We start from the raw sequence: 72,089 nt of genomic DNA, 5'->3' as shown, positions 1-72,089 counted from the left end.
AGCCAGTAGGGAGGGAGGAGAATAAATTAGGTGGAGGTGCTGAGTGACACAGAGGGGAAAAGGAGGAGGAGGTAAACACAGGGCATGTGCAGGTTAACTTCACACTGCCAGATTTATGACCTTCTGCAACGTATTGGTTCTCAACAGGACAGCTCTGACTTCTAAAGAAGGTGTGTGTAAAAAACTGAGGCCAAGAGTATGGTGGAGGGCAGGAGCAGGTTGGAGGAGGCTGGTGTTGTTCGAGGGGAGGAGGTAAGGGTGAGGAAAGAGGAGGAGGCTGTTGTTGGAGGAGGGAGGCGGGGGGTGAGCCGGCTCTCTTGGCTGCCTGTTAAGAACTTCCTTCAGCTCGACATCTGGTTCTGATATTTCAAAGTTAATTAGTCATATTGGGGTTGTCTGAAGATAAATTTATCATCCAGCAAAGAACACAAACATTTTGAAAAATGAAAGGAAGAGAGGTGACACATTGCCTGACGTTTAAATAAATCATTTCAACATGATTAAAAACTTACAGCCTGTTGATGGGAGCGAGCAGCTCAGGAGGGAGGGTGGGAGTTGGGGGAGAGGGCCTATCGTACAGGGAAAGCCTTGTCTCAGCGTTTTAATTACTGTGCCTGCTGTGTGTGTGTGTGTGTGGCTTTCTCTCCGCTTCTTCATGTAGCAATAAGAAGTAATTTGTTATTCATTTGTGGAGAAAGAACATCTGTGACACCTCTTACAGCAGCTCGATGTGTTATTTTTATGATGTGCTGTGTCACAACTTTGTAGCTAGCTCCCTTCATCCAGGTGAAAACAAAAACCATCACTGGACGTACCTTTACCACACGCCTATGCCTTCCTGTGCTGTTCTGATCATTGACAGGATGTCTTTGTTTTTTTTAAAATCTGATTAAATATTGGTTCCCATAATATTTCCCCCTGCCAATAATGGACATGGTTTCTAGCACAGTTGCACAAACACACAAAGTTTGTCATTAAATAGCTAGAACTAAGCTAGCTAACTAGTTAGCTAGGTCTTTTTAGATACCAACTACTTCCTGGTAGTTGCATGTGCTGAAATTTTGCTCAAAAGCTGGCTTTCTAGAGCTGTGTCCCTATTCAGGGAGCGCATCCTTCGGAGGCTAGCTTGTTAATGACACAAAGTTTGTCATTAACTATCTAGAACTAAGCTAGCTAACTAGCTAGCTAGGTAATTTAGTGTATTTCTGGACACTATTTCTTTAGGAGTTTGCAAGCTAGAGCTGTGTCCCAGTTCGAGGGTTGCATACTTCAGAAGCAGCATTTGCAGATTGATTGCGTCACATTAGCACGACTAGGCTGTCCCATTTCAAAGGCTCCTTTATATGTTTTTCTTTTCCTGGGCTATTAGGGCTCCAATGGATGGATCCTTCATGGCCCAAGCAATCCCAAGACTCATTGCATGCTGTTTATGAAAATATAGCTGCAAACAGCACTGACAGATAGCCTGAGGATTACACCTTTAAATGTAACTATTGGGTTTCAGCAACAGTTACTAGTACAACTGTTAAAAAACCAAGGGCCTTAAAATCTCAACATTTGTAAAAAGTGAAGTAACGTGTTGTGAATTTCTAGGCAACAGGAGCAGTGCTTTGTGATGCCACGGAAAGGATTGACACAGATAATGACGCAAAGCGAGAATCCTTTTTGAGTCAGACTATCTCAGTTCAATTCAGCCTTCATATTCTCTGAAGAATTGGGACGCAGTTTAGACATGCTCAAAATGAATGTAAAGAAAGCTTTTGTCCAATGCTGTGTTCAAATCTGACTGCTGTAGTGTTTTTCAAGCTGTGTTTATTTGTCACAAACAGACTTCACATTGCAGCTCGTGTTTTCAGCTTGACGAACAGTATGTCTGCAAAAGAGAAACAGGAAATTTTGTTCTAAAAAAAGAAAATACCAACTTGATATGACTAACTCAGACTGCTTAAGAGTCATAATAGCTTAAACCTGACTTTATAATCTATTTTTGCACAAAATGAAATGACATCTTTACAGGAAAGTGGTGATTGGCAGGGATAACTTCAAGGCCAGTATGGTCAGGAGGAATCATTGTAGAGCCTATTAACCTTTTCAACATTCAGTACATGTGGCAGCACGTGAGTGTTATATTAAGACAAACTTTAAACTCTAACCCTGTCCTTTGAGGTCTTGATTTTATGATTCACGAGCACTGCGTTTGAATATTCGTGTTGCTGATGATATGATTGAAATGGCATTACACAGTAATCCAGGCGCTGCCGCACACAATACAATGGATTAAGTCAGCCTTGCGGAAAGGCCTGAGTGAAAAAAATGACTGGCAACCAAAATGGTGTCTGTCAAGGAGAAAAAAGGCAAGATGAAAGAACATGTCAAGGGAGAGATGATATCTCTTCTGAGCCTGAGGCAGACACATTCACATACACACACACTCACGCACACACAGACATACACACACCCTCTGACAGAGTTTTAATAAAACCTGTCCGACACCCTCTCCTTGGGTAAAGTGTGAGTGATGGCCTGGATAGACTCCAGGCTGAGCTACAAACAGCCAGCCAGACTCTCACTCTCACACAGACACACACAAACACACACAGGTGAACAGACAGACAGACAGACAGACAGACAAAGAAGATAGGATGATCTGCCCTGACTGACACTCATGCTTCACGCTTGGCTTCACCCTGATACTTGGCTGCCTGTGTCTTGAACTCACTTTGGGTGTGTGTTTGTGTGGCACACGTGTGTTTGTGTATGAATATGTCCTCATACATAGATGTACTGCACCCGCAGGCCTTTATCTACCTATGAACACGCACAATGGGGGCTATGTATTCATGACTGTGTATTTATGACATCAAATAAGGCAACGCCATGACTTTTTTTCTGCATGGTTGCTCTTGAATCACTGTGAACAGAGTCTTTATCAATATTTGTGGAGTCAAGAGGGTGAGTTTGTGTTTGATGGAAGACCTCCAACTTATAATTACCTGCAGGACAGAGTGTGTGTGTGTGTGTGTGTGTGTGTGTGTGTGTGTGTGTGTGTGTGTGTGTGTGTGCGCGTGTGAGTGAGAGAGGCCAGACCTCCATAGAAGAGGCCTGTCTGTTTGATGTAATCCTGCCTGGCGAGCCAACAAACTGCTCTGCACATCGGACTGACATACCCAAATAGCTCAGCGATTTCTATCCCCTTCACTCTGTGTATATGTATGTGTGTGTGTGTGTGTGTGTGTGTGTGTGTGTGGGTGTATGTGTGTATGTGTGTGTGTGTGGTCATTAGCGAGGGCTCAACAAGACCAGCAAGATGAGACTGTGCAAATGTCATGTGAGCAGGGGGATGTTAACTAGCTTGTCGTCATGGTGAACATGTCAAATGGTGGCAGTGTGTGAAGGAGAATAAGAGAAAGAAAGAAATTAAAGGACCACGAGAGATCAGGTTCCCTGCACTTTGATTTGAGGAGTGAAAAGACAGCAGAGACCTTCCGCCTCAGTTTTGATTTCTGTTGTCAAAGTCATTTGTTTATTGTGAGCATCTATCCAGCAGGCATGGCTCAGATCTTACTGACAGTGAGAGGTCTGCACAGAGACAGCAGAGCGGCTCCAGTGGAGACAGGCCGGTCACTGAGAATCACCATCAACACCTCGCTGCTTGACACCCTGCTACAGGACACCTCCCACACACGGTGGCATGGACACACACGAGCACACAAGTCGGTCAACATAGTATTTCTCCCTCTCAGATGATTCAGTATTCATTTATACACACATAAATGACACAGTTAAATCTGTAACAGTACAATAGAAGATCAAACATTACAATTTGAAAAACTTTGAAAAATCATTTTGGATTTTTATTAGACCGCGTGTGACTGAAGTCCAATCCAAAAATACCCAAATATCTATCTATCTATCTATCTATCTATCTATCTATCTATCTATCTATCTATCTATCTATCTATCTATCTATCTGTCTGTCTATCTCATTTCAATATTTAAATAATATTTTTCCTAGGAGGAAGGTCACACTCACCATAGAAAACAGTTTAACTGTCAGTGGACAAGTCTCCTTCTTAAATTAGTTATGAGGTTTATTTTATGATATAACTGCCCATTTAAAGACTGTTGATGCAATATAAGTATTTCAGGCAGTGTTGTACACTGTTATCCAACATTTCTTTCAATGTGGGAGTGATGTGTGTATTGCTTTAAAATGTTGCTAGCTGGCTGGAGAAGGGCAGGTCGCATTCACTGACACTCACACACACACAGACACACACACACACACACACACACACACACACACTCACATCTTCTTGAATTAGCAGTGAGATTTTAGGCCTCACTGGTAAATGTTATGATACAGTTATGCATTTTGAAGACTGCTAATGCAATGGACAGATGTAACGCATCATTGGACACAGTCGTCCAACAGTTCTTTCAGTGTGGGCATCATTGTGGACGACTTAAAGCAGTAGAGGAGCAGGTTTCACACCCTGATCCTCAAATATATACATCACACAAACACAGAAGAGCATCAGTTTTCTAATACATATCAGTTAATCTTTACATTGCAAGTCTTATATATTAGAATACACCTTAGATAGTGAAATTAATATTATCTACAGTGTTCGTACAGATCAGCTCAGAATACAGATCATAAAACAGAATCAAGAATAAATGAACAGATTTTTGCTCGTACTGTGGCTTGTTTGCTTTAGGATGATTGCCAACCAGCCATCGTGGTTTGCTCACCTGGTGCACACTCACAGTCTTATACAAAGAGGCACACTAGCTTTGTCAGCAAAGTCCAGCCAGCAGGGAGCTGGCTGTCTCTGTATGCTGGCTTTGGATGGTGGGAGGGTGGATTGTTTTACCGCAGCCTAATAAACCTGCTACTTCATTTACAGGCTGATGAATGGGTGCAGGGTAAATGGGGCGACAGTGCTGACAGGAAAGGGATGACTGTGGTGGCCAGTCTCTACTCCACAGCCAGGGGAGGAAAGGAGAAGACACGGAGTCCAAACACTGAGGCAGACAGCCTGACACACATACACACACACACACACACACACACACATATAAACGTGTGTGTGTATGTGTCAGACAAGTAACAAACAGATGAAAAATTGAAAAACCTGAAAATGAATGAAGCTGTTCTCTAACTAACACACTAAATGCTGGTTGAAACCGGCTGATATTATAGGCAGAATGCAAATACGATGCAATGATGCGAGTTGTTTACAGCAGTTCCACAATGACGTCCTCAATTTTGCACATTGACCGTATGTGGTCCAGCCATATACTAAGTTTGGACTTTGTCTTGTTTCTTCCAGTCCACATGTCTCTGTAGATGCATATGGTCGGGAAGATTTGTTGAGAGGGTGATCTGACTTCTTCAAACTTCCTCTAGTCAAGCGCCTATTCACAACAGAAGTTATCTAAAGGCACTTTTCAAATAGAGGAGGTCTAGACCTCTCTTTATACTAATATTTACTGAGACCCAACAATTCCCACCAAGAGCAAGCACTTGGTGACAGTAGCAAGGAAAAAATTGCTTTAACAGGCATTTTGAAGACTGCTCTAGTGTCGTCCATGACCTTTCAGGCCTTCTTAAGTTTTTTTACAGGATGATGATGTGATTTGTCAAACATTAAGAAAGATTTGGGATGTAGTGAATGACTGCAGAGGGAATCACTTCATTTCATTTACTGATATACTTGTATGCTTCATTCAAATTGTGGCATGAGGAGGACTCTCAAATCTTTTTTAGTGTCTCAAACTTCTTTTTTACTGACAGCAGGAACATTTGTATCATTTAATGTATATGAAAACATTTGATGTTGAATAGGCTGCTTTTACAACCAGACACCAGCTGCTCATTTTAAGCACTGAGGGGTGAACAGAGCCCAGTAAAAAAAAAAAAAAAAAACACAGTCCAGCAATATTTGGACTCAAATTTTGATAATAGAAGTTAATTATTAAAGTTCACCAAGAATAATACAAAAACTGTTACTCTGTCACTTATTAATTGTTAAAATGTGTCCACTAGTCAAGATGAAAGATCATGTCAAGGGAGAGATGATATCTCTTCTGAGCCTGAGACTGACACATGCACATACACACACACTCAAGCGCACACAGACATACACACACACCCTCTGACAGAGTTTTAATAAAACCTGTCCGACTCCGGCAGTGTTAGGCTGTACATGATGTTAGCATAGTTGTTGCTCTGCTATATTTCATGGTCTTGGTAGCTAGTCGGGTAGTAAGTAGCCTAACAAAAGACACATGTAGTTACAGGTTTAACGAATGTCATTCATTTGTGGTTAGGAGTTTTGTATCATTTTTTATTCTTTTTACTTTCCATGAAATATGCTCTGATTGTCCTCATGCATATATAGTATCATGCAAATATACTGTAAATATATATTTACTATAAACTATTTTTTATATGTATTGAATATTTCATATTGTGTGTATCATAAAATGTGATTATTAAAAATAGATAATCTGTGCTTTTTACTATGAAAGACCTTATTTTCATGGCTAATATTTTGTGTCAATAATGTCAGCTTTACAAGGTGGTAAAACCTATTCAGCAATTTAAATGATGGGTAAACAGAGCTCTGGGTGCTGGGTCTCCACTACATTCCTGTGGTGCTCTCTCCACCTCTGTATGTGTAGACTCCAGCCCATGTATGCTGGTATGCACCATCACTGTCACAGCTGTGCTGCCTGTCACTCAAGAAAGGGCCCGTTGAAAGGAGCTCCATTCCTCCTCACTCCTCCTCCTCCCACTCCCGTCACCTCCCCTGTTCCCTCTTGGCCCTGACAGCAGGGCTGACCCCTTTCCCCCTGTCAGCACCCAGGTATAATGTGACCTGTCACCAAGGCCTATTCCACCTCGGGCAGGACCCTGCAGCTGGCAGCCCCGTGGTGAGGAGGGGGGCATTCTGTCAGGTTGTGTGGTTCAGGTGAGAGTTCAGTGTGTAGGAGCACTGATAAATCAAGAGGAAATTTTAAAGGGTCAGTTCACAGTAATTGCAACACCTCTAGTGGTGTCTTGCCCCTCAGAATTTTTTTTATTTTTCTCTATTTTTATTTTTTTGTTTTGAGATTTCTGTCCCCACCCTTGTGCAACTGAGGTGAAAGGAATTGTGGTGATGCTAACAACAACAAAAATTTACACATAAAAATTCTACGGAAACAGCTGTTTTGGTTCCCATTACTAAGGTACTCCATATGTTTTCCTCTGGGTCGGAATGATCATGGGCCTCAAGATCACAGGAGCTATTTGTAAGCTTTGCTAATGCTACATAGCCAATGTTAGAGTTAACAACTGTTCACTTACCAGTCTTGGCAAGAGCTTCAGCCATCGATGTATTTACAGTACAAGTGGTTATAATTTGCCTTCATCAGAGCTGCCTGGGCACCACGGTGACTTGGTACTGGAAAGTGATGACACAGTCCAGGGCTAGCTGGTTAGCATGCTAACTTCAATAGAAGAAAAGAAGTGATAGAAATAAAAGCAGAACAAGACGACTGTTTTCCACCACTGGAAACAGCTCTCAGGGAGTAAAGAAATTAAGTTTCATGGTTATGTAGAAATAGCAACATTTACAAATAGCTCCTTTAGGCAAATTTTTTCCAGTCAACTTACTCTGAAATATTTGCCTACATTTGTATGGATTTGAGTGAGTTCTTGTCTGTTGGATTGACTCGAGATAAAAGTATGCACAGAATAAAATGTTTGATTTAACTTTCAAGTAGTTAAAAGAACAGCAACCTAGCCTCTCTGCTTTTGGCTAGCAGAGATACCTGATGATTTAAGGAAAAAATGCTAATGCTAACGTTAGCTAACCTGGCTAATATCTGGCTAAATCTGAAGAAATGTAGCCTAAAGACAATATAATAAAAGCAATATGATTAAAAAAAAAATGTAAAGAAAAGGAACACAGGGACATTGTTTCTGGAAAGACACACTTCTGATGACTTATTGTCAGTATTTTGAGAAGTTCACTGTATGTTTTTTGCCATTTGGATGAAACCACAAACACACACACTTACAGACACTTAAAAGGACAAACACACTTGTCCAAGCTACAAAAAATGTCCCAATCTTGTGGCTTCATTTATTAAACAACAGGCCACTCAGGAATCTCCTGGCAGCAAGAAAAGAAACCACAGAGACAAACGTGTGGATGAAATGTCATGAAAAAGAAGAAAGAGAGTTAGTTACAGTGGGAAGGTTTCTCCTTTGGGGGTTTTGTTGTCAACTGCCAAAAGGGAGGACCTAGATTCTTATCAGAGCTGCAGGGTGAGAATGGGAGGTGACTGTCACACAAGAAGAACAAGCTTTACCTAGTAGGAACACAGTGTTGCCTGACATTTCACTATTTGCATATAATGATTTACACACACACACACACTTAGCATTTAACCATGCCACGGGGCAATGTCTCGGCCTAGTTGATGGCTTTCCAGCCGCCAACATCACATGTGTCATGTGAACTGAATTTGACCCAACATACTGCTATGTTCCTGCAGTGACACCCTCCAGCTTCACAGCATTAGACCTGTCAGCGTGAGGCCTGTCGCACAGTTATTGTGCAGTAATTTAGAGCAATTCTATTGTGCCCCCATCATGAGAGATCCCAAACATGCTTCTCTGTATTCCAGTGCACATCTTGGTTGAATCGGACTTATTCAGATGATGGGTTCAAGGACATCCTCCCAGGTGTTTGACTCAACACGGCCCCTCCATTTCAGTGACATGCACACACACATACTGTATATACACACAGGAGACAGTGTATGTTTGGGTATAGGGTGTGTGATTCAGAGCAGTGCAGGCTGTGGATGGGCCAACCCCATTAGAAGCAAGGGGGGGTTGTTGGCTCGGCTGCGGCCCGGGCTGCTCGCTCGCAGGATAATTTACAGCCCCTTCATCCTGGCGGAATGTGTTTGTAGCCAGGCGTAATGGAGGCCATCCATTCTCCCTGTCAGCATTGGGAAACACTTTTTTAGCCGGCTATGGGAGGAAATGTTTGACAGAGAGAGGGCAAAGCTGTTTCTATGCATGGTAGCTTGCGAGGAAGAAGCACTTGTGGGTTTCAGTGTTTGTGAGAATACGAGTGTGTGAAAGATGCTGTTTGTTTTAAGCATCTCTCATCTTATGAATGTGCCCACTTATGGCGCCATAATTGCAAGGGCTGCAGAGTCTACTGTAGCATTAGGCTCCCAGCTTTAGAGAAACATTTACATGTGCTGCATGCTCTGTTTAACTGTTTGTCAATGATGCCTGTAAAGTCTGTTTATTGCTCTGTCATCAGACATGCTGTTTCTAGGAGGCAAAGAGGCTTGTCATTAGAATCGTCACTACACTTTACAAAGAGTCACTAGATTTTACAAGGAGTGGCAGAATACCCGAGCAAGATCATTTGACAGGTTTTATTGATTTCCTCCATAGCAACACAGCCTTGTTGTGAAGACAGAAAGTTGGCGAGGATGAAACAGCTGTGTTCTGACAAAGTCTTGGAACCAGCCTGACGAAAAACAGCTGCACGGAGAGCGAGAGACAGGAAGGACAATTTTGGTAAAGGACCATGTGAAGAGAGGAGGAAGACGAGGAGCAGCCAACGAAGGTTAATACTGACACTAAATCTCCCGTCCTTGGCTCTGCATTTAATCAGTCTGAGGCGGCTGTGGGAAGCTCTGAAGTGATAGAAGTCAATGCATCTCACTTGACTTTATTCTCAGTGTTGAGTTTGTCAGCCCTCTGAGAATCTGCAGGCCTCAGGCAGACATGAGGAGAGTTTTAGCTCCAAAATGGCTGAGCAGCATCACCTCTGTTCCTCAGCAAAGCTGTCGCATCGACCTTCACTGAGAGCCACAGGAGAGGGAGGGGGGCGCACACGAGCATGGGAAATGAATCAAACTATATCCTCTACTTATATGTGTGGCTCTGTGCGTGAATACATCTGTTTGTATGTGTGTGTGTGTGCTTGCTTGTATCCGCTTGTGTGCGCGTGGTGTAAGTGGGTTGCCACTTTAATTAATTCCCCTATCCCTTCCCACTGGTAGCTCCTCCTCTCCTTGTCGAGATTTGGCGGGCGACTCTTGTTAGTTGCACAGCGAGTGGGAAAGTGACTGCGCCTGACAATATAATTTACATTGTCTGTAGAGAGCGATTGGAGCACGGCAGCCTTATTTATGCCACATTAGGGGATTTGCCTGTGCTGCCGTCTCCAGGTCCAATCCATCAGATGGCTGTTTTCCAATGCTGCTTTATTGGAACGTGCCCTTGAGAGAGTGCTGAGTAGTAGGGAGTGTGTTTATCTGTGTGTGCGACAGTGTGTGACAGAGCTTTGTGTGTGTGTTTATATGAAGGCGTATGAGGGTTTGTTGTGTATCTCTGTAGGTTGTGGTACCTCTTTGTGTGTGTCTGCTACTGCACAAGCATGTCAACCCACTGTGGCTAGCATTGTCAGACAAATGGACTCCATTCTCCGACAGACCAAATTACAGCCATAACTTCAGAGGAGGAACAATGATTACTAGGCCATTGTCATATCAGGGTGCCTGCACAGCAGAAAAGTGGCTTCTTCCTGCTGTGCCAGGGCTTCTTATCCAGCGTGTCCTCTATGGGAGCCCTGAAATCCTTCCTTCTTTGGCTGTCAGGTCTCTCTCCATTGACTTGTCTCCTTTTGTAACGGTCCCAAATTACAGTCAAGTCATTCCCCCGGCATGCATTTCACTGGATAGCTGTCTCGATAAGTGAGTTAGATGCAAAGTGACACGGACACCCACACGCAGCACAAGCGTGGCACAAGGCTCAGAGAACAGCAATATGCATTGGAGACTCCTGGCAGTGGAACAGCGTAATGAACGACACCGAGGAGCTCATTTTTCACAGAGGATACAAAATGTCGGGTCCGGAAAGACATGTCGGAGCTGCAAGGCAGCAACACATGCGGCTCCAAGTGCTGCTCATTAATCATAAGCCAGGGAGCGGCGGCGAGGGGACCCATATCCATCTGTAGCGTACTTATGAGAGTATTATAAACGTGCAGTGCAGCTGGTTGACTGAGAGAGTAAACAGCAGAGCAGTGTACTGCAGAGCGTGCCCTTACAAGGGCACTGAGCCTGAAGCACCTGTTAGGACATACTGAGGGAATATTGGTCGCCTGACCTGCAATGCTACTATAAAACATGAGCTCAGAACTAATTAGTCAATATTAAGGTCAAAAACAGAGTGGCTTTCATTTTCATCTCTCCTGTTCTTTTACTGTTCTGTTCTGTAATTTGTCATGTTTATACTGTTTTTGTTAGAGACTCTTTTGTAAAAAAAAAAAAAAACAAACAAAAAACAAACAAACAAAAAAACATCTTTAATGTCAGTGTTTTTTTCCATTACAAGTTTAAAATCATCATGTAAAGCATTAACCTTTTACCACCATTTGTTCCACCTACGGGATGTTAGAACCATGTAGAATAGCCATGGAGTGTAGTAGCATGATCATTTGTCGAATATGAACAGTAGATTATCCTGCAGTCTTCTGGGTCATCTTCAAGTGTAGTGTGGTGTGTCAGCCACACTTGTCAGTCATCCCTTCCAAAGCAGATGTGACAACGCAGCTTTAAAAAAAATCCAGCTGTCTATACTGTCGACACACCCTGTGTAACTGTATGAATTTGACTTGTTCACATATAAACATGCTATATATGCAAACACATTTTTTACGCTCCAAGTCTATTTTTCTCCAATTACTAATGTCACTACAGTAACAGCTCTGGCTCTGAGCACTGCTGAAATGCTGGTGACCTACAACTCAGTCTGAACGCAATCTGTGTAGACACACACAGAGCAAGAGCTGCTGTTGTTCTGCAACAGTGCTGCTAACACTACGCCGTCTGTATAGCATGAGCTGCTGTGAGCTACTCTGGTTGGATGTGATGAGAAATGTGCTCTGTTGCATCAGTAAGCTACGGTGACCAGACATCCCTGTTGACTGGTATTGTCCCAGTTTAAAGCTGGGTGTCCAGAGTCCCAACAAATATCTAATAACAGTAAAATGTCCTAGTTTTCAACACTTACTACCACTACTATCCACTACCAACCCGATTTCCATCACAATCATAACAATATTATACTTGTTTTCAGTGCTTACACAGACATTCATCATGTTCTGCCCCACTCATTTTTACCTAACCCAACATAAACTCCTTCCTTATTCCTTCCTCTGTAATGTACCCAGTGACAAAAATGCTGCATTCATGGCGTCCATGGTGTTGAAAAGTACACTCAGTAGGTGTGCTACTTGCTGAAATAATTGTCCCCCATCTAAATGAAATGCCTGTGGCGTTTGCATAAACACTTACATGTGGGCATGCATGAATGTTCCAGTTTGGGGGTTTGAAAATATGGTCACCCTGCAGTAACCACGCCCAGCAGCTGATGTGGTCAGAGCCTTTCACACAGCCTGGTCAAGGCAGGAATGAGGCGCTTTTATTCTACCTCTGTATAAAAGGTACAAACACGGAATAAGGGACAATGTTGTTGTTGTGTAGAAATGATAGATCCACACCTCACCATTAAACTGGTAAAAACTGTTTTTGATCATGTTTTATTATTAGTGTTTTTCTTCATACGGAGCTGTCTCACTAATGTCAAATCTGCTGCTGCAGAAAAGGTGGAAATCAACAAAAGGGTGTGTGGTGAAAAATGGAAAAACAAAGAGCCCATGAGTTGAGGAGAGAGAGACATGGGAGGCTGAGGGACGGGAGTGGCCAGAGCAGAGTTGTAGGCAACATGTTTAAAGAGATTCAGCGTGAACTGCAGAGTCAGGCCTCACTTCTGCAGAGCCTGATTTCACGTAGGCTATACCAGACTCTGCATCTGCACATGCAGCTCCTGCACCCATGCAGGATTATCCTCAGTCACCACACAACAGTAATAACTTCCACCACAAAGACGAAACATGAGTCATTTGACCCGACTTTCGCTCAGCAGCTGGACTGATTGTACAGTTATCCATACCATGTTTTGCCCCATGCTCGTTCATTGGCACAGTATTTTTTTTTTGCATCACTAAATAGTGTTGTTTCTTGTAAATAGTTGTTTGCCATTCAATTCCTCTGTTTTTATTATCTACTTTTTTGGGTCTCAGATTACATGCACATGTTTTCCACTCCATTAACAGTGTAGTTTTCTGTGGGCAGAGCTATGTGGGCGTATGACATCACAAACAATCAGTCTTTCATCAAATATTTCCACTCGAACCATATATTTACATAGATAGAACTGTAAAATGGGGTAAATACGCTTACTTACCCACCTTGTTCTTCTTATGTCCAAATTCATTTAAATTTTCTTTTTATGCTTAATTCCATTTACGTGAGCAGTGTTCATTGGATAATTGCAAATGTACTGGAAACCAAGAAGAAAAGTAAATAATTCTAAATAATTCTAAATAATAAAAAAATACTGAACGGTGATCAATGCGTGGGGGTCAAAATGTAATAACAGCTCAAACAGCTCGGATACATCTTCCATCTGTACAGATGTAACAATTACTATTGTTTATTGTTATTCATTGTCAAACAAACAACTGTAACACAGGCTGTGATCCTTATCAGTGGTAGACAACAAAAACATGGAGAATGACGGCGTGCAACCCCTTCCAGTTAGGGGGCTGGCATGTTGTCATGGGGGGCAATGATGGTAATTTGTCAGCCATCAAACCCCTGTTTGGCAATCAGTCCATTAACTCCTGAAGACGTGCACCATTTGGTAGAAAGGGCCTTCTTCAATGCTGCAGTAAGTTGGCATAACAACACACACACAGCGTCGACACAGACACCAAAAATACATCAAATGGACTGATATTTACAGAAGGTAGCACACCACCACAAAGCGAGTCTGTCTGGCTGTGGCCAGTTTTTTGTCTCACGCCTCAGGTGTGGCTCAGTGAGTTTGATTACAAAGCCAAAAATATTCAAAGACACAGGAAAATGACTCTGCCTCCCATCTTCATCAAAAGTGTTGAGAACATTAAACCAGAACACGGACCCTTGTGGTCTCTCTCTCCAAGAACAGCTCAAATGGACAAAGCAGAACCGAATGACTAAGGTCTGGTCTAACGCCTTTCTGCCTCAAACCGTTTCCTGCTTCTCTTCAGTTTCTCCTCCAACATATTTCTGATCACAACGCATTGCTCACATGAATCTGCCATTGTACGAATCAACATACTGAGTGTGATGCACAGTAACTTTGCTTGCGTTTGAAGAGTGGTATAAATATGAAAATTAATGACAAAAACAAGGTTTTCAGCTGCTCTTAAATTAGTCTATGAAATGTGGAGTCAGAAAACCTCCACACCAGTCTGGAAATGTAACAATATAATAAATATAATAAATGTTATGTAAATGTATCATAAGGGACTAACAGTCAAAAACAAAACACAGGTGGTGTGAAAGGAAGGTGAAGTGAAGGACCCCAAACTCCAACAGAATTATGCAACTTCTTTCCAGCACCAGCACACCCAACCTCATAACCCCACCTACCCCACATAAAGCACCCTTGCCCCCTGCATATCCTGGGGACACAGGACAATTTAGCCTTTAATTAATTGATGCTGCTTCCTTGCTGTAAAAAGACAATAAATGAGGGTAGGGTGTGGGCCGGGGTGCTGTGTCAGTGTGTGTAGCTAATGACTGTACAGGCCTGTGGAGGGAGGGGGGTTGATGAATTAGGCAGGAGTGAACTTTACACCCCGCCCTCACCACTGGGAGTGAAAGGGAGGGAGACAGAGGGTGCAGGGGTAGGAGAGCGGGGGAGGAGAGACAGAGATGACAAGGCCTATCATGGTGATGGAGTAGCTGTGCTACTCTTGACTGCACACTGCTGTTTGCTCTCATTCTCATTCTCCACCTGTTCAGATGCACAGACAGGGACAGAGACATGCTGCTTCTCAAACACACGTCTGCCGGATTCGTCTCTCCTATAAACAGGTGCCGCACCCCTCGGATCACAAAAAAAATCTACACAGTAAACAAAATAAACCTGGTAACGGAAACACCACTGCTCTGTATACGTACACATACACTGATCACACTGCTGGGACAGAAAGATCAGTCTGCACACACACATACAGATTCATGCACAGTCAACATTCAAACACCTGCAGAATATAGAAGCCGTTTACATGCATCTTTACATAAACCTTTAATAACTCAAAACAGCTTGAATAATTATAATACAATTCAAATTCAAAGTCAACTTTTTTATTGTACCTGAGGGTAAATGATAATGCGTGAAAGAATATTAACTATATTTATAAAACACAGAATATGCTATAGTGATATGAGTATAGAGGAAAAATGAGCGTAAAGAAGTTACTCCTTTAATAAAATGTTCTTGTTGCCACCTACAATATTGTTATTGCTGTGCTGTGAAAACCATGTTTTCATGAGCAAAGAAAAAAAGCAAGTTTTAAGCTTTGTGACGATGCATTTCTCAGATAATTTAGATAATTTAATTTGGGTCTTACGTGGTTTATTTAGCTTAAATTTCCCATTTAAGCCATAATTATTTTTTAGTTTGTAGAAAAAATTTAAAATATCCTAATGTAGAGATGGATGGTCTTCACTGGACAGTGACACATTGCTGAGTTTGTGCTGATGGCAAAAAAACACAAAAGTAAAATGTTTTTATGCACATTGTGAACAATGTACTAGGAGCACGCTCAGATGTGCCGGAGGAACTTTGAGTACAACTGCTGCTCCTCTGCATTAGAAGAAACCAGTTTAGGCGGTTGAGGTACGAGGTCAGTTAGGCCAGTATCACTACGGTAACTTCCGCTGCAACTGCAGGATGTACAGTTCTGTACCATTCATGAAGCTAAGTGCAAAATAAGAGTGTGGTGGAAAGGGTATTGAATGGACAGGCAGCACATCAAATAATCTTGCAGGACTTTTTGTGTTTAGAATTTGTGTCACAATCCAAGAGTTACTATTAACTATTATACTATCTATTATTAGTCTACCCTCACCCTGCCCAGTGCTAAACACTAAAGCTAACCTTAACCCTGTTTTGTTAAAACATAACCACGACCTTTCTCTAATCTTAACCGCATGTTCATAAGTGCCTAACCCCACCATGTGCAGATATTGTAGAAAGAAATCATGAATACAGCAGATAACCCTAATGTGATTTGTCCAATAGCAATGCTCTGGCTCTCTCTGGCAATTGTGAGGGTGGGATCAAGCCTCCAGGACAATAAATGACAAACTGATGTGAATGAATGATATATACTGTGTGAAGTAACTGTGATGTTATAAGTGGTGGGTGATTGCGACAGAGACAACAACAGTGTCCTGCAGCAGCTCCTTCTCACACTGTGGATGTAGCAGTCTGCTGCTGTAACATCCTCCTCTCACCCACCTCCTCTACTGAAACAAGACGACGGTCCGGGACAGAGCTAATTTTTATTGATCCTTTCTCTGTCCCTCTCTGTGCTAACACCTCCCCAACATAGAGGATTGTTTATGCATCCACTGTGTCATAAAAAATAATATAGGAAGATTTGAGCTACCCTGATTATGCTGCTGTGACCATGATTCAGACCAGGAGTAGCAGTCTAGATCATCCTTTGATTGTGAGGTTGGTGGTTTCGCTTCAGCTCTTCCTGTCCAAATTTTGAAGTCTCCTTGAGCAAGACCCTGAACCCCTTTGTGAAATGTTGTATCCAATTTGTAAGTGCCAGAGGAGGAAGAACTGAGAAAGGCAACATGACGTTTCTTAGAAATAGAAATGGACTTTAACCATTATTCTTCCATCTTGTTTTTAGATATAAGTTTTAACAGTAAATACAACTTCACCTACAGCTCAAAGTTTGTGGGTTATTTGAGGAAGCCAGGTGACAGATGTGTCCCCTCTGTGCGGTATATATACAGTACCTTTATATCTGTGCGCTCCCCTTCCTGTTCCTCCACCCCACTGAGGTGATAAGTGACCAAACAGGAGTGCCAGCACACTTGCTCCACATTCCCTGCTGAAAAGAACAAGTCCTTGATAAATTAACTCATCATCAGATATTAAAATTAATGAGGGCCGTGCTATGCTTTAAAAAATACAGCCCTGGCCTACTATTCTAAAGGACAAAGCAGGCGTTCGTTGCTGCTGGCTAGATCCCCCACACATCCCCACCCCTCATCCACTTCACACACACACTCACACACCTACTTTCTCTTTCTGCCCCTATAGAGCGCTGGGTGGAACAGTTGTCACAGCAGTTAATTTGAGGGGGGGGGGGGGGGGGGGGGGGGGGGGGGGGCAGAGATGAGGGTTGCACAGAGCTTTCTAACTGGTACTGGTGTTTGTGGAGAGATGGCGATGCTGCACCAGGGGTGACACCGGTGGAGAAAAGGGCGCACACAGCAGGGGTGTGTGTGTATTTACACGTGTGTGTAAGCATATAGTTTAAGGGTCCATGTAAGCACATTTAACTGTAGCGTGGCTTTTTTTTGTGGTTAACCTGTGTGCTGCTTATCCTGGGGTCTTGTAACGGTAATTGTTGTATCTGCACAGGTGTGAAGCATCTCTAATATGTGTGACACTGTGTTTAGGAGGGAGCGCTCACAAGACAGAGGCTCATCGACAAGGAATATGGAGAAACGTAAAACATGAATCGCAGAAGACTATGAGTGAGTCAGTTCATGTGCTTCTTATTAGAAATCACACCAATCTTCCAGCCTAGTCCATGGTAATAGCTTGAATATACTGACAGATTGATCCCAATGGTTGCCGAAATTTGTTTCACTCCTTCATATTGATTTAAATGTGTTGCTTGAAAAGCATTAATTAATAATGATAATAAAGGCGTCAGAGATCGTTGGCATCATTTTCTCCCTCCTTGCTCTTCTTTCTGTTCTTTTCAGACCAGTCCTGAACAACAGGACGCTCCGGTTTCCCGCACGTGACTCTTAGTGGCACATTTGCTGCACTGGAAAAATATTTTGTAATGACAGGAAATGTGTATGTAACTCTGTTTCGCATGATTTATGGCTAGATTCCTTATAATAAGCAACCTAATTACAGGAGCTATTAAAATTACATGCAGCCAAACCAATTAAGTTGTCTGGCTCTCGGTGTGTTTCCTGTGGGGGCATTTAAGGTTCATCAGCAGTTTAGGAGCACAGAGATATACAGATCATAAATGAACATTTACAGCATGTACAACTATAGAAATGTATATGGATGTGGTTTATTTTTATGAGGACGGGTACAGCTGGATGGGCAGAAACACGTACACAAGATTAAACTTTGGCAGGAGTGATAATTGTTGATAATTAACCAGCCACCTTCAGACATCAAGGCACGCTCCGACAAATGATCTGACTTTGTAGTTTTACAACATAAGATCAGAAACTGTAAGAAAATTTGTGTTGGTAGAATATCTGACAAAGGGCAGAAATCAGCTGTGTTCTTTGAATCTAAGTGCAGAGGAATAACTGGAAGTAATTGGAGAATATATTTCCTCACTCACTCTTGTTTTGTCCCTTTCAAAAATTCGTGTTAACATTTGTGTGCTTTACCACCAGTGGTCCCCCACTGACCTCTTAAGTAAGTTTTCCACTGAACTTAACAACCAGTGACCAGATTTTTGTGACAGTGTTGTTCTTGGACTTGGATCAGTTCTTGCAGAAGACCATGGGGCTGGTTGCATATAACACCTTAAGTTTTCTACTTAAGTATCATACTTGAGGTTTAATTACTCCTTAGATTAGGGAGTTATTTAAGGGTGTTTTACATAATCTCTGAAAGGTTTCCTTAGTTAAGGGAAAAAGGTTGATCTACTGCCAATAGCAGTTTTGGGAAGCCAGTAACATTAAAGAAGTGTGCCACTGTCTCATCCTCATGTGGTTTTGACAGGAACTTCACCAGTTCAGCAAACAGTTTAAACTTGGTGAGTGACCCAGCACCACTGATCTGTGGGCATGATATACCTCAACTACACCTGACTGAAAAGATCATGTTGCATAAAACTGTAGAGCAATCATTAAGCTGCAGAAAGTAGAAGGATCCAACTCTAGATGGTGAGACAAATCATAAACTGACTGCCGGTCAAATCTGTAATGTAAATTCTTCATTGTTAAAAGTGTCTCCTTTCTTGGGATGTGTTCATTTTCTTCATTTATGTCAGAGGTACCGTTAGTTTTGTTTTTTTTCCCTCTTATTTTTGTCTTGTATTTAAGGTCTTTTCGCTCATTAACTGAGTGAAAATATCACTTAAGTGATCCTTAAGTAAAAGACTAAGATAAGGAAATCCATTTTAAGACTTAAGGTTGAATTGTGCAACTGTTTTTATTTTAAGGAAATATTAATTCAGACTTTGAGGTAAATCTTAACTTCTTAAGGTGTTATGTGCAACCTGGTCCAGAACTTTAAAGAACATTTTTGCTTCAGGAAAACTGACAAACTGGTCAGCTGCCCAAAACAGAGTCCAGTCTTTGTCTTCTGGTCCTAATTTATTCCCATATTTCATCCCCAGTTTTTCCTAATGTTGCAATATGCATACATTTTCCCAAATGCTGAACCAAACTGACCATATGACCTGCATAGCTCTAAAAACTCTATGAATGTATTGAGCTAGAAAGAAGTTGCAAAACAGGGAAATCCAGTGGGGAGTCTCAAACCCAGAGGCGATGGCTCATAAAGCAACTCTAAGGTTCACATACACAAAACTGTGTTGGACTGAACAGTTTAACATATTAACAGAGCAGCCCTGTGATTCCGAATCATAACAAGAGCTTTATATGGCTTGTAGCTTGGGATGTACTGTACAATTATACATTGCAAATAATAAAGCTGCGTGATAACGTCAGAGGTGTGGAACACTGTCTAACCAGTATCCAGCATTTAATCACAGTCTGTCTGTCTTAAATTATTGTCAATTAACCCCTGGAGGATCTGTGGCAGGTCGTGGAATACAATTGTCACTCTTTACCTTTCAGACTGACTCTTTTCATTCTTTAGTTAGTTTTTTTTTTTTGTATCCCTCTCTTGTGCTGTCCATCTCAGGCATTACACCTGTGTCTGTGCTCTTTGTTTTTGTCCCGGTGAGGAGGAGAAAAGGAGCGAGGCTGTGAAAGAGCTGCCATATGAAGATAAAGCTATTTGGTACTGTCACAAGTCTCCCATTGAGGAAGGATGGGGGGGTTGGGGGGCTGAACAAGCTTGGGGAGCGATGGAGGAGTGGATCAGTCCATCCATCATGACCACGCAGGACTGACACAACAAAAGATGGAGTGCTGGGAGAGGCCTCTCGGCTGCGAGGGGCCGGGGAACTCGAAACAATATTTTTTGGCGCCTGTCAGGCTGTCCAATAAAGGAGGCCGATATATGAACTATCTAGCACTGATGTAATGCGCCTCATAAATCTGCTTTAATTACTCGGTGTGGGGACAGCCAGTGGGAGCCCGCGCCTGGATTTATGGCGTCTCCGCTTGGCATCTTAACGACTCTGTGCTTTTAATATCATTACCCTGTAATTTATTATGCTGCCAGGGTGCACACCCAAACCTTCAGCATAACTCTTGTTTATTTATGCCCGTTTAAAGGCCACTTCAGTGACACAGGCATTTAGCACATTTCAGTTGGGCTTTAATCATTTGTCCTAATGAGGCCATTATGCAGTGGTGTCCTTTGGCTGGCTCTGACTGTGGCTTGACGATGCGGGCCAAACCCTGGGAAGCCCATGAGGTGGCAAGACGCAGTTTGCTGGGTCATGGTCCTGTGTGTGTGTGTGTGCTCCTCCTGCTCTAGATCCAGTGCCACTCTCTGGGAGGCCAGAGTCTGAATGGCAGCATTTAGTTCTGGGTGTTCTCATCCAGCGAGACTCACATCAGCCACGCTGGCAGAAAACGTCCCGTCTCTTCCTTTATCTTCCTTTTCCTGTCTAAAGATCATGAAAAGCCCTCGCTGTTCCTCTTCGTTGTCCTTTCCATTTCCTACTGTTTACCTCTGGTTACCCCTCCATGTCTCCTTTTCTCTATTCATCCAGCTTGTACCCTTCCTTCCTCCAATTTATTCTTCCCTGCTCCTCACTTGTCTGACCACTGAGGAGAATGAACAGAGGGAGAAGGAGGAGAAAGACAAGGGTGAGTGGGAGGTAAAAAATGAGTGTGGGGTGAGGAAAGGCTCTGTGCTGCTGCCATGTCATGCTAATGGTTTCCAGATCAGGCTCCATATTACACCCAGGCGATAGCCCGTCTCACCCGTCTCCCTAATGCTAGCTGCTAAATGCCTGCACAACCGCCAGTGACAGTGACATATTAGTTTTGCGTCCCTCTGCAATCTGATACCTCTGAGTTTGCCACCATACTAAAGATTTGATTAATGTTGTTCCATTTGGAGCCTGTAATTGGCTGCGACTGCAGCGCAGAATAATCAGGCGTCCCCGTTCAGAGCAGCGAGCAAGCAGAGAGGGAGGGAGAGAAAAGAGGGCAGCAATGCTAACGAGCAAGCTAGTTAATTAAGCCTGCAGCACGGCGGCGACAGTTACTGATGACTCCTATGACAATCCGCCCCTTCTCCTCTCCACTTCCTCCTCCTCCTGCTGCTCCTCTCATTTCCTCCTCTCTAACACCCACCACCAGCGTGGAGCGAGGCAGTGCTGTGAGATTCACAGACAACTTGTACATTTTGAGAGTTTCTGTTGAACAGTGATGATTATTCAGAGTGTGCACAGGTACATGGCTGAAATATCTTGGGTGCAGCTCTGCTTCATGGCTCTACTTTCTGCTTGATCCTTTCAAATTTAAGGGCAGGTTTGGATTCTTCCAACTCTGTCTTAATGCTGTTCTAGCACAACATATACTGGTCCCTGTAATCACTCCCCCTCTCTCTGCTGGCTTTGATATATATGTATAGATATATAGATACAGCTTTGCAGAGCAACTACACTGTAAGAAATGGGGAAAACACGGAGCACGTCGTTGTTAGAGGCAAAAATACACTGAAAAGTTCAGCCCAAGTTAACATGAGGCTTTGAGCCATCTGCGTTAGCCAAATCAAGTGTGTACCTTTAACCTGGTCAGTGGTGGAGGAAGTACTCAGATCCTTCACTGAAGGAAAAGTATTAATACTTCTCTTTTAAAGTAACAACAGCTGCCAGATAAATATAGTGAATTAAAAAGTACAATACTTGAATCTGAAACGTTGTGAAGTATAAAGTGAGTACCTTGAATTTGTCCTTAAGTACAGTATACGTAGTTACACTCCACCACTGGTGCTGATGGTTGTGTGTAGGCTTATGGCATTTCTGCCAGATTATATCAATGACCAGGAAAACACACAGTAAAAAGTGACTGGGACAAAATAGACTGTTACCCACTTCATTTCGCATGTGAGTGTTAAATAAAATAGACCTGAATGAAAATCCTCTGAGAAAAAATACATTTGTTCTTACTGAGCCTGCTGACCTCTCCAAACCATGCGGCCAACAAAGGTTTTAAAGGTTTCCAGTGGGGTAAATGTAATATTAATCTGTTAGCAGTTTTCATTTAGGGTCTGAATTAAGATTTCAAACTCAGATTAGTTTTATTTATAGTCTAAATAAATATAAATAAATGAAATAATAATACTAATGATAAGTATAATTTTTTCATAGATTTATTCAGTAATAGTTTCTTCTCCAGGTGTTGGAAGATGTTTAACATTGTGGTATATTTAGTGGTAATATGACCTGTCTTTGTAGCTGCAGCTGTAACAGGAGCTTCTTCTATGAACGTAATAGACACAACAATCCCTACACTCTACTGAAAACCAGGAATGTGAAGAAAAAAACACGCTGTTCTTTGCCTCAGTAAAATAATTGCGAGTCAGTCGTTACATTGTGTGTGTGACAGCTTATTTAGCTGATGGCTGTCAGTGAACTGTAAAACAGCAATTAAATGAGTGTGGGATTCATCATGTTCATGTCGCGGCCTTGTCTCCTGGCATCGCTCTCAGACACAGAATACCTTCCCTGACAGACGATCAATCAGAACCAGTCTGACAGTAAAACTGGTACTTCTTTATTAAACAGTAACATTATAGGAGCACGGGAATATTTGTCACATTTATGGTCTCATCACTGCGTGTCACCTGACTGGTTCATGTTCAAGGGTGTTCGGCAACAAAATGGCACCGAGAGAAGGAAGAAATCTTTGTGTTTGCAAACATCTGCCCTGCTGAAATGTCCTTGAGCATGACACTGAACCAAATCTGCTGAGTATCTCCAGTGTTAGGACTGATGAGACTATGCTTCGTAGAGTAACGTTTTTGGGCAGTGTTGAGAAATATTGCTGAGCATGGTTGTGCTGATTACAAAGGATCTTGTTGCAATAAAACATGAAAGCAGATATTTGACTCCTCAGCCAGAGCCAACACGACTGCACAACCAAACAAGGAAGCTAAAAATGTGTTAAAATGTGTTGATGTTTGCCCATGTTTGAAACTGAGTGAACCTACTGACAGTTTGCTGGTGTTTCATCACGATAATCCTTATATAAAGATGGAGGTAACCTCCGTTTTCTGAAGGGCGGTTTTGAAACTCAGAGTGAGCTGCTGTCACCATCTTGGCAGTGCCTGACTCAAATCCAAAAATGGGCAAGGAGGTGGGGCGTGTGAGGAGCTGGTGCGTGACTGTTTGTGGCAAACATACACTCACCCACCTGCCACTCAAACGCCCTCAATTCTGCATAATTTTAACCCTTAATAAAATTTAAACAGATGAGTTATATAAAAATTCACACCCCTTACAATTGTCATGAAGGAGGAAATTAGCTATAGAGACCAAAACCTTTTCTGTACCAGGCTGTAAACATGTTTGTTTCTGCTATAAAGGCTTTTGGAGCCAGCCTCAAGTGGCTATTCGAGGAACTGCACTTCAGTGTTGGCTTCATTTTTCAGCCTCAGAGGTTGCTGCTTGGTCAGGACACACCACATTGACAGCCAGGTGAATCAGGTGAAAACTGTGCACCTGGAGGCCAAGTATTCATGTACATCCCATTAAATCCAATGATGTATTAATAATACATTATTATAGTATTATACAATACAATATTAATATTTCACAGCCCTATCATTTCAAACTATGCTGCATAATGCTGTATAAATGATTTTTTACTTTCGGATCATACCACTGAAATGGTCCATCCCACATGACACAGGATTACACCACATGTACACACTACTTCTACTTCCAAAGAAAAACAAATCACTGCTACACACACATGCTCTGTCTACATGGTTCCTAAACCAAAGAAAAGAAAGTAAAATGTGTTTTACACTTAAACAGAATAGAAAGATGATGCAGCAAATGTTTCCCAACAACCACACATTTTCCAGATCCTCTGGAAATGCAAGTGTTTCATTAAGTCTTCTGAGTTTTGTCTTCCAAAAGAAAGTAATGATTAATTCTACCAAATAACCCCTTTCTTAGATCACAATAAAAAATGGTACAGGAAATGACAAACACTTGTATTTTTTATCCATAATACAATAACACTGTCCAGATGTAGTGGTGAATCACATGACTACTTGTATGTGAAAGGTTTTGCTCGTATAGTGATGAATCTAAAGAGAATTATCACCCAACTCTGCATGTCCCTCGGTCTATTGAGTGTTTTCAGCTTGCTTTTGATTTTTGATAAAACTTTATCATTCTGGTTCAGTCTTACTGTTCTCATAACATCATTTTTAGCAGCAGCGGGCAACTGTTGTCAGTGAAAAAGCTCTGATAAACTAACTCATCACTACTTGCTCAGCACCAAAGACGGACAGATTTTTCCACTGGTCAAAAAACCCACTATGACCCACTAATATTGGGCTTTTGCCGGCAATGGAAAAGGCTCACACCCAGGTCAAATGACTCTATGATAGACAGGGGTATTTATCAGCTCCAGCTCCAATCTGCATGGATGTAAACACAACACCTGGGTGAACCCACCACTATTCGCCCCTTTTCCTGCTGTAATGTCTTTCAGTGCTCACACAGACTGTAGACAGACCTGTCACCTGCCCAGCATGGTGCTGTTAAACTAGAAGCACCACAGCTACAGTGTGCTGGAGGATGAAAGAGTGAGTTGCACCCCCGAAATAAGTTTTAAAAACACACAATCACCGATCGAATAGTCTCAAACAGAGGTTCTGACACTTTTACAGGAGCACCAACACAGAGGTGTGACAGATCTGTTTCACCAGTGTCTGCACTGTGTCTGCCTCTGTGTCTGTGCTCCGCAAGTGCATGTGATAACATCACTCCTTGCAGTTGTGTGTATCCTTAGTCTGAACAGAAAGGCAAACTCGACTGGTGGTGGCAAAGGGTTCACCCGTATTTAAAAAACCTGCTTATATCCACTAATTTTGGATTAAAAGGGTATAAGCAACTAGCTGGTGGATATTTAGCAACAGATGTTGGTGGAGACCAAAAACTGAGCTAAAATTGTATTTAAATTCATTAGACCACAATTAACGCAACTCCAAATTAATGCTTAAGTTACCCTATATCAGATGGGTGTGTAAATTACTGTTTGCTGACCAGTTCACCATACTGTGTTCACAGCTTGTTTGAATGTAGTCCAGATAGCAATTATTTTTGCTGTGTGACCTCTCTATAAACAAATCTTAGCTGTGTACCTTTCACATACTCCAGTATTTGAGTGTGTTGTATTTTTTTAGACTTTGCTGAAGGAGGACTGAAGCCTTGAGCTCAGTGCAACAAGGAACATCAGGAAAGTGTTCCTGCTGAATTGTGTTAGTTTGACTCCATGATGAACTCACAATACACAAAGACCAGCCCATTGGATCTCTTTCACCCAAATATGGCTGCTTCCTCAAGGCTGTTGTTATTGGGACGCTGTATCTTTATATTTGTGCATGTGTGTGTGTGTGTGAGAGAGAGAGAGAAGAGAGAGAGAGTGTTTTGTATGTGTGTGTGTTGAGAGAGCGGAGGTGTGAGAATAGGGGTGATGACAGCAGATGAGTGCTGTGTTTGGAGAGAGCTTTGGCCTTAGCTGTTTTGTCTACATGCCAGCTCAGTGCGTGTGTGTGTGTGTGTGTGGTATCAGTCCTGAGCTGCCACCCAGTAGACTAATGACAAGACAAACAGCGGGTTAATTCTGTCTCTCTCACTACCTGTATGTTTATGTGTTGAAAGCTCTCTCACTCTCTGAGCTCCCTGACAGTTGTGACATTACTGAACAGCAGGGCCAGCAGTCCTTCAGTGTGTGTGTGTGTGTGTGTGTGTGTGTGTGTGTGTGTGTGTGCGTGCGTGGGTATGTGTGTGTGTGTGTGTGTGTGTGTGACTGATGACAGCAAATAGAGAAAAACAGCATGTGCAGCCGGGGACGGCCTGGGTGAGGAGGACAGTGGGAGGAGAGAAATGATTCATGTGTCAGGAGGAGGAGGAGGAGAAGGAGGAAGAAGGGCGGACTCAGTGGCTTCTTGAACTGACGCTGACCTTAAAATAACCCCTCTGATCTCTCTCTAACCCTGCAACAGGCAGGTTGAAGACTGGACTAGGAGTTACAAAAGGATAAAAAGGGTTTATGCTGACATTTGAATTTTATTTGGTTATTTTTTCCTCAGTTTTCTCTTCAGTGTCTTCTGGTGGTGGTAGCAAAGTGGTCTGGTAGCATTACTGACCTTTTCCCTTTGCAGTTAAAGACAAAAAACTTGCAGTTTGTCTAGCTGAACTACTGACCCCCTAATAAACAAGACAGCTCATCTCAATGGGGTGAAACAAATGAAATAATTTGATTGAAATTTATTTCCCATTTGTGTGTGCATGATGTATGCCAAAAATTCTAATTTAATAATCCAATTTTCATTTTCATGTTGGATCTATTATGTCTGAATTAAAACTCATTTGACAGACTGTATTTACTGTAAACATAACACTACTTTCATGATAAAGAAATCAAGTAAGAAATTAACTTTTGGCTTTGAAAACGATCAAAGTAAACATTTAAATTTTACTGTGAGTTATGTCCTGATTTAACTTATAGCCCATTATATTTAAATTTAATTGGCTATTGGCTGTTATGACCATTTTCATGAAAGACTCCAGCCTTTTGAAAATCAACCATCAAAAACACTTGGTGGGATTTACACTGTGTGGCACTGAAGTGGCTGAACTGAATCAGTCAGAGGACACTGATCTGTTTCTAATAACTTCTGGTATGTTTTTCTAAAGACTTAATAACTGAAATGCCAGTTTCATGCATCAAAAATCTGGGAAGCAGCACTAACCACTTGTGCCTGACTAGTTTCCTAAGGCAATACCTAAATCTTTGAGACGGATAAAATTAATGTCCATGCAAATTTAGTTTGAATGTTTAGAAGTTTATAATGTAAAGGCCCCCTCCAATGAAAATTAAGTTTTTAACCTTGTTAACATGTCAATATGATGGTTTGGAACCTTGGAACTGCAGTGAGCCAATGACAGATTCAGACAGCCAGGGATTCATACGTCATATAACCTCAGGAGCCAATCCTGTCAACTTGCGAGGATGGGGGGTGGGGCAAAATAAATACGAAGAGCACAGAGAGCCAGAGTTTGCATTAGCACAACCGCTAACACTGTGTCAGCCACTGCCTGTTACAAGCTAACAAACAACATGAATAAATAACCACTCCTACCATTCTGGTACATCTTCTAGTCACCAATGTTGGTGCACAATAAACTCCTCAAACACTACGGACTGTTTCACCTGTCAACATAGCACAAGCAGCAGTGGTGGGTGGGGCACAAGGCCTGTTCCAGATTTTTCAATGAGGAAGTAAGCATGGATGTGCTTACAGCCCCAGTTTTTGTTTGCTTGTTTGTTTGTTTTTCACTTTCTATGTGGGAAAACCATGTTGAACAAAACATTAATCATAGAGTATTTTTACACTCTTTAAAACATGTCTGGAGAGCAACTTTAAATCCAGTTTTGTTTTCATATTGGCAAATCTGAACTTCCATTGAAGTCAGTTTTGATCAGCCTTCTACAAAACCTTGTCTTTTAGAAAAGGAGCCACAGGATAAGGAGAGACAAAGTGAAACACATACACTGTCACTCTGTTTAACATCTGGTGCTATGCCAATGCTCTTCACTGAAGCCCCTGACATATACTAACTGAGGGGGGTCCCTCCTTTTGAAAGCTACCAGGGAAATTAGGCCCAGTTCAAAAGGTTCTCAGCATCCCATCCATTTATAAAGGGATGATTTATTGTCCAAGTGCTCCCTCTTTAAGCAGAGGGCTGGAGGAGGAATGGTAAACACTGACATAAATCTCAAGGGATTTTCGCAATTGCAAATTGCGGCTCTCTCACTTTAGCTCTCTCTTATACAGTCTCTCTTCCCTGATTCCCCTGAGAATCAACACACAATATCTTGTAAACAAACCCACGTGTCCCGTACAGAAGCAGACATGCAAAGAGGCAAATTACCAAAGTCTCCACTCCCACTCACACACACTTGAAAGGGATGTAATAACATTTGGGATGACAGTTAGTTTTCTTTAGCAGTCACTTGTCATTTTGGTAAGGATAGAGTTTTACTGTTCCTCAAATAGCCTTTTCAGATTACTGTATTCCTTATTCTTTGAATACAATCAAACAGCAGTATTTTGGTTTCACTGCAAAATGCTAATAACTACATTATAAAAGTGTGTCCAGACTGAACAACACAAATTTTAGAGCAACTGCTGGGTGAATATGAATATGCATGAACTGAGGTGACAAACGCTACAGCTAATGGCTGTACAGCTGGTACAATGGCTGTTTGAGCAAATAACAGAGCCTGCAACTCCACTCCAGTGGTCAAATTAAAATGCAATCAAATTAGGTTAACTCTCTGAACATTTAAAAGTTTTCTCTGCAGCTAAACGTGGTTTCTTGCCAGGAGCAGGTGGTAGTGATTGTCACTTGTCAAGAGCTTGAGCCATTGTTACATTTATAATCCAATAGGTTATAATATGTCCTCTGAGCAGTGCTACATCTTCAGGGTAGATTGGACGTGACAGTGGGTCACTAGTGGAAAATAACAGGCTAGCTGGTTAGCGTACTAACTTCAGTAGAGAAAAAGACATGATAGAGTCAAAAGTTAACATTGGCGTTGTTTGATGCTGATGATGCTGGTGATGCTAATGTTAGCTGTGTAGCAGTGGAAAATCTTACTAATAGCTAATTCAAAGCTGTACTTTGGAGCATTTTAGCATCTTTGAGCTCATTGTTTTAGCTTGACAACCCAAAATTTTACTGATGATTTGATTCACTCACATCTTTCATCAGTGGTTTCCAACCATAGAAGGCAGCTTTGTTTTTTTGCCTTCCTGTCCTGCACCAAACAGTATAAACACAAAGTTAGCGGCTAGCTGGTGAACATACTGCAACACATATTTCCCTCACAGCTGCCAAATGTAGAGTGAATATTGAACACCAGATAGCCAGAAACATGGCTCCAAATGCTGGTTTTGCCCCAAATCAGGTGGAGTAAATTTGCAAATATTTGCTAACAAGTTTGCCATATTAGCTTTTCAAGATGGCACTTGGTCAGCTGCTTGTTTTTGTTGCCACCAATTGGCCAAAATTACAGTTTTTAATGAAGCTACTTGTTAAGCAATTTCTCCTTGTACTTCAAAATTATTATAATTACAGAATGATTCACAAGGATGATTCATCTGAACAAAGGAACTAGCCGACAAATGTAGGAACCAACAATGACAAACATCTGGCGAAGAAAAAGGTTATCCTCTGTCACTGGGCTGTGCTCATCTCTGTTTGTGTCTTTTTGTGGAGACACTGGTTGGTCATCCTCCGCCCACACCATATTGGTCCCATGTAACACTTTGTGTCAGAGGGCTCAGCTGTTTCGACACTGAAACTTGGACTTGTTGCAGCTGATTTATGAGTCTGGAGCAGCTGAGACAGACAGAGAGAAAGAAAGAAGAGACAAACGAAGAGAAGGTGTGGATGAATAGGCCATGATCACTTGTCTCCTTGCCTTCCTGCCAGTCTGCCTGCTGGGCTGTGGCTCTGCGGTGTGTCGACCCCCCCTGTAATTACACTTTACGACTTGCTCCACAGTAAATTCTACATAAATCTTGTGACACCCCCCGATTACATCCCCCCTGCCCTCCCCACACACACACCCCTTATCATGCAAACATCGTAATCCCTGCCCGCAATTTCCTCCCTTTATTGGCAGTCACTTCTGATTTAATGGTGCTTTGATGATTGCACAGTAAAATGCTACATGGGGTGAGATCGGTCCAGATTGCGTGGTAGCTGGGTGTGTGTGTGTGTGTGTGTGTGTGTGTGTGTGTGTGTGTGTGTGGATATGTGTGTCAGCTCTCACTGTCAGTGTGTTTGCTGACAGAATCCAGGCCTTGCTAGTTTTGGGTTGGCATTCGTCAATAGAGGCCTGTGCAGCCCAGCCAAGCCTGTGTAGCCATGCTGTTTTTCTGTTTTAAATCACTGTAAACACCCGTCCCCTGTTGCCTCTCTGGCACCAAAATAGCATAAAGGAATCTTTACTCTAAAAGACAAACAATTTTAAACCAAATCATCGTCTGACAGGATTGTCTGTGGCCCCACTGGACCGTTGTGAGTTATATGTTGCTAAACTGAGGTTACACAAGGTGAAGACATATTACAGTCCTCAGCCAATCAGAAAGTATGGGTGGGGCTTTTGCAGTTTTGAGGTAAAAAAAAAAAATATATATATATATATATATATATTTATATATATTGGAATAGAGTCATAAAAAATACAAAAGAAACTGACTGGTTTCAGATACTTTTAAATCTACAGTGCATCTGGAAAGTATGCACAGCGCTTCACTTTTTCCACACTTTGTTATGTTACAGCCTTATTCCAAAATTGATTAAATTCATTTTTTACCTCAAAATTCTACACATACTATCCCATAATGACAAAGTGAAAAAAGTTTGCTTGAAGTTTTTGCAAATGTATTAAAAATAAAAAACAAAAATATAACAAGTATTCACAGCCTTTGCTCAATGCTTTGTTGAAGTGCTTTTGGCAGCAATTACAGCCTCAAGTCTTTTTGAGTATGATGCTACAAGCGTGGCACACCTGTTTTTGGGCAGTTTCTCCCATTCTTCTCTGCAGAACCTCTCAGGCTCCATCAGGTTGGATGGGGAGCGTCGGTGCACAGCCATTTTCAGATCTCTCCAGAGATGTTCAATCGGGTTCAAGTCTGGGCTCTGGCTGGGCCACTCAAGGACATTCACAGAGTTGTCCCGAAGCCACTCCTTTGCTATCTTGGCTGTGTGCTTAGGGTCGCTGTCCTGTTGGAAGATGAACCTTCTTCCCAGTCCGAGGTCCAGAGCGCTGACCATAGGGTTCTTGGTCACCTCCTTGACTAAGGCCCTTCTGCCCCGATCTCTCAGATTGGCCGGGCAGCAGCTCTAGGAAGAATCCTGGTGGTTCCAAACTTCTTCCATTTACAGATGATGGAGGCCACTGTGCTCACTGGGACCTTCAATGCTGCAGGAATGTTTCTGTACCCTTCCCCAGATCTGTGCCTCGATACAATCCTGTCTCAGAGGTCTACAGACAATTCCTTGGACCTCATGGCTTGGTTTGTGCTCTGACCTGCACTGTCAACTATGGGACCTTATATAGACAGGTGTGTGCCTTTCCAAATCATGTCCAATCAACTGAGTTTACCACAGGTGGACTCCAATCAAGTTGTAGAAACATCTGAAGGATGATCAGTGGAAACAGGATGCACCTGAGCTCCATTTTGAGTGTCATGGCAAAGGCTGTGAATACTTATGTACATGTTAATATTTTTTGTTTTTATTTTTAATATATTTGCAAAAACTTCAAGCAAACTTTTTTCACTTTGTCATTATGGGGTATTGTGTGTAGAATTTTGAGGTAAAAAATGAATTTAATCAATTTTTTTAAGGCTGTAACATAACAAAGTATGGAAAAAGTGAAGCGCTGTGAATACTTTCCAGATGCACTGTAGATTTCATGTTTTTAGGGAATGACTGTCTAATTTTTATAAGGATTTCATCTTTAGAGAGTGTGAGCAAGAATGAAAATGGTCCAATTTTAGATTAGTTCCAAGCTAAAAATGCATCTAAATTATCACAAGATTGCTTTTCTAACACCTGTCCTGCTGCTAACAATGGTGCCTTAGGGTGTCCCTTAACCTATTTGGTTCAGTTAGAACAAACTCTAGTGCATTTACCTGCTCAGTCCGGTTCTTTTGGGCTGATGTGCAACCTGTCAAATGATCCCTGGTGCCAACAAAGCAATAAGAACAACAATGCTTTAAAAGGAGGGTCTCGCCACTTTAATGTGGTGTGAAAACAATCATGTTTGATTAGAGATATGTGATTTCAATAGCTAAACTACTTATATATCCATTATTCATTAACTAAAGTAATTGCAGAAAACTGGAAATACAGCAACATTGTTAAAAGGAAATCAGATGGGGAAAGAAAATTGAGTGGTCAGACAATGAGACAGGTTGCAAACACGTCAAAACTAAAATGTTGCCATAACTGATTGGAATAATGGCCAACACTTTTCGAATTAGCCAAGGTCCAGTTTAGCAGGTTACCACAGAAAAAGCTCAATGCGACAACAATACAGTGAAGACAAAGTCACACCTAGAGACCCCCTTGGAATGGGATCACACCAGCCACAACACCTGGTCTAGATTTTGACAGTCTGACAGGGCGGACATTTGGGGCTTAGCCCAAACGTAAGGGGCCAAAAATGAAACCATGACGTGTTTTGTGTCAAGCCTGAAGGCTCCGCTAGTCATCAGGCGACCTATAGAGGGCAATATTTCCCCAGCAGATAACAGAGCGAGAGGAAATGACACCAAGTTTAAGTTATATTATAGAAGTCCGCTCCACCTATGCGGGGCAGCCCGCATAGGTGGAGCGGACTGAATACTCAGTCTGACCCATGAGTACTCACGTATTACACATAAGCACAAGGGTCGGCAAGTAAGTTTGGCCTTGGGCCAGTTTTCACATTGGTCAATTCTTAGGCCAATTACATGGCGGCCAGAACATAATCAAAGGCTAATTTTAAGAAAGTGATTTATAAAAATGCAACTTAAATTTACTTTATTTTGTGGCCACATTCAGATTATTTGAATTGGTGTTATTTTTTCATATCACTTCATATGTCTGCTATTTCAGAGGGCTATCAAGCAAATGACAGAACCTTTGGAACTTCCTGTCATAACTTTTCATAATAAAAGCTAAAAGCTGGTTTGAACCATAGAATTGCGGAAAAAAACGACCATTCTTGGGCTTTTATTTTGTAGACACAATCGCTAAAGAGGAAGTGATTCTGTGGGTAACTGTTACTGCTATGACAGAGATCTATTGTAGAACAAGGCACTGACACAGTTGTGTCTGTCAGTCAGTCTCAATGTGGATAAAAGTATAACAGTTATCTTCAGGTGAGCGGAGATTCTCTGTTTCAACATTAGCTACAGTTTTATGTGAGACTGTCAGTTCAATATTGTAAGATTAATTTTTTAAAAATCAGATAATCAAAATAATCCGGTGGGCCAGATATAATTGGGCCGCCAGTTGCCAACCACTGCAATAGTACATGAGTGCTCAGTACTCATGGTTTGGACCACTCCCATCTTTAAGCTCCACCTTCATTTTGATCTCACACACCTGTAAAGTTTTGTGACTGTATCCTCCACAGTTGTTATGCTCTTGCGTTGATAAAGTGGTGGCTCCTGCAACAGTATGTCTCCAGGACCATAATTTTCCATGATGACACGCACAAACACACACACAAAGACTCACAAGGTGAGAACAACCAGCAGCCGTCGCAGCTGGTAATGAATGAACAAACATGCAGAATTCGCATAAACACTAAGTGCTAATACTGAAGGAGGCTGCGAGGTGGAGGGAGTTAAATGGCTTGGAACCGGCAGTGATGACAGAAGACAAAAATGAGCCTGAGCAGAGGTTCATGCAGGAAGAATCAACACTAAATACTTTATATGGAACACCTACCGCGAGGCTGTGGTCGTAGGTTATATCCCGGCTGCACCTCGGAGAAAATAATGGCAGGAATATTATTATTAGGCTAGCAGAGTGCACGAGAGGCAAAAGAGTGGACAGAACCATCTGTCATTACCTGTGTGTGTGTGTGTGTGTGTGTGTGTGTGTATGGGACTGATAGATAGGGCTCCTCCAGCCCGGCCTCTTCTGTCACACCTCTGTCATCATTCGTCATGGACAGCTGGGCCACAGGGTCACAGGAAGGAGTGTGTGTTGTTTGTGTTTGTGTGAGTGCATGGATGTGGGGCAGAGGATCCTTCACCCTGAGCTTTCATTCAGCTCCGTGCCCTTATAAACTTTTACTGACGTAATATTTTACAATTCCCTTTTTGATACAGAGCGAGAGCGAATAAATCATTTTAGTTTGGTGGCGACACACAGAATCCAACTGTAAACTCTTGTCAAAATTGATATCGTGCTCTGCACATTAAGACGGTCTCACAAGGTCGGAGCTGTTAATCACTTTACTCATCCAGAGCCTTATCCTGTGAAGTTTCAAGAACAAGTTCTCAACCCTTAACAACAATATGGGTTGAGTGTCTCTACACTTGGATACGATGTACCTACAAAAAGTCCCTAAAAAACCTGTTTCAGATCCCAAGTATTGCTCTATAGTATCAAATATTTCTGACTAAATAAGCAACAGTTGCAGGAAAGATATCAGTTAGCTGTCATCAGGTGTCAAAAAATCCTGTATGTTGTTGTCTGTCAGCTGCTCCTGTGAGGGCTCAATACAGCAGATCACCGTATCTGATTTAACATTGGTTTAACACCAGATGCTCTTCCTGGTGCAACCTGGGTCCAGGGGAGCTGAGCATCAAACCGCCAACCCAGGGATCAGGGGCCAACCTGCTCTACAACCTGAGCCAGGGCCCTCTCTGGATCTCACAACTATATGATATCACCAACTGAGCCCTGCCTGCATGAAATCAGTGAAAGAACCACAGAGAAAAACATGTTAAAAAACCCAAATTGTCTTTGACAGAAAACGTTGTGATCTTGTAGTGACTCCATCAATAATAAAAATTTGATTTAAAAACAGGCTTTCTGAAGACACAAGACCACATCAGAGCATAGTATATGGCTGGACCACACATGGTCAATGTCTGAAATTGAGGATTTAGTTAAAAAACAATGGACGTCATTGGGTCCTATTTGTATTCAGCCTAGTGTCAGCTGGTTTCAGCCATTATCTGTTTGCTAGTCTCCTGTTCTTTATGGTCAGTATTTCAATACAGTAAATGTAGTGGATTACTCCTTTATGAGGATTCACAGTAGTAACTACTTCCCTCTTAAACATGCTTCTGTTAGAGATGTTACAGATTAATAGATTTGACTGTCACCAAAATGTTGCCTCTGACAGATAATTAACGACTTGGATGGAAGCACGTGGAAGACATTTTCATTCCACTCAGATCCGTAAAGAGAAGCCAGGCTGCTCTAAAGCTGCTCTGCTGTCCCAGGGTGTAGTGTGTGTGTTGTAAACACCAGCGTGCCACCATATTGTCTGGCAGCAGATCATATTTTACCATGTTAACACACCATCTGTTTACCCTCATAAACATTCATTACACATAAATGAGTACACACAGCAGGCTGCCACGTCAGAGAGTGGTGGCACACATACACACACACACACACACATACACACGCACGCACACCAACTCAGACTGACAAACACATCCCCATATGGATACACACAGACACAAGCATGCATAATATATGAATGTATATAAATATCCTGTACAAACATATAGACTGACATGAACAGAAACACACAGTATGTGTGCAGTGTATAACCGTAGTTCACACACACTGTTTCTCATGAACACACACATATACACATTCCTACAGACAAACAGCTGGATTTATTCATTATAGCCTCATCTGTCAGTGAGTTGCTTCTTCTGAAATTTTGCACACAAATTTTGACAAAACCATCTCACATAGTAAGTCATGCACTGATATAAACAAGCAAGTGGCAAGAGTATTTGTCGATAATGTATGTCACAGTACGGCACTGACCACCAGAGTGTCTTCACCTCAAGCACGCGAAGTTTAGATATTAATTCATACTCGATTCATATTTAAGTTAATTTACTAAGAATACATTAACACTGTTTTTATAGTTAATGATGTATGTTCAAACAGTTAGCTATTTACATATTGACAAGTTGAAAGATTTACATCTGCATCTTTAAAAACAGTTATTATAACCTCCTGAATCCATCCCTGTAGTCTTCCTCTTAAGTCCTCCTAGCCTCTGATTGGTTCATTTAGTGACATGTGACTTAGAGACAGGAAGTGTTGTTGTTGCAAGGGGGACAAAGTGTGGAGTAAAGTAATGGTGCTGCTTAAAAAATTATACCATCTCCATCCAGCTGTGTCTTTTATCAGGAGCGATCCACACCACCACATATCAAACCCTCACATTACAACTGTTTGTGCAAATGATTGAAACTAGCCCCTTAAAAAAGTCAATATTGGTTCAGTTTGTTAGCAAAACCATGACATTTCCCAACTCCACTAAGTTGTTTTAGTTGCTTAGACTCAACCATAAAGGTGGCAGGTCAAAAAATATGAAAATAAGATCTTGCTTATTGAATTATCACTTTAGGTGTTTATTCAATTACAACTACTGACCCTGAATCTCTGATTGTTTCCCACAGCTGAATATTTTCCAACCTGGGACGTCCCAGATTGAGCTGCTGACAACAGACAGGCTTATTCTAATGGTCATGAATCACTTAGTCCCTGCTTAGCATGAGGTTATTTACCCATATCAGTTATGATGCCAGCTGTCAGAGAAAACATTTATAGTAACAAGTAAACAGTTGGTCGGAGTTTGTTTGTGCCTAATTGCAAAATGGTATCAAGAGAGAAAGGAGGAGGAAGAGAAGGAGAGGGGGGAGAAAAAGGGAGGGACGGAGGGCTGGGTGGGGAGGTGGGGTTAAGGGGGCAGGGGGGAGGGTTCTGGCTGGGCTGACAGAGGTCCATTTATCCTCCATGGAAGAGCAGACAGAGAGCTGGCACTGAGGCACTGAGGGACACAGTCCATAAATCAGAGGCCATCACACCCCGCTGACACACGCAAATACACACACACATACACACATACACAGGCAAGCACACACAGACATATCCCGCAAACACACATACAGAACAGTAGGGGTACATGCATATTTTTACACACACACAGACACACATGTTTACGTCTGGTGCAGACATGCGGACATGTCTGTTCACAGCATGACACACATTTACACACATACTCTCAGACACATTATTCCATCTGCACGGTTACACACACGTTTTAACTTCCCATTAGCTCCTCCTGCCGCAACGTGAGTATATTTTTTCAATGAATTCAGTGTCTCTTAACCTACACAGGAATATAAATGAGGTAAGTCAGTTTCTTACTCTGTCCCAGCTCGGAGAAACGGCTCAGTTTCCTTATCATCTTACAAAAACTCTCCTGCCTCCCCTCCTCCACCCTTCACTCCCAGTATCTCCTCTCTTTCTTTTACATCTTTTGTTTTGGTCTGTGGGTCTAATGGAGGATGCACTCTAGCAGGCTAATGATCGCCTCAGCCAAGGGTTATCGATCACGCCCATGATTGATCTGAGGATCCCTCTGATTATTGGGTCATTAATCAGGCCTGGATTACCCTATCAATGGAGCTGCCACTGACTGGGCCAGTCAGGAGATGGATGAGGAGAGGAGAGGAGAGGAGAGGAGAGGAGAGGAGAGGTAGAATAAAAGAAAGGAAATGTGGGAAAAGAGAGCAGACAAGATCAAATAGGGTAAGGGCGGTGGAGAGGGGTGTACTTCAGTACTTTAGATTCTGTGGCAGCCTCTACACCAGTGATAAAGTGTAGGGGACTCGTAGAGAATATCTAAAAGCTGACACTGACTTTCACAGTTATACACACATTGCAGTACACATGCTGTTCAGTTAACTGATGGTTGGGACTGGACCTGCTGCTCTCTTTAGGACAACATTTAGCTTTTTATCCACATGGATACTTTGTCACAGGGGCAACAGACCTCACAGCTCCTTTTATACCTTCAAACGTACAATTATGTGACAAAAACATACCCATAAATATTACTGTTTGATACAGAAAGACTCACTCTTGGCCTGGTGGGGTTTCATAAAACACAAAAAAATATTTATAACCTGAGTATGAAAGTTCTTCAGCAAAAAATATTTTTTTCCTGGAGCTTTCAACTTTATCTCATGGCCTCCCTCAGCAGATAGTGCGCTCATTTGTGATAGACACAGCTCAGTTGTTATCATGTGACTTTATTGTGGGAGCTCAATCATGTGAGAACGGTATATGGAGGAGATTTCAAAAAATGCTTTAGATCTGACTCCACAGAGGACGATTGTGAGATGTGGTTGATAATAATTAATAATAACAACAATAATAATAATGATAATAACTTTATTTATACAGGACTTTTCTAAACAGAGTTACAAAGTGTTCAACAATAAAACACAGTCAACAGTAAGTATAATACAGAATAAAAGCTTGTATCCATATGGGTTTTTTTTTTTTCATCAATAAGTTATTTGCTGAGATTTTTAGAGATGTCTTCCTCCACCTTATGCAATAGACGATCACTGAATCTCAACAAATAGAAGTACAGTTGTGATTTGGTTAATTAACCTGTAGAGAATCGAGCTTATAGCCCCAAGGCTGCAGCTCTAAATCCCCACAGTACTGTGATGAGGTGAAATGAGGAACGGCTTCATGCTGGACTTGAATCCACTGCACCATCAACACATAGCTACTGCTTTTTGTCCAACATGTTCTTGAAAATATTAATCATGCCGCCTCATTTCCGATATGAGCCATCAAAAACCACAGCCAACTGGGTCTGCACAACCCATAATTGTAAATATAGCCTATAAACTGAAACTGTGTGACACAAAGTGGGCACTCAGCACTTTTGTTTTACTTTCCTGTCAAGAATAATGTCAAATATTTATCTTCTTGGTTCATCTTACAGGAAAGTCCCATTGTTGTCTGCCCATCCACATGTTGGAAATAACTTGACGTGGTTGATTTTTCGGTGAGATAGACTCTGAAAAGCACACACAGACATATAGTTTTGACCTCAGACCGTGACTTCCTCACTCCCCCGCAAGGATGTCTCTCTAACAGAGTGTACCATGGGAAAGTGTGTGCCTGCGTCTAGCTGTGGTAAACCATCTGAATGTGGGACTGTGTGATTATGCACAGTGCACATATCTGTGGTGACCTATAGATCATCATCTGTTTCTGTCTGTGCTATCACTGTCTCGATCTGTCTGTCCCCGCAGATCACAGACTGACACAGAGACTCAGCTGGAGACCTGTTAGAGGACACAAGTCAATGTCTAATGTCAGGAATGTTGAGGGAATACTCTGAGGAATTTGGTCAACAGACATAAACATCCATGTGTCCTTCATAAATCATCTGCTCTGCTGCTCCATTCTGTTTAACATCCGCTGGCACAGCTCCACAACAAAAGTCTGAAAATGAGAGTGTGATCATAAATGACAAGTAGTCTGAAAAAAAAGTTTCCTTTACTGAAGTAAAAATACCAATGATGCCGCAAGAAAAATGCTACTGAAGTAAAAGAACATAAGTAGTATCATCAAAATGTAGTTAAAGTAAAAGTACTGGTGTGTGCCCTCTAACTGATATATCATTCAGTGTTCATCAATAAATGATGAGCACTGAAGCATCAGTGAGTCAGCAGCGTGTTACAGCTGTAGCCACTTTATACTCAGTTTTATAAACAGGGACACCAGATAAATCTGAGAGGTCGTGAGATGATTAATGGGAGAAGAAAGAAGAAAACACAAAGTTCAGATCCACAAATCTGTTTGAGCTCTTTCTCTTATCTTTGACTTGATGAGACTCTGGATAATTTGAACATTTATTGAAATTAAACCATGTGACAAGTGGAGCTGTTAACAACAGACATGTGAAATGTGACACCAGCTTCACACTGCTGTGTGTCAGACACCAAAAAGGTTGGAAACCACTGGTTTAATCTTTGACCTTCTGTACGTTATATTATCAATTGTTAGCCACTACAGTCTGGCATGTTTTGTGAAAGACTGGTAAAATTTACAAAAGGAGGATGTAAAAATAAAAAGAAATTTTAACTGATTTTTTTATTTATTTATTTATTTATTTTGAGTTGGTTTGTCAAGATAAACAGCTGGTGGTGTTAATTTTCCACATGTGATTAAACCATTGCAGAAGACTAGGACACAGCAAGATCTAGTAATTTTAAATTATTATTTTTTTGGGCTTTTTGTGCCTTTACAATAGTTCAGTGGAGACTGACAAGAAAAGGGGGTAAAGAGAGGGGAATGGCATGCAGGAAAGAGTCAGACTGATTGGGAGTCGAACCAGTGACTGCCTGCTAAGAGCATCTTGCGCTCACACATGGTACACACCCTAACCACTCGACTACCGGGCCGCCCAAAACCTAGTAATTTTAAGAAAACCAGTAACACCCCAACAGTGGAAATCACTGGTGGAAATATGGCACTGCTATTTGTTTGATGTATTCATTTGAGGAAAGTTTCAGTCAGCTTCACACAGATCTGATGTTTTTTTCTTATGCTGTTTTTCATCTCTTCAGTAGATATTTGTCACATGATGTCACATGTCATGATTTTTTCACTAAGCCTGTTTGAATTGCACTTTTTCACAGTTTGCTTTCATCAATACAGCAACTTTTCCACCTTAGTTAAGCCTAAAAATGTTTTATCGTTACCATTCAAATTGTTTAATGAGCAAAATTAAAATGTGCATAAAAACTGTTGGATGGAAAGCTAATAAATTGGCAGTTTATTAAAGAAGAGCAGATTAAACTCCTGCTTTGAAATCCAGCTGTTCACTAAGAGGTCAGTATTGTCACGACAGCTTGTTGTTGGTCATCATGAAGTTAAACTTGGTGTAAAAGTGGTTTGGTTTTTGTCTTTGTAAAAACATCTTTTACTTTAATTATTAAGATATTCTGTAGCAAACTATTTTTTCTTTGCAACCTTATTTTATTTCTTTACAGTTAATAAACAGGTATTTTATTTTGAAATACAATTCTTTATTACTACATCTTTGCTGACGTTACAGAGTGTGACTGAAAATAAAGGACGATAATCTGTAACTAAGTCTGCTGCTGACTCTCATTGCACAACACTTTGCTGAACTCTATCAATGGCTCTGGCTGTTACGATTCGTGCCAGCAAATCTTTCCCTTGAGAAAGGAAGGAAAGTAGTTTCTCAGAAGTGAGTATTGATATGGTTGTGTCTAATGGTCCCTTTTGTGTCTGATCCATGTATGTCTAACAGTGGTCCCAGTCCCCTGCTGAGAGACAGACAGATATAGGGCCCATTATGGATGAATGCCTGCTTATGATCGATGACCTGGGGGACTAAACACAGATCAGCCATCGATATATGTTTCTGCACACACACACACACACACTCATTCATTTATCATTTATTACAAAGCTGAGACAAATCCCAGGTTGAGGAGAGATAATGAACCAGAGACCATGGCTGTATCTGCACATCAGTTTGTAGAAAATAAATGACAGAGTGGAGCCAGAGACTGGAGGCTCCACTGTTCCCCTTCAGCTGAGTGTTTACAGGCATTTACCATTACCCTTATTACCTCATATCCCAGTTAACTTCACAATCAGGAGGAGCTGTTTCCATGCATTGTCATATCAGGAGCATAAATAACACTGCACAAGTGTACAGGATATTCTGAACATCATCATTGAGTGGGACCATAAAGACCCACTGTCACAGGGAAGAGGTGCTTAAGACCTTTGCGTTAGTGGTAGTGAGAACAATAGAAGAAGTAGTGATACCTCAAGTACGGTGCCCTCAAGCAAGAAAAGCTCAGTCATTGCATGTTCCTGTTGAATCCTCACCTCTGCCTTGTTTCCGCTCCCAGACACGATTCTACCATCAGACCGTTTGCATCACTGTTACTTCACTGTCAAATAATAAAATAGTAAAATATCCTCTCATAAACAACTGGCGCCAGTTGTCCTGTCTTTTCCTTGTTGGTTTCTTCTACTTATGTGATGCCATTGACTGAAGAGCATTCCTGGTAATAGATGTGCTCAGCCACTCAGCTGCTGTGATACTAAGAACAATATCACACATTAAGATCATACAAGGCTGCTCATTGCAATAACAGTAACAGGCATTAACAGGTAGTCAAGGTTAAACCCTGTCAGCTGGTTTGGTTCAGACTGAAATATCTCAACAACCACTGGATGAATTGCCAAGAAAGTTTGTACAGATGCTCATGATTCTCAGAGGATGGATCCTAATGATTTTGGTGATTCCTTAACTTTTTATTCAGCACCACTAAAAGCTGACTTTTGTGGTTTTGGGTGAAAAGTCTTGACACTTATTAAATGGATTGTCAAAAACCTCATTTCCCCATTAAGATTAGTTCTGTTAACTTGGTGATTCCTTAACTTTCTATCTGTCATCATCATTAACTCAAGAGATTAATATGAACAAGACTTATGTTTTATGAACAGATACCTGCAAAACTAATGACATTCCCATCAGTATCAACTTTACCTTAAGTTCAGCACTACATTAGCATGTTAGCATATTAAAACTGCCATTGTGAATATGGGGGAAAACTGGCCTCACAGTTCCCTGTAATATAAAAAAAGAGGTCATGACAAAGCCATATGTCTGGAAAGAAAGGATTACTTCTCTTAAATTATTACACAAGATGAAAGAAACTGTTGAATATTATCCTCCAATACTCGCTAAATAATTTTAAAAGAAAGCTAAAAACCTATCTCTTCATTTCAGCCTTTATGTATCTATGACTTTCCTGATAAATACCTGAAATAATTTTTTGCACTCTGCACTTACGCACTTTGCCCTTCTTTTAAAATGTTGTGTTTTACTTCATTTTATACTTTTTATTATCACTATTAAAAGCATTTTGAGCTACATAATGCGTTATACCCTCAGCCTCACAGAGATGCTAGCATGGCCATAGACCCTTAGTCATGTTTCTATGATTGGTTATAGTTTCACGTAGTGTAACCATAACAATACTCATGTATTTTAGTTTTTAGTTTTACAATGGTTCTGTATGGAGACAATAATAGCAAGCAGCTCTTATACTCAAGCTGCAAGCTGGTAAAATAACATCCAGTGGTTTCAAACCAGCTACTTTCAGCTTGAATCACACTGTTCATACACAGTACTACACTACTGTCCACTGAGCAGCTGGGTTGTTGAACTTGTGAACACGTGCTCTAGCTGAGGAAGGGAATAATACACGTTGCTCACTTTCTGGGTCCAGGTTTGAGTCCTGTTCCTGGGATTCTGATCACAGGCTGCCACGAGGATGTCAGTCAGGAATCCATGTGTTGTTTCGCAACTGTGCTTTTCAAGTTGTTCCCATTTTACCCTCTAACTTTTAATGAAGCTGTTTGTGTACACAACTTGAAATATGTTGCAAAGAAGCCCCTGCACTTCTTGCCTGCATCGCCTTTCCAAAACTCGCTCACTTCTCCTCCTCCTCTTGAGTGTGTGTGTGTGTGTGCGTGCAGCCTATACGTGTATGTGCGAGTATGTGTGTACGTGTGCACACATGTGACGAGACACTCCCTGTACTGCTCTCAGAGATTAAATTTCAAAAGGATCAAAACTACGCCAGACAGTCCTGCTAGGATAATCAATCACCACACCCTAGATGTGTGTGTGTGATTTTGTGTATGTGAGAAGGAGAGAGAGAGAGAGACAAACACAGAAACTGATAGAGACAGGGCAAAAGATAGGGAGAGGGAGAGAGAAGTAAGCCAAGGAGAGGGGAGGGCTGTGGGGGAACTAAAATACATACATATAGTTGGGAGTGTGGCCTGCGTCTATGTGACTGCACTTGGGAATTGGAGTCATAAATCAAACAGCCTGTCAGAAGTGGTAGTGGGGTTGTTGGAGAACATGGAGGGGGGAAAGTGGTACGGGGAGAACGGAGGGGTGGAAAGAGAAAGGAAGAGGGGGAGAGCCTCAGAGTCATTCACACACTGCATCACACACTGAGCCCGAATGCAATTTCCCCTGAATGTCAGGCAGAGATGCGAGGTGGGGCAGATAAGAAAATCGTGTGTGTGAGTGTGTGTGTGTGTGTCCCTGTCCCTGTCCTCGACCCCAGGACGCAAGACACAGGCCCAAATCTCATTATGCCGACATGATAGAATTTGCTCTCTGTGCAACCTCATTATCCTCAGTGTTAGATAAGGTGCTGTAATTGCTCACAGCAACAACAGCCATAGGGAAATGCTTGTTTCAGTGTGTGTGTGTCTACACTGTGTGTTATTATGTGTTTTAAGGCCTAAGTTAGGTTGCTGTATACTCAGCAGCCATCATCCTGAGTAAGTAGATACTCACATCAGGAGAGTGACAAATGGTGTTTGCAGTGTTGGATTATAGGTGAGTTGAAAAGAGAATTAGTTTGATCATCAGTACCAGCAGAGTGTACAGTGTCCATGTGATCATGCTGCTGCACAAAGTTCCCAACAACCAGCCATGATCTCCACAACCTTGATCATTTGTGATTTTTTATATAATACAAGACACTTCATGAGCAAAATAAACAGTCAGCACTGAGTATTTCCACCTTGGAACTGGAGTGAACCAGTGAAAGCAGATTCAGACAGCCAGGGATTCAAACATCATATAACCTAAGGAACCAATCCTGTCGACTTGAGGGGACATGAGGCGGGGCAAAATAAATCTGAAACCTTGTCAGTACAGAGAGTGAGAGCTTGCAATAGAACAACCACTAAACACTGTGTCAGCCGCTGCCAGTTACAAGATAACAAACAACATAAACACATAAAAGATGCTAACCGCACTAACCGTTCTGATGACCTGTCCTCTAACACCAACCATTACAAACATCAAATTCAAAGATCTTTTTATTCCCACTGCTGATGACATGCACTGATAAGATATTTGTCTCAGGTCAAAGTGACACACTATCATGAAACTGATGTGTTTTTCATACTGGATACAAAAACATTAGAACAAGTCTCAGAGTCTGCTGTCACGCTTGCAGGTCAGTGAGGCTATTAAACTGCATTGATCTGCTTTGAGCTAAATTCAAACATAAACATCCATAGCAATGCTAACATGTTAATGTTGTACTTGTGTTCAGTGTGAAGAGAGTTTAATATGTTACATGCTAACATTTGCTTATTATCACTAAACAAAGCATGACTGAGCCCAGTTGGCATGTCATTACATTTGTATGTGATTATAAACAACAGTATTGGACAAATTAAAAGTCTGACATGATAAAGGGTTAAAGTCAGAGGAGGATCTAAATCCATCAACAGTTGTTGAAATATTCCAGTCTGGACCTGAAACTGCCATCCCTCCAGCAATGCCTCCAGAATAGTGGATAAATACAGGTTGAACCCTGGTAATGTTTTTGTAGTGTACACACACATCTCATTTCCCCACTAATGACTGTGTACTTTGTGTCTTTCTACTAATTGTGGTTATTAGATTGGATCCTAAATTTGTCTTTTAGCTCAGCAGGAAGACTTCATGGTTTGTCCTCCATCTCACCCTTTGGTTTCCCAATTTCACACACACAGACACATGTTATGTCACTGTAGACTTAGACTAGACAAGACCTATAATAACTACATGCCTGAGTTGACCTAACTGTTGCAATTAGATACATGGTAAGTATAACAAACGTCATTTGCTTTTTTAACAATAGTTTTTTTATTTGCCACGTAAGCAGCCGGGCTCTGCTCAGACACTCAGGCCATTTCTTTTGTCCAGAAAAATGCATTGGTACAGACATTCATCGTCCAATCAGGATGAAACTTTGGTGATCCCCTCACCTTTCATCTGGTACCTTCATTAGGTCAATGTTTTCATTTGGTTTATGACCAAATACCTGCAAAACCAATGATATTCGCATTAGCCATACTTCATGTACTACTTGGAAAATGTTAGCATAGTTCAACAAGCTAACATGCTAAACTAAGATGCTAAACATCAGCATGTTAGCTTTGTCACTGTAAGCATGCTGACATTAGCATTTAGCACAGCTGTGGCTCCTAACTCTTGTCTCTGCTTCAACACTCTCAACTAAACTGATAGGACAACTTCAGTTTGTCAGTTCAGTGGTTTAGGACTATCAATCATAATAATTACTTCAATTAATAAAGTCAATTTGCTATTAACCAGAATAATATAATTTATAGCAATAGTGGTAATTTGCATTATTATTACACTCCAGTATTTAATCAACTGAACTCTGAATGCTGGACAGACAGAAAACCTCTGATTTCAGGAATATTTAACATAAGCTGTGGATCTAAAGCTCCAAATTATTGAGGATGTTTGCATAATTAACATAACAAAAGAAATGTACTCCAGAACACATAATGTCAGGGATAAGGTTCCTGTCATTTCAGAGACAAGCAAACAAATTAAATCAAAGCTTTTCTGTCACTGTCTTATATTCAAAATAAAACCCAAACTAATAAAAATCAATTAGCAGAAAAAAACATCAAGCAAAGGTCAAAGAGACAAAAACTGCAGACTCCGTATCTGTTTGGTTCTGTTTTTTTACTGAGTAAAACAAAGAGGAAAAACTTAAAACGCCACTTGGGAGGGATTTTTCTTTTCACAGATAATTAAATGTAGCAAAAAGATTTTTTTTATCATCCATGATCTTAGAAAAACGTGTGTTGGAAGTGTCAGTCTCTTCCTGTGGCTCAGTGTGTCCAAATGATGGCGTGGTGAAGCTCAGTCTTTTGCCAGTTCCTTTTTATGAAATTCACATTCAACCAAAGAGCTTTTCATTTTCTAGCCAATGTTTTTGTTTGTACTGGAGCCATTATATTAAGTCCATTTTCAACTGCAGTTAAATTTTCCACAGGGTCATCATAGTATTAACTTGTAGTAGCAGTTCTGACAGACCTGCTGAGTCACACTTAGCTTCATTGAAAATACACAGTAAAAAATCAGAGTGTACAACATAAAGTGTAGAAGTTGCTGTAATGTAAAAGCCTTCAATGCAATAACCAGCAGTGGTCTGTAACCCTGCCCATACAGCCATGCTGTGAGAGCATCCAGCAGCCAGATAAGTTGTTTTGAATCTGAATTAGTGCAGCATTCAATATGAATGTTGAAGAACCACATTCTTGTGATGGTTGAGAAAGGAAACACTGGGAAGAAGTGAGAGACAACAGCCCTGCAGGAACAAAGAGAAACCTTCAGAGGGGAAGTTTCTTTACATTTTTCTGGTTGCTGCAGAAAAAAGACAGCTACTTTTTTTTAAGCTCAGATCAAGTTTATAAAACCAAACCACTCAGTACAGTTTCCCTGTAACCAACTACAGAAATAAGTCCATTCCTCCATGACAAAGACAGACTGCGATGTGTGGAACAAGCACAAACACTCCCCACTGAGAGAGGGCTCATGGGAAGTGCAGACATCCCAGACGCATGTTTTCCCTCAGCTACATTTATTCAGCTGTAAGCAAACGCTGCATATGTACAATTCTGGTAAGAATAGCAGTTCTGTGGTCAGGCCCGTCGAAACTGAATAGTACATGGTGCATGTGTCTGTCTGTATGCATTGGTTTGTACAACCTTCGACCACCCACAATACACCTCGCTGGATGTCTCTCCCACTCTTTTTGCCAAAAGAAGCATGGAAAAGCTAGCTTTATGAGCTTGTGGGCAATAGAGGAGAAGAGGGGAAATGTAGATGATTTGTAGAGAGACCATAATGGAGACAGATGATCCTGCTCTGGGTCTTACTGCTGTTGAATCAGCGCTGCCACCCAGTAGGACAGTGTGCGCTCTGGCCCGGCTCTTTCTCCCTCCTATTTCTGTTTTGCTGCTGCTCCTCCTATAGACCTCCACTGCAGCGCATTACACTTCCATCCCAGTGAGCACGCTCTGTTTGCGCACGGTGACTCAGCCATAAAGCAAACAGGAGGTAAGGAGACTCCACTTCAACCTAGTTTTTCTATTTGTGGCAAATCTTTTACACAGAGTATGGCGGCTAGTGGTAGCAAGTACTTTATGTAAGTGAACTGAGATGGAGGAAAATTGTGTCGTTATGTCTAGTTACATTTGTAATCAAGTGTATTTCACAAGTTCTCAAATTATTTGTAGCTACCTTGAAATCTGAAAGCTTTGAATATATTTCCCCTGCATAAATTCATAATTTGAAAAAATACAATTAGTTTTCAAAACAGTGATCATTCCAAAATTTCAGCGCTGGACAAGCCAGGAATTTTGTCATTTTAGGTTCAGGGCATGTAGCCCTCAGTGTCACAAAAATGTTTTGGACACAAAGGCCATTGATTGATTTGACAACAACAAATAAATAACTTGACAAGAAAATAACAAATTATGATATGAAAATGATATGAAAATCACAAATTATTCACTTTTTAATAAAAAAGACATGTTTTTAAGTCTGTTATGTATCAGTAAGATGCATCATGTTATCATGTATCAATTTATTAGAATCTATAAATATGCAAATATATTTCATTTAAGAGAAACTGAGTAGGTGAATGTAAGCACAGTTTTCAAGTGTCAAACAAGCATAAATTATTTTGCACAGTAAAGTTATAAATTTCTGTCATTTTCATATTTGTATAATGTGAGAATGGCTGCATTTAAAGTATTTGACAAACTGTATATTTACCTCATCCAAAACATGTATTATACAATAATTTAATGGGCTGCAGTAGCAGTGATCAGGTAAATCTGCTTCATTCGAAGAGATCATAGGGTAAAATGTGTAGCAGGTTAATGCAATGATAATTTAACACACTGAGAATGAAAATATTAATGAGACTTACAAACTTATAGAAAGATCATTTGTAAGTAGGACATGTAGTTTGATGCTATTTCTGCACAGAACATTTGTATTTAGCAGTTATTAAAAACCGAAGACCCATAGTGTTGATATCTTCTTTAATGCAGGATAATAAATATCAAAATAGAAAATGAATTCATGAACACAATTATGAAAGTGCATAAACACACATCAGCTGACACATTATATTTTGGAAGGCAGCAGCTGATAGTCTGCCAGGTACATCCTGTCTGCCTTCAAAGTAAGAGCCAACATTCTGATCTTGAACATGAATTACATCTTAATTTTTTAATCCTTTTATTAAATTAATTCTCAAAACTGAGCTACCTGATTGGTTAAAGACACACTGTGTGTGTCTGAATGTTTCCAATATTCGGCTTCAACAGTAGATCTCTCCAAGAAATTCTCTTTCCCTGTCCCACCACAGAGAGGTCAGAGGTCAGGGTCAGCTCCGAATCTGCAGCTCTGAAGTTAGTTTGACATGCTCTTGAACTTGGGTGAAGTGGCTCAAAGGGGTTCTCTCTGATCACCATTATTTGTACTTTGTGTTTTAATTTGTGGGAGGCAGAAACTTTGCTGTCCTCTGTGCTCTGCTGTCATCTTGCTTTCTGTTCTTCTGTATCTACATGTTTGTTTCAGACAACACACTGATAAGCATTGTACTGTATAATCTCCATGATAGCCAGAAGGGCATTCTTGAGTGCCTTTGTGTGAACTTTTGTTGTCTATCAACAACACCCTCATACCCCATAATCACAGTGCAGAACGCCCTTGGAGCAATTACTTTAATAAAAGACGTTTAAATCACTGAGATAATCGACATCATCATATTTGCTGTGACTCAGTTTGTGTACTTTCAGACATACACAGCATTTTTCAGGGCATTAGTGCATTCACTCTGACAAGTACAGCAACATGCAGTCCCCTGGTGGTGCACTCAAAACTTCTCACCCTCAATAGATGCCATCTTGGCTACATAGCAGAAGGAGAAGGGACGACCAGTATATGTTAAAAATTGTGAAAATGGGGGCTGAGGAAGGACGACATGTCGCTGACACAGATAGCAGCCTAATATCCATGTCACATGTAACAGGGGGCAACACACACAGAATGGACACTGTTGTAGGGGCATTGTGTCTAATATTTAAAGTTTTATTTAAGTATTTACTTTGGTGGCAGAAAGGCAGCTGTCAGTAAAATTATGTTATACTGTATTATTGCTACTGATACTGTAACATGTAAGCAGCATTTTTATGCTAATTTTGACAGGTTTACATCCTATTGCATAGTTACATATGTTTCATATTTATAAGCTGGTGATACAGTTTTTATGTAAAACATGAACATGTGTTGATGGCGTGAATGCACCTTGAACCTGAAGAGACTGAACATAAGTTTTCATTTGAAGTTGCATTTCTGCTCAATGAATATAATGAATTTCCTTTTAGCTCAGTTTTGTTTCTCCACTGTGTCTGTCATTTGGTGCAGGGCAGGTGGTGTAGAGTGGGTTCATCACAGCTTTTTGCTAAAAACTGATGAGCAATGAGACTGAACCAAAAATGTAAGGTTCAGTCATGAAACCACAACAATGAGTGAAAGAGCTGAGAGCAGCGATCTCTGTCTCAGTGAGGAAGTCGTTTGAACAACAATTAATATAAGAATATTGATAATCGCAGCCATAACATTTTAAGAGAATTCACAACACACAGCTAATATTTAACATGTACATATTTTATGAGTGTTAATAGTGATGGGCAGTGTCACCCACATTTTCAGCCTCAGCTAACATACCTTTCACATAATTGCCTTAGCTTGTATTGATCTACACTGAGCCAGCTATAACGGTAGGTTTTCTAATCAGAACTACTGAAGTGGAATAGAAAGGAAGTTCAGTTATCAATGAAAGACACAGCCAATGATTTGTCATCTTTGTATCTTTTAGTATTACAGTCTAAAAGTGTTTTGGTATAGCAAGGAAAACATTAGACGCCTATAAAGGTCTTTGATCTGGACTGAACAGAGAGAGATGGGGCGGGGGGCGGGGGGCGGGGGGCGGGGGGTTTCAGGGAGGACACATTATTTGGACATAGCTGAACAGTCTCATCAGTGTGACTGACAATCGGACAGGCCAGCTGCTGTCCCGCTGCAGGGAGGGGGGCAGAGGGGAGGATGACAAGGATGTGTGTGTGTGTGTGTGTGTGTGTGTGTGTGTGTGTGTGTGTGTGTGTGTGTGTGTCTTTTTGTGCGTGCCTGCATGCCTGAGATTTGAAGTCACTGTGTCGCCGTCATCTCCTTTGTGAGAGTCCTACATTCTGCAGCTCTTTGTCGGTGCCTCTTGCAGCGGGGCGGGTTGACAGGCTGTGAATGGTCGTCCCTGCTGTGCAGTGGCGGCCTGCCGCGTGGAGTCAAACCCTCAGCAGCCCTTATTAGTGTCAGCAGCTCGCAGACAAGAGGGGCCTCTGGCGTGTGCATGAGTATGAAAGCGTGCATGTTTTTTCTTTTTTTTTGTTTTTTTTAACTTTTTCTTTTCATTTTATCATTTTTATTCAGCCTTATTTTGATGTTTTGGGAAAACTGTTCATCTCTCAGGGACTGAGACACAGGAGGTCTGTGAAAGAATGTATGAAGCAATATACAAGAGAGGGTGTGTGTGTGTGTGTGTGTGTGTGTGTGTGTGTGTGTGTGTGTGTGTGTGTGTGTGTTGCCACGTCAAACACCACCCCCACCTCCTCCACCTCGTCCTCCCTCTCCTTTCAAGTCTGACAGTGATTAATGATCCTTAGCTGTCAGGTACATTACTCACTATGCTCTCTCTCTCTCTCTCTCTCTCTCTCTCTTTCTCTTCTTCCTCTCCTTTTCTTTTTCTTCTTCTTCATCCACTGGCGTGGACACCACTGGATGTAAAAGAAGACCAGGAACAGTAAATTGCAGATTTCTCTTCTGTTCCTTCTGTCTCTTCTCTCTCGCTCTCTCTCTCTCTCTCTCTCCCTCTCTCTCTCTCTCCCTCACTCTCTCTCTCAGGGGGGGAGGACGACCAGAAAAGACCTTTCACAACCAGCCCACTGCTGAAAAGAATAATACCACTAATGAAAGGCAAAAAACTGGAACGTGAGCCAGAATATATTCACTGGCCTGAGTGTGTGTGTGTGTGTGTGTATGTGTGTCTGTGCACGCATGGAAGGCCTGTTCTTCATGTGTATGGATGTGTTTTTACATGTGTGTATGAGTGTGAGCCATGAATGTGCCATGCGAAGGCGTTTGAAAGAGGCCAGACGCCGGGTGTCAGGCACTGCTCTGTCTTTCCTCCCCCTCCTCTCCTCCCCCTGCTCTCAGCCCAGATGATGGATGATGGCGAATGAGAAGTTTCCTCTCCTGGACTGCCGGCTGCAGCCGGCTGCCGTCAGAGGACTGGCCATCTGCTTTCCATTGCAGGGGCCGGCAGGGGCCCTTGGTTCTGGGCCTGGGTTTTGGATGCGCTGGCAGCACGATGGGGCTACGGAGGCAGCCAGGCCTGGAGGCAGGGTGGGCTGCAGAGGAATGAACGATCCCCTGAAACTGAGAAGTGAAACATAGGAAATTATGTTTATTTTGAAATGAACCAGAGTCGTGATTAAGCAGTCTGGATCAGTGCTAGTGTGGCAGCTCCTGTAACTCAGATTACTTCTGTAATTTCACCTCAGTTTAAGCTGACAACATCCAAAATTCTTTCAGCTGAAAAAAAGTAGAATCTGAAGCAGATCAGAACATTTGATCTGATAAAGTCCAGCTGGAACTTTCTCCTCTGAGATGTACAGGGTGATTGATGTGATGCAGCCTGCAGAGGCAGAGACATGATGACTGTTTGTAGCATTTTAACATACATCTGAGACCCTGTCTTCCATCCCAAATCCAATCAAATCTTTTGTGTTTAGCTCAGCCTGGTGAACTGTGACATGTGAATTTGCAGTCAGTTATGTGACAGGAGCTGAAGGTAGAAATAAGACTTTTAAATAAAGTGTTTGAACCCATTGTCCAGCCAAGTTTGCATACTTGCTAGCTCCCCTTCAGTAACTCTTTACTGAAACGAAGCGCCCCCTCTCACACTGTCACAGGACCAGACTCATTCAAAACACTGTGGGAGCTTTATTTTTTCACTCTTTCACTCACAAACTCAAATAGTTTATAAACTATCACTGCATGTACCCCCTGTTGCCAAGCTTCTGGATTATAAGACACGCGGTGCTACTTTTCGCTGTGACCAGGCCTTATTGATGTAAAAGTAAAGCTTTCAGGACTCTACCAGTCTTCAGTTTCTTGAGGTTTTAAGGTAGATTCAGATACATTTGAATCCATGGAGTGAAAACAAGGAAGTTATTTAAAGAAAAAATATTAAAATCATATTTACAAGCTGTGAATGAACATTCATTATATCAGACTGGTAAATATGTTTTTCAGATACAGAACAGTGCTGGCTTCCTTATTATGGATATGATAGATGTGTCAGTTACTTTACCAGGACCCAGATGGTCCATGTGCCTCTACTCTGAAAAGCCACCCACCCAGAGAGAGTCATCCAACTGTTCATCACCTTCACAGCTTTGCCATGTTGTGGAACGTCAGAAACTTACTGGAAACTGCAGATTTAAACAAACGATTTTAATCAGAGACCATCCAGGGCCACCTCGAGCCAAGCCACCATTTGTATGTCAGGAGTGATTTATTAACCCTGGAGGCAGGAGATGAGGAGGATCGCTGGCAGCACAGAGGAGAGAAATCATCAGACAGAACGGGAAAAGAGAGAGAGAGGGACAAAGAGGAAAATAATCACTTAGCGCTGCTCTCCAGGATTCATTATGTGGACATTCCTGCCTCACTTTTTTTTCACTCACTGAACCACAGTAAAGCCGGAGTACAGACTGAAACACAGTTAGTCCCTGTGCGACGAACACACAGTGTCTTAAAGCTGAACAGATGTTTACAGTTTTATTCTAATTGTTATATTTGTAGTCTGTGATTCAATTGTGTTTAGATGTTTTTGGTTATGTTTTGGATGCCAGCTGAATACCGAACTGAACTGAAAATTAAAGATGGAAACAAAAGTGTCACAGAAGAGACAGAGAGAGAGAGATTTAAAGCCACAAATCAAGAACATGTGAATGTCTCTTTGTCTTTGTCTGTCTCTGTAGAAATCATTTCATTTCACTGAATATGACATTTTCCATTTGGTCAACGCACACACTTCAGTATCAGTAGTATTGAGGATTTTATGACTCCAACGCAGGAGATCCCGTGACTCGAGAGGGGGAGGAGAGTTCAAAGAGTTATGGTCATTTAATTGCATCATTATAGTTACATGGTTATAGTTACATATCTATATAGATATACAGTTATATATCTTTAAAAGAGTATTGTCATTTATATATAATGTTACTGTTAGTTACAGCATTATTGTTATATAGTTGGATTTAATTATGCCACATTCATCCATTCACACACACACATTCACACACCAGTGATACACCAGGGACAATTTTGGGTTCAGTATTTTGCCCAAGGAAACTTCAACACGAGCAAAGAAGGAGCCTGGTATCGAACCATCGACCTCCCATAGTTTGACCTGACGTAGTTTTAAATTATGTAGCTGTAGCTTTTTAGTTGTATGTTTATATCAGTTATTAAAGTTTAATATTTATATCGTTATCATTATACTTACTGTTATAGATTTGTTATAGTTATGTATGAAGGGTTATTGTTGCCTTTGCAGTTCTTGTTATATATCGTCATCACTTTTCATGGTTTCACAGTGTCATGTGAAAAACTTTCAGGTGACTGTTCATTTCCACAAAAACCATCAATCATTATCTCACAGTGTCTGTTATTCACATCCCACTCCTCTCATCCTTCACTCCTCCACACATCCTCTCCTCTCTCTTTCTCCTCTTGCTTCAGATATTTGTCTCACCCACTCATCCACCCAGGCTCTCTGCTCTTAAAGGAGAGTGGGTTTTCCACTTCCTTTGGCTTTTGTTCTTATTTTAAGAAATGGCTTCGAGCGTTCATGTCCGGGCAGTGAGGTAGCGATTAGTGGTGAATAACACAAAGGCTGGTAAACTCTGATCTCTGTTGTTAAAGTTTACATTAAAAAAATGAAGGTGAATGATAATGAAAGTTTACTCCTTTCCACATCCCTGATCTCTGACTTCCCTCCTCTCTCTCTTGACCCCTGCCAGATGTCTTTCTGTCACACCAGTGGCCAATAAACACTGACAATAGAAGTCTCAGCAATGCATGTGTGGGTTTGTGGTATGTGTGTGTGCGTTTGTGGGTCACTGACTGATAAGTGAAGGTTTTTCATGCAGTCATCAGCTGCCTGCCAGTTTTCTGACATCTCTCTCTCTCCCTGTGTCTTCTCCTTTCTGCTCTCCTTCACTCCTGTCTTTCTTCTGCTGACACCTGTCTATTACTGAGATCAACGGCCGTCCATTGGTGTGTGTGTGTGTGTGTGTGTGTGTGTGTGTGTGTGTGCGCGTGTGCGTGCGTGCGTGCGTGCGTGTGTGTGCATGTGTGTGTGTCTTCAGGCCAGTGTGTCTTAGTTTTTATCTATGTGTGGGTAAGTGTGTGTTACACAGATCGATCAGGGTCTGGACCGACGAGGGAAAGAGGTGGGAGTCGGTATTGATAAGGCAGTAAATGAAGTGATTGGCAGGATCAATAGAGACCCCAAGGGAGCAATGAGCATTTCTAGTTGCCGGTCTGTCTGTCTGTCTGTCTGTCTGTCTGTCTGTCTGTCCGGAGGAGCAGAGAGAGACAGAGGGGTTGGGTGTTGAGGGGAGACAGAGACAAAGTGTAACGCAGAGGAAGTGAGTGCACAAGCAGAATGTAATACATAATAGAGCTGGCCCTACCCCTCTGTACTGCTCTCTGCCTCATCCATCCACATGACAGGACAATGGAGCAGCATGGCACAATACTGAGCACTGGCTCCCATTGTGAGAACAGGCAGAGGACTGGGATGCCTTCCATGTACTCAAGATGATCATTCACCTCCCCAGACCTTCTTTCTTTTTATTGTTTAGCTGTTGTGTAATGATTGTGACCATGCTCACATTCATGTCATGTCAGGTTTCATGAAAACAGTGTTACTTTTTCAGTTTGCAGTCAATGAAAGCCATAAACATTTTAGTCCGGAAGTAGTCAATGAAAATACCAAATCATATTTCTTATTAAAAAAGATAAAACACATTTTTGTATATATTTTTTCAGTCATCAGAGGATCAGTTGACAAAAATGTTGTGAACATTTAAGTCTAGTTTTAGTCAAGACCTAGAATTAGCATTTTAGTCAAACTTAACCAAACTGCTTTAGCATCCAACAGATTTTAGGCCAAAGGAAAATAGAAATGAAAACACACCACAAAATGTCAGGTTGTATGATTAAGAATGCAGCTGTGCAGAGAGGATGTCTGGTCTGATGTTATTAATTTGAAGTAATACATCCAGACATGAAAGAGAATAAAGCAATGAGGTCTGGAAAGATGCAACAACATTAGCAAATCCAGTGCAATCCACCTCTTGCAATGTGAGTCAGTCATTGCTGTGATCTTAACTTTCTGTTTGACAACACAAACCCTGAGCATCCATGAAAGAGGAAACCCTTCACAGTCCATCAGAACCCTGTACAACAGCCCTGAGATAGATAGATAGATAGATAGATAGATAGATAGATAGATAGATAGATAGATAGATAGATAGATAGATAGATAGATAGATAGATAGATAGATAGACTTTAAATTATGTTGCTTAGTTTTGTATGTCTTAGTGGCAATGTTGTGTGCTACTAATCAAATGTTAGCATGCTAACACATTCTTAAGACCAGTTCACGGCTGCTGTATTCTCATGGCCACGAGGCTGAGAGTGACATCATCATCTCATCATGTCCACATATGTCCAGCCCAAAATGTGTGACCACGCAGACTGCATGCACCACAATCACCAACTGTATCTGCACCAGATACAGCAAACTGGATACTTATTCCATGTGATGTACGTATGTACTGTAGCGCTCATACTTACTCATGTTCTCGTTAAGCGGCCACACACAACGTCTTCTTTTTTTCACTTTTTCTTGTTGTTCAGCCAAACAAAGCAGAATTTTTTCCTGCTGCCGTGAGCACAACGTATTGATGTGTGATTAAAGCTTTAGTTTTGTTTTGGTTATGTCTACAGTTGGTTAAAGTAAGGCAAGATTGTGGTCTTGGTTAAACACTGAAAAAGTCTAACATGAAGCACAAAACAAATTGCATTGACTTTTTCATTATTCAGCCAAAACCACAGTTTTTCCTCTAACCTTAACCAAAGTGTTTTAGTCGCTCAGACCTACTCAGGATGCAAACCCTGATCTCAGCACAAATACCCTCCACAACCAACTCCTTACTGTGTAGTAACAATGTCTAAAAAATTACAGTGGGCTTCATAAAGTTAGGATATATTGCTTGGGTTGTTGTATTGGATTGCATTAGACTGCAAATTGCGCTGATTTTACTGGTATTTCAGTATAACACGCACAATGGAGTCATTAAAGTTAATCCTTAATTTACTGCAAAATCTCTGCCAATTCTGGATGGATGGATCTAATTTTTCCCCTCTACTCTATCATTGTGTTTTTTACTTCAGTCCAATAATAAGAAATCAACTGATGCTCAGTGTCAGCGCAGCTGTCTATGCCTATTTACTAAATCCAATATCCCAAAGTTTTTTTTACAGTCAAAACACCTATACAAATAAATTGAATTGAATTGAATAGTCCAGTCTCAACAATAGTCGTCCTGTAGTGCAGAGGACTCTGCTGTATCAGATAACGTCCCTGTCCTGTGCAGCCAGTCTCCACTTTCACCCTAAGGACCAGCTACTCAATGAATATGTATTGCATGTATACATAAAGGATTAAGATCTCTCGCTCAGTTCCTTTCCACCTCCTTCCCTTCCTCACTCTCTCTGTCTCTCCTCTCAGCTGTTCAAATATTGTCTTTCTATTTATACTGAGCTTGGGGAAATATTTACCCTGGGCCACTGAAGCAGGGTGGATATGAATGGGCATCATCTCAGCTTGTCAAATTAGCTGCCGCTTGCTGCCTGCTAATGTCTCTGTAATTGGAAAGGCTGGCAGTGCAGCCCGTCTGACTGCTGTCTTGGCATGGACGTCACGTGTTGCCGTCCATTTCGTAGGGTTGAGATGCTGCACCACAACCTCTGAGGTCACCTCACTGGGTTCATGTTAAAAGCATTTAGATGACATATGCACAATGACTTACTGGAGCTGTGGTACGATGGAACTGTCCATCAAACTTTTGAACCGTTGCATAATATCAATAGAGTTGCCATCAACTTTTTCACACAATAAATTTGTATACAACAGATGTTGTTATGTAGAATAAAATCATGACTTTTAAACCAAATTTCTATTTTTGTGGCACTAAATAAAGTGGAGGTTTGGTGTCTTTGTAAAGTGCCAGCCAACGGTGGATTGTTGTTATATAAGTGAGTTGGTTTGTGATATTGTGTTGCATTCAGTCTAAACTGGCTCAACGTCTAATACGTATATGTAAATGTAATTGTGATGCACTGGAATGCTTCACAGTTTAATGTGCTGAGCCTGAAGTTTTATGTTACTTGACAAAAAGGGTTAATGGCAGTCCATCGATATCTACAATGTAGGTTCAGCATCAGATTTCACACCACTGATTGCGCCATGGCAACGCTAAATAGATAATCAACCATTCTGTGCTTTAATTATATTCCCCACAGCAATTGTGTTTACATTCAATCATTCATTATGTGATATTGAGATATATGAGAAGTGGAGTTATATCCAGATGCTTCTGCCTCATGACTGAACAGGAGGTGACTGTTGTACAGTCACTGTTTCTACAGTCTTTGAGAGCAACAGTTGACCAGGAGGTTTGTAATAGAGATGGTTTTTCTAGATGCGTGAAGAAGAAGACTACAGGACCTGTCTTCAACTTGCTTTATGTTGTCTTCATTTTTAACATCCCTCACTGGCTTTGTAGAAAACACAACACCGTATCGCCATAATGAAATTTGGTCTGTATGTATTCATGGTGCTCAAGTGATAATTCTCACTGTCAAGTAAAAAATTACCACTTGACCTTCACTCTGGTCTCTGCCAAGATGTCTCAAACACTAATTTCTATGACATTTTTACTTTTGAGCTTTACCACTAGTTAAAGGAGCTATTTGTAAGTTTTGCTATTGCTACATAGCCAACATTAGCATTAATTCAATTTTCAATTCAATTCAATTCAATTTTATTTGTATAGTGCCAAATCATAATATACATTATCTCAAGGCACTTTACAGGGTAAGGTCAAGACCTTACTTTGTTAAAGAGAAAAACCCAACAGTTCCCACAAAGAGCAAGCGCTTGGCGACAGGGGGGAGGAAAAACTCCCTTTTAACAGGAAGAAACCTCCAACAGAACCGGGCTCAGGGTGGGCGGCCGTCTGCCTCGACCGGTTGGGTTTAACAGCTGTTTCTAGAGGAAACGTTGCATGTTCAGCATCAAACTTCATTCCTTTACTCGTAAAGAGCTGTGGTGGAAAACAATGCCAATGTTAACTCCTGTTTCTATCACATCTTTTCTTCTACTGAAGTTATCATGCTAACCAGCTAGCTCCAGCCCATATTTCCAATAGTGACTAGTCTTCAGATTCAATCTGTCCTGCAGACATAGCACTGCTCAGAGGGCGTATTACAACCTCTTGTATTGTAGAAACAACAATGGCTGAAGCTCTTGTAAACCAACAGTCACCACCACCCACTCCTTGCAAGAAACCATGTTCAGCAGTAGAGAAAACTTACAAATTGTCCTTTCAAGATCTAAGAATATCACAATCTTATATGTTAACAGGTGCAGTGTGTTTTGTGCTTTTTGCTTCCAAAACATTCATACAGTGGGGAGTAGTGAGCGTTTGAGCCTTCGGGAAACACTTCTTGGGCAAAACTCTGTTATCTGTGTCAAAGTCTCAACTAAAAACCAAAGGTGACAGTGTGTTTGCTGTTAAAGCCCCCAGACGTTGGACTCACCTGCCTGAGGAGATCCGGCGCACTGAATCACTGCCCCAGTTTAAATCACTGCTCAAAAAGCTGCTTTTAATTCTTAACTTTTTTATCCTTGTTTTTACCTATTTTTTTTCTTTTGTCTGTTTATTGACAAAAGAAACACAATATTGCAAACAATGGCTGGCTGTTTACAAAAACCTCCACTTTATTAAGTGCAATGAATAGAAATTTCTTTTAAATACAAAATTATAGTGGAAAAAAGTTGATAGCAACTCTGCTAGTTTGCAAATCATGTTTTCCAATTTCAGGTTTCAAAAATTTAGTTTAGTTTAAATTTCTGTCAGTCCATAATTCATACCAACTGTGTTTCAAACTCAAGCAGAACCAGAAACACACATGAGCTGCAAGTGCATCCATTTCATGAATAATTCAAAAGTAACATGTGGAATTATGTCGGGGGGAAAAGAAAACAGGACTCACAGGAAATAGGGCACAAGCGGGTGTTTACCCTTTTGAAAACAACTGAAAGAGAGCAGGCAGTAAAACAGTGATGGAAGCGGTTAACAACAGCAGCGAGGGAGGCAGTGAGCTAATGGAGAGCCACATCTCCTACTAAAAAGGATCCTACTGCAGACAAGGAGATGGGCTCGAAAGTGAGAAGAGAGGGGCGGAGAGGGAAGGGAAGAAAAGCAGCCGCGGCACTGATATTGATCTTCTGCCAGAGAGATTGATAGAGCAATAAGGAGCTGAGGAGAGGAGAGATGAGAAGTGGAGTAGAGGAGGTGGAGGACAGCAAGGTGAGAGTGAGAGAGAGAGAGAGGATTGCAGGGTGTGAGATGAATGGATGGCTGGGCGAGGGCAGGAGAGTGAAGGAGAGATGGTGAGGAATAGATAGAAGAGGGGGAAGGACGAGAGGAGCTGAGAAAGTGATAGACAGTAGATGAGAGAGGGGGAGAAAACGGGGGAGGTGATGTTGATGAAGTAGCCAGCGAGTGACATCATTTGAGAGGTGAAAGATCAGGTGTCTCTTCCTTAATTAGGTCAAGGAGAGCAGAGCGACGGGGTGATGCATGAATTAGAGGAGATGTGTGGAAAGCGATAGAGACAGAAAAAGAGAGAAAGAGAGATGATTGGATTTTATGTGTAAAGGGGAATAGTGTGTGAGGCTAGCTGAGACACTAAAGGTGACCCCCAGCCGCCTGACGGCACAGTACATATTCTTTAATGAAGTCACCAGCAAAGTGCAGTCACATCTAACTACAGCTGCACCAGCAGCTCCTGTGCGCTGAGTGAAGACATCAGCAAGTGTGTGTCTGACGTACCAGAGTGTGTGTGTGTGTGTGTGTGCTCAGATAGACAGCAGGACATGTGAAGCATAGCACGGGCACCATTGTGTGTGTGTGTGTGTGTGTGTGTCTGTGTGTGTGCTGGTGATATATGGGCGTGTGGCACGGTGAGTGGAGGACCAGCACAGCCATCACTCAGGTCCAAGGCCTAATGGAGAGTCGTGGCAGACAGCTGGCTGATAGATGGCCTGACCACCGCACACACACACACACACACACACACACACACAGTCATCAGATAACAGTACTAATGCCTGACCTCACTCACTACACGTCCTTCAGCAGCAACAGAGGGAGAGAAGAGGAAGGAGAAAGAAAAAAAGGAAACGTGTGTGTGTGTGTGTGTGTGTGTGTGTGTGTGTGTGTGTGTGTAAGACTGTGTGTTGCTGTGTGTGTGTATTATACATTGTGAGTCGCTGGCATGTCTACATGTCTGCCGATATGATCTCAATTTCCCTGTTAGTCCCTCTCCCCAGTTTGTCAGGAGCCATTAACATCACCAGGGATCTCTTCCTGGACACACAACACACACACATGCAGACACACACGCACGTATATATAAGACTATGTGCTCATAATTGCACTAATGCCTGTTCTCATGCACAAGTATGATCAAGAGTGACGCAGACGTATACATACACACAAACACACCTGCAGCAGCCACTGGAGCCACATGTGTTTTGTGTTGGTGTGGGCCGCACTACACAGCCGGCCTTCACTCTTCATTAGCCTCTATTTGAATGAGATGCTCGGAGACATTAAGGTAATGTTACAGGCCAATAAAGTATTTAAAGCCCCCTGGGTGCCAATGCAGGGGATGGCAGGGTGGGTTGAGGACACTGGGGGCCCCAGGGAAGAGGAGGTGATGGGAAGGTCAGGGGGAGAGGAAGTAGTCTGAGTTATGTTACTCATTTTGTCAGTTTTTGTAAATGACAATGTGCTTGAGGAAAAAAAGCTTGTTGAGAGCTTGATGATTGGAGCTTCAGAAGTATTTCCATTCTGTAAACAGCAGGATCAAGAGACTGTAACTAGTGAGACACAAATATGTCAAAAGACATTATCATCACATATACAGTACATCTGAGGGCTGGCTGCGTCCATGTCCCATCTCTGATGTATCAGCACATGACTGAAGTAATGATAGCTTTTAGTGAGTCAGACTCCCAAACATAGAGGTAATGACGTACAGTGGGACAACTCTTCCTACTATTTTAAGCTGCAGTTTCACTCCTAAAGTTTTGCCTGTGTGGTCAAAGTCAGACATGGTTTATTCCTCTGTGCCGTACACTCCACGTCAATGAGCCACACGGCTGCACGAGGGGACGTGTGTCTTCACATGTGATGTTTGCTAAAATCTGCAGAGCTCAGCTGTGGCTCTGAATGTGGAACAGGTCGTCCACTTAGAAGGTCGGTGGTTCAATTCCCGGCTCCTCCGGCCTGTATGCCGAAGTGTCCTTGGGCAAGATACTGAACCCCACGTTGCCCCTGATGGCTGATCCATCAGTGTGTGAGTGTGTGTATGGGTGTGATATGTGAATGTGTGAGTGAATGGGTGAATGTTGCAAGTAAGTGTTCTGAGTGGTCAGTGAGACTAGAAAAGCATTATATAACTATATAAGTACAAGTCCATTTCAGGAAATTACTACTAACTTTTAAAACAAGTGAAAGTATATATATGTTTTTGAAGCATTTTAAAGATTCAGGTCTTGAGATTAGAGCCTGGGGCACAGTGACTCAGACAGGGTCAGGAAGTCAGCGTGTGTTGAGACTAATTCATGGAGAAATATTGAATAACACCAGTTTTATCCTTTAAGCCCAGAATTTGACTTCAATTAAAGCACTTTACTGAATAACAATAAATAGCGCTGACATGAAGCCTGTGCAAGTGTGTCATTAAATGTTCAAATATGCTTATTAAATTAGCTCAGTTGAAAGCTATGACTTTTATGGTTTGTGTTAGCTTGGACAGCTTTTGTTTATTGGTGCTGTCTGATAGTCACTACTTACTAAATTAGCTTTCTTAGTTTAAATTCAGCTGATTCTGACAGATGGAGCCTGTAATTATACTTTCAGCATTTTGTAATTTGAGCAATACAGCACTGCCTCGACATGAGCAGGATATTTTTGGTCATCACTCTGACAGGCTAGGCTTTACACAAAGACTCTGTATGCGTTTTGTGTGTGTGTGTGTGTGTGTGTGTGTGTGTGTGTGTGTGTGTGTGTGTGTCTTAACCACCACCTGCTTCTTTTTTGACACACATTTACCACAGATATTTACTTTATGCTACAAAGTGTTTATATGTCATGTCACTTACCATATTGTCAACATTAGTAGTAGCTATGTGACAATGTGGTAACTATTCTCAGCACAGAAAAACAAAAAACATATTGTGTGGTAGGACATAGAAACACCATAATGTAATTACACGTTCTACTCATAGACTGTACATAAGATGAACGTAGCCTCTGTGACAACATCCATAGTTTTCTGAAGAGTTGTTTTAACACTCCGTCACCATCTTAGCAGTACCTGACTCCACCTAACTCCTTTCAAATCCAAAAATGTGAAATGTGTGGTGTGTGTGGAGCTGAGACTTCGGTGCATGGCGTTTTAATAACTGTACCAAGCATATGCACTGATTAGCATTATTAGCACAGCTGGGAGCTTCATTGTTTGGGCATCTTTCTTGAAGGCTAACCCAAGGCTAATTAATTTGCTGGCTAATTAGCAAGTTAGCTAGTATGGTGAGTTCAGCAAACCAATACCTTCAGAGCACAGACTTCCTCACGTTCTGTTAGTCAATTAACTGCACAATAAGTAATATTATTTGACTGATATTTGAAAAATCCTCCCAAAGGCACCAACACCACAAACACAGCCAAGAGGTCACGTTCAGTGACTCGAATTAGCTGAGAGTCGCTGAGAGAGCTAGCGGACCATGATGCCCCCTACCTGTCACTCAAAGTGTCCACGCCCTCAATTATGCCTAACTTTAAGCCTTAATCAAAGTGAAATACATGAACTCACTCACAGCTGTAATAAAAGGGAAAATTAGCTTAAGTCACCAAAAGTGCTGTAAACGTTTTTGGCACTTTAGTGTTGGCTTCACTTTTCAGCCCTGGAGGTTGTCGCTTGGTACAACTTAGATAACATTGCTAAAGAGACTGTCCCGTCAAAAACAAACCCATAGAGCATCAGTGTGAGCAGCTTATTGTAACATTTTGATGCTAGGCGACCTCTGGTTGCATAAATTATTCTTTAAAAAATACGAAACTAGAAATAACATGTTACATGTTATCTCCTTGAGAAAAAGTTGGTAATGTCAATTTTCAAGAGCATTTTCCCCACAGTTCCCCCACACATGTGTGACTCTACCTGGGACATAATAAGCATCATAAAAATATTAAATTTTAGCACACCAGTTCTGTTTTGATTTTGACAGCTCCCAATTTAAGCAGGACTCTGTAACTTCTGACATGTCAGTTGCAGGATAATGAGACAATAAATTTCCCTTCAGTTCTTATGATTTTAGTCTGCTGCTTTAAAGCCATTGTATTCAGTCACAACAGGGGAGCAACAGCAGAAGAAATAGAAAAGTCAAATTGTCAAAGAACTCACATGTCAGTGACACAGCAACGTCTGCTAGCATTTGCTAACATTAGCCAACGTTAGCTACTGTAGGCTGCTTTTGAAAATACTGTAATTTACTATGAAAATATGGGTCTATATATATTTATATATATATATATATATATATATTTGTTTATATGTATACACTCACAATAAGCTGCTATATATATTCCCTCTGACTCTCAATATAAACCTGAGCATCAGAGAGGAAGACATCAACCATCAGCATGACGAATACCAAGCTTTCAACAAAATGACTGCAGACACATTAGGAATGGATCTTGCTTTGTGGACATTGGGTATAGTCTCGCTCCATTGATTTCTCACCAGCTTTTATTGCACTCCATCGACGGCTAATGCCCCTAAGATCCTGCCGCAGTCTGAATTATTCAGCAGGAGTGTTTTGTTTTTGTGTCAGGGCCGCAGGGGTAATTCTAGATCGGCGATATTTGATGATCTGCTGCAGGGGTAAAATGTCTATTCTCAGCTCAGCAGAGTGACTTTTTTTTCAATGGCCATGTGTCTGATGTGTGTGTATCGGCTGATGCGAGGCGTCCATATCAGGTTGAGAAAAGGCCCATGACAGCGATATTTAGCATCTGGCTACGTTCCAATATTGTCCCGGGCTGCATCGAGGCTTTTCATTGCAAAACGGGACAGACAGGTGGAATGAGACGGAACAGGAGATGACCGACTTCTCAGTATCACCGGGGATTAAAAGAGGCATTGATGGAATAGTTCAGAAGTGGAAACAATAGTCAAAGATAGAAAAAAAAATGGAAGAAGAGAAGAAGTGAGAACGCATGCAACAGAGAGTTAGAGACAGAAAGAAACACACAAAAAGGGACAGTGTCGCTCACGCCAAAGAGAAAATGAAGCAAAGCCACTGAGGATAAGACAACAGCACAGAAGAGATATATGTACACAGAGAGAGAAAGAGGGATCCAGAGAGAGGGGAAGAGATGAGAAGAGAGGACAAAAGTGCGTTGGTTAAGATTCAGGGCAGGCGGTGGCGCGGGGCTATCATTACCATACATCAGGACAATAAATGAGGCTTTCAGCAGGCCGTAATAAGAGTTTGATAAATCATCGGGGCCAGAATTAACTAGACGTCAAAACAATGTGAGGGCTCTGACGGATGGCAGAGGAGGGGCCGATGGCACAGATTAGTCTAGCTGCAAGTGAGGGAGCGCTGAAGGGAGCGGGGGATGGGGGGAAGAAAAGAGAGAGGAGGGAAGGGAAGGAGGGGAGGAGAGGGGAGGAGAGGTGAGGAGCACAAGGACAGAGGCAGGCAGACTGTTAAACAGAGCAATGAGACAAGGTTTGCTCTGTCATGTTCGTGTTGATGAGGAAGTTTGCATCACACTACTGTGGAGACGGCAAGGAAATATGTGTGCATTAGTGGGTTTCCCATGTGTGTGTTGACCTCTGACCTCAGGAAGGTGTGTGTGCTAATACTGTAAAAAAGTTATTCCTGTGTATCACTTTCCTGCATCTACCAGGGTTGTTCTCCGTCTGTGTGCATGTGTTTCTGTGTGCGTGTCAAGCTCTCAGCACCCCACAGCTAATACTGTTGGTTATCATGATGAGAGGTTAGTGCAGGGCTGCTACTGTCCCCGCTCTCCACTCCCCCCCAGCCCCCCTTATCCACACCCCCAGTGGGTAGCTTTAATTGCCAGGCTCTGACCTTTGCCGAGCAGCAGTGACAAGGCCTGTCTTTGGCAGTGGGAGGTGGTAGCGGCTCGATTAGCTGTGACAGCAGAGCCCAGCAATCCGAGGGAGGGAGCGAGAAAGAGAGAGAAACTGTGGGGGGGGGGGGGGGGGGGGTCAAGAGCGAGCAGAGAGCCAGTACCGGCTAATTGGAGCCCCTTGTCCTCGGAGCAGTGAGCTAGAGAGCAGTCGCAGTGGTCCGGGGCATAGTGACGAGAGTGTGAGTGTGTGTAGGGAGGGGAGGCTACAGGGAGAGTCACATCCACTCTGCTCAGTTTGAGAGCAATGAGTGTGTGTGTGTGTGTGTGTGTGTGTGTGTGTGTGTGTGTGTGTGTGTGTGTGTGTGTGTGTGTGTGTGTGTGTGTGTGTGTGTGGAGACATGTATTGTGGTTTCTGTGTATTTGACATGTATCCATTCAACCAGTCTGTCTGTGTATGTGTGTGTAACTGCACTCATCTGCCATATTGTATTTGTGGAGCTTTTGTGTGTGTGTGTGTTTGTGTGTGTGTGTGTGTATGGCCAGAGAGAGACTAAGTGGAATGGACAGTTAGATTGAACAGAACGAGGCACAATTACCAAGTGACGCTGAGAAGATAATGTTGTCCCAATCTAACTTAGCCCTCTCTCTCTCTCTCTCCCTCTCCACACACTCACACATACATACCACAGCTTGCAGGCAGAGACCACCCAGCCGTTATCACCTGTCTCTCTCCCTCTGCATACTGGGAGAAGTGAAGTATCAGCCCTGCCCCTGTGAAGTAAGACACATAGTTTGATACCTGTAACTCTGACTGTCAGTTTATTTAATAACAGCTTATTCTATATTTTATCTGCTGTGTCTGAGACATTGAGGAAACAAGACTAATGCCCACTATACACTACAAGACTTTGAAAAGACTTTTGAAAGACTAAAGTCCGACACATTCTAATGACATGAGTCAAGTATTTAGTCTCGCACTATAAGATTTATGAACTACTGTGGCTCTCGCAGGGTCAGTCTTTGCAAAACTACAACTAGATTCTTTTGTGTTTATTTCCCATCATGCTTCCAGTGGACATTTATGGAAAAAAAAAATGTTTTCCCTATGAAATTCTACATTATTATATATCAGGCTGTATATTATTTGTTTTATATTATATCAAGTTAGTAACTCAACACTATAAATATCATGAGTGCCCCCTAAAATAACTTTGGACTTTGTATTTATGATTTCCTGTTTTATTTTGAAATTATTTTCCTTGTGTCTAATATCCCCTGCACCTCCATGACCATGTTCACCATCTCATTTTAGTGTTTTAACATGCTAGCATTTGTACTTAGCATTAAACACAGAGAAGAGTCGAGAGTGAAAGGAACATCATCAGTTTTGCAAGTAGATGCAAACAAACTTAGACAAAAAGTGCTCTGACAGCTGCATGAATATCTGTTACAAATTTTAGGACAATCAAACCAAAAGTTGTCACTAAAATCAGAACTGCCAAGTTAATGTTTGCACTAGAGGAAGAATCAGGTGGTAAGCCCATAAGACTCATCCTCTGTGCAAATTTAGATTAATTTGTTTAATGAAAATGAAGCAGTTATTTCAGTATGCACCAAAGTGGTAAAGCAACAGTGACAAACCTGTAGAGACATGCTGCAAAACAGGTCTAAACCTTTTACCTGTTGACCTTACCTGTGAGTTTCAGCACCAGCCAAAAACTGAAAACTTAATTCGCACTGTGTCACTTTTATTGTTTTACAATGTGTCACAATGAATAAACATGAGATGTACAGTACGCAGCTACTCCACTGAACGACAGTCAGCAATTTTAAATAGTTTGATCTTCACCACTTATGTAGTAATCTCCTTGAAATTTGAATTCTACTGCAGTAACATCTGTGAGCCAAATACTTCAGCGGTTTTTCTACTGCTGATGAAATTACTCAGCAACTTGGGTCCAGTTTCCAATGAGAATTTTCGCCCTCAGATCACAGTTTAGTGATGCATGAAATGCATCAAATATCCTCTAAGCGACAGGATAGTGCTGGAAAAATCAGACTTGGCTGCCTCAGCTCCACCGTCAACTCACACTTCAGACACAGCTCATGTTGTTGCAGTTCTTCCTCATTTCAGAAAACACTGACTGGTGACAGCAAAGTGGATGACAGACAGAGAGGAAACCTCAGAGAGGCAACCTGGATTCGAACCCGCAAAGTCATAATCACATGATGCATTCATGCTGAACTTCAGATGAACCTGGAACCAACAACCACAACCTTCATGTCTAATAACATAAAATATGATATAAGATAGCACATTCCAGTTCATTCATGCTGCTTGACAAAGAGTAACTCTGGGTTTGAAACATTTCCAGAGTAAAGCTCTGCGTACTCATTAAATACAATGCTCCTGTCACTCCTTTAACTTGCGAACCAGAAAATAGACAGGAGTGAAAGGTCTGAACTGGGCTAAGTCGACCCAGGTGAAGTTCAGGGTTCACAGTGAGGACAAACTCAGCCCTGTATGGTGTGAAAGTTCAGTGTCCTGGAATAACACATCTTTAGTTATTTCTGGAATGACTGTGATGCAAAAAGAGATGCTCAAGAACCTATATGTGGCTGTACATGTGAATTATTATAGCAGTAAATTTGGCAAAAAAAAAAAACATTTTGGGCCTGAAGATTCTAGAGAAAAAAATCTTCAGATTATCTTTTGACATGATGTTGAATTTAGTGTTTTCATAGTTCAAGACTGAGTTACAAGGCAGAAGTCACATTTTAAAACTTTTTATTTTCTTTGGCTGAAACCAGAAATCATGGTCTGAATATGCTATGATTAGAGAACTAGGAATGTACATGTAAATTACAACTGTTAAGAGTCAGGTGTACATAAGAATATAAACTTTGTAATCTTATGTAAAGGACCCATATCAGCACACTGTATCACTGCAGACCTGGCTCGTGTATGGAAAGGCTGTGGCAGTGGGTGGGTCAGGGTCATCTGAGCCACCAGGACATCCGGCAAACTTCTGATCTAATCTCACTTTGCTGCAGGGGAAATATGTCCAAAAACTAATTCACACATGTACTATTTCCCCTGCTCTGTTAGTAATATTAACTAACCCTTTATGGCGTGGTGTCAAGTCTTTGACTGACAAACAGCAGTGTAATGACAACCATCTGGCGTAGTAATGAAGGCAGCAGTGGGAATGAGATGTTTTAATTAATGAAAGCCACTCCATTAGCTCTGATGAGTGTCTTATCAGCTCCGGCTCATTATGCAAATGGAATTAAGATCGCTGAGCGGCCTGCGTCATTAATAACAGAGATGTTAAGGCGTTTTGTTCAAAGTGACTTCCTTTGACCAAGGCTGGCAGCCAAGAAGCCGTCAGCTGTTTCAACAATGTCAAAGTGTTGGACATATATATATATATATATATATATATATATATATATATATATGGAAAGATAGATAGAGAGAGAGAGAGAGAGAGACAGATTTTCTATACTATTTCTGTGCTCCTATCTGCATTCAGAAACAATGTGTGAATTTCCCCACTGTGGGACTGATAAACTTAAAACTGTATTAATCAATATTTTCTCATACAGTATATGAACAAGTGATTAAATTGTGTTTATCATTAATGTGATGAACTCACCAAGCATTATTAGCTCTGCTGTTTTCCTCAGCTTTAGAGTTTTTTTTTGCCTCTTTTAGCTGTTTTCTTGCCTGCAAACTCCACGTTAACCTACACAGTTTCCTCGAATAAACCAACTATACCTCCAGATCCAGACAAATGTTAGACAAGAAAAAGTTAGCCACTAGTTGTATATAGCAGAGCATTTATGGCCAAAATTATAAATATTAGAAGTTGGAAGAAAGGAAAATAGAACAAAAATGAGAGTGGATGGACTTACAGTCAGCAGGTGGACAGAAAAATGACACTAAATAAATGCTAGTGTTCAATGTCTGCTATGAGTAATAGGTAAATATTTGCTAACATATTCTCTCCAACACAAGGTGATATTGCATTTTCATTGTGATGTCAGCTTGCTCTACTGTGGGAAAAATGAATTATTAATGGAACAGAGTGAAGGCTTTCAGGGCTTCATATTCTTAGTTATGTTTTCATGTGTATAATCACCTAAAAATAATAATCTCTGGGTTTTTTGTTAGCTTAGAATGAGCCCTTCAGATCTACAGAGAGCATTTCGTCTTTCACCATGTTGCACCGCCATGTTTCTACAGTAGCCTAGAATGGACAACCCAAACACGGGTTCCAGCATGGGTTTTTTGCATTTTTAAATTGAGGCCACCGTAGATTCTTCACTTGTGAGGGGTGAGGACTGCAATCTGCAACCTCACCACTAGAGGCCACGAAATGCTACACACTGGTCCTTGAAAGCTGCACGTAAAGTACGACTGGACAAACAAACAAAAAAACGAAAATGTTCTTTTTCTCAATTAATCAAAAATGAAAGACACAGAGTTTGAGTAACTGGCACTGAACTCAGCATTCAGTGGTCAGAGGTTTAAACAATGGATTTGTTTCGATATGACTTTTTACCTTTTCTCAGATTTTTACCCCTTGTCATGCTGTTGTGTGTATGTGACTGTGCATCTAAATGTGGGTGTTTTTGTGATCATGTGCCTCTGTGTGTGTGTGTGTGTGTGTGTGTGTGTGTGTGTGTGTGTGTTCACATGGGGTGGGGTTGTGTGCCTCTCTATGACCCTGTGGTCATTAATCTCACTTGCTGTCAGGGTAATGGACACTGATGGACAGGATTGTGTTTGCTCTCTCACTCTCTCACACACACACATACACACACACAAACACACACACACACACACACACACACACACATACACACAAACAGACACACATACATCAGTAACTCTAGGTGCTGACAGCTTCAAACAGCCCTCCTCTGCACACATGCACAATTCAGTTACTCATTCACAGCAGCTGACGGCCATTCACTAAATAATCCACAGGCTTACTAACTTCTTGCTGGTGCATGTTGTGTGTCCATGTGTGTGTGTGAGGTGTTCTCTGGACAGCTGTCACTCCCTCTGCTGGTCAGTCAGAGCACTCGCCAAGTTTCTCACTCAAACTGGTCAAACCTGCCATGGGGCTTTCGCCTATTCACTCTCCCACGAGGTTTCTACAATTCTCCAAAACATCTGTATGTTACATTTCCAGAGTCACAGTGAGGTTAGCAACACAACCCCCCACCCCCCCCCCCCCCCCCCCCCCCCACTAACCAGACCGCTTTGTCCAGCCTGCCTGCTCACTTCCTCCACATTTCAAAGC

This window comes from Trachinotus anak, unplaced genomic scaffold (genome assembly GCF_046630095.1).
Source record: "Trachinotus anak isolate AG129_WGS33_773 ecotype Australia unplaced genomic scaffold, CSIRO_AGI_Tana_v1 ptg000008l, whole genome shotgun sequence".
In the NCBI taxonomy this organism is placed as follows: domain Eukaryota; kingdom Metazoa; phylum Chordata; class Actinopteri; order Carangiformes; family Carangidae; genus Trachinotus; species Trachinotus anak.
The sequence above is the reverse complement of the archived record's forward strand: the minus strand, read 5'-3'. Positions refer to the sequence as shown.